This window comes from Rhinoderma darwinii, chromosome 5 (assembly GCF_050947455.1).
Source record: "Rhinoderma darwinii isolate aRhiDar2 chromosome 5, aRhiDar2.hap1, whole genome shotgun sequence".
In the NCBI taxonomy this organism is placed as follows: Eukaryota; Metazoa; Chordata; class Amphibia; order Anura; family Rhinodermatidae; genus Rhinoderma; species Rhinoderma darwinii.
This window is the reverse complement of record NC_134691.1, coordinates 193,769,296-193,841,384: the sequence shown is the minus strand read 5'-3', so window position 1 is coordinate 193,841,384 and position 72,089 is coordinate 193,769,296. Positions and strand designations below refer to the sequence as shown.

The following is a 72,089-nucleotide window of genomic DNA, read 5'->3' as shown; positions in this document are numbered from 1 at the left end:
CATTTTGAGGCCTCATTTTTAATAGAATATATTTTAGGCAGATTGCCAGGTTTGAAGAGGTGTTGAGGTATCAAAACAATGGAAACCCACCAGAAGTGACCCCATTTTGGAAATTACACCCCTCAAGGAATTCATTTATGGTTTTTGTTATCATTTTGACCGCACAGTTTTTTCACAGCACCTATTTGAATTGGGCTGTGAAATGAAAAAAATGATATTTTTTCCAATAAGATGTCATTTTTGATCAAAATTTCTTATTTTCACTGGGAACAACATACCCCATTTTGTTGCCCAATTTGTCCTTAGTGCGGCAATACCCCATTTGTGGTGATAAACTGCCGTTTGGGCCCATGGGAGGGCTCAGACGGAAAGGAGCGCTATGTGTTTGTTGGAGTCCAGATTTTGCTGGATTGGTTTTCGGGTGCCATGTCGCATTTGCAGAGCCCCAGAGGTATCAAAGAAATGGAAACCCACCAGAAGTGACCCCATTTTGGAAACTACACCCCTCAAGGAATTCATTTATGGTTTTTGTTATCATTTTGACCGCACAGTTTTTTCACAGCACCTATTTGAATTGGGCTGTGAAATGAAAAAAATGATATTTTTTCCAATAAGATGTCATTTTTGATCAAAATTTCTTATTTTCACAGGGAACAACATACCCCATTTTGTTGCCCAATTTGTCCTTAGTGCGGCAATACCCCAATTGTGGTGATAAACTGCTGTTTGGGCCCATGGGAGGGCTCAGACGGAAAGGAGCGCTATGTGTTTGTTGGAGTCCAGATTTTGCTGGATTGGTTTTTGGGTGCCATGTCGCATTGCAGAGCCCCAGAGGTATCAAAGCAATGGAAACCCACCAGAAGTGACCCCGTTTTGAAAACTACACCCCTCAAGGAATTCATTTATGGTTTTTGTTATCATTTTGACCGCACAGTTTTTTCACAGCACCTATTTGAATTGGGCTGTGAAATGAAAAAAATGATATTTTTTCCAATAAGATGTCATTTTTGATCAAAATTTCTTATTTTCACAGGGAACAAAATACCCCATTTTGTTGCCCAATTTGTCCTTAGTGCGGCAATACCCTATTTGTGGTGATAAACTGCCGTTTGGGCCCATGGGAGGGCTCAGAAGGAAAGGACCACCATTTTGCCTACAGGAGCTTTTCTGGTGATAAGTCATGTATGCAGAAGCCCCTGAGGTACCAGTAGAGTTGAAACCCCCGAGAAGTGACCCCATTTTAAAAACTATACCCCTTAAGACATTCATCTAGAGGTGTAGTGAGCATTTTGACCCCACAGGTACTGTGTAAAAGATAATGCGCAGCAGATGGTGCAGAGTGAGATTTGCAATTTTATATATATATATATGGCATGTCAGTGTCCGATATAGTGTGCCCAGCATGCGCCACCGGAGATATACACCCCTTAAATTGTAATGTGGGTTCTCCTGGGTACGGCAATACCCTACATGTGGCTGTTATCAGCTGCCTGGGCACACGGCAGGGCTTAGAAGGGAAGGACCACCATTTGGCCTACTGGAGCTTTTCTGGTGCTAAGTCATGTATGCAGAAGCCCCTGAGGTACCAGTACAGTTGAAACCCCCGAGAAGTGACCCCATTTTAAAAACTACACCCCTTAAGACATTCATCTAGAGGTGTAGTGAGCATTTTGACCCCACAGGTACTGTGTAAAAGATAATGTGCAGCAGATGGTGCAGAGTGAGATTTGCAATTATATATATATATATGGCATGTCAGTGTCCAATATAGTGTGCCCAGCATGCGCCACCGGAGATATACACCCCTTAAATTGTAATGTGGGTTCTCCTGGGTACGGCAATACCCTACATGTGGCTGTTATCAGCTGCCTGGGCATATGGCAGGGCTCAGAAGGGAAAGATGAGGGGGGTAAGCTGTGCGGAGTGCATCAGGGTAAATTAAAAATCAAGGCATGTATGATACATTTTAAAACAATCTTTTATACAGAGCCCTGGTTTTTCGGGACACGTGTCACATTGGTATATGGTGTTCTTCCTTATCCCCGTCTTATAGCAGACTCTGCACCTCTTTTGACTCTTTCCCTTTCCACCGGTTTGGGGAACTTCTCCTGGAAAGTGTTGCCCTGGTACGATGCGTGTGGCCTCGCTTCCAGAAGTACTGGGTGCCCCCCCTTCCTGGTCCCTAAAGATTAGATCTTGAAATTCCAGGAAAGTTCCCGTCTGGCCTGCACATCGACGTAGCACGTACGCATTGTACAAAGCCATCGGTATGATGTGCACGGCCAGCTTCTTATACCACACTGCATGGCGCTGTATGGCTTCAGGACTTGATTTGACAAGTCCATCCCTCCCATGTACCTATTGTAGTCCAGGATGCAGTCTGGTTTGGGGGTGGCCTTTCCTTCATATATCCTAAATCTGTAGGTATACCCTGATGCACTCTCGCACAGCTTATACATCTTCACGCCATACCTTGCCCTCTTACCCGGCAGGTACTTGCGGAATTGAACCCTCCCTTTAAAATGTACATGGGACTCATCAATAGAAATACACTTCTCGGGGTGTATGCTGGGGAAAACCGGGCACTGAAACGGTCTAATAGGGGTCTCCGTTTATACAAACGGTCAAAACTGGGGTAATCTCGGGGTGGGCACGGCTCATTATCAGTATAATGTAAAAAGCGAAGTATTGCCTCATTTATTTATTATTGTAGGTTACAGTTCAGTTCTGAAGTTGCTTTGAGGAGCCCATATATTAGACACCCCTATCAAACACCCCATTTTAGAAACTAGACCCCTCAAAGTATTCACAACAGCATTTAGAAAGTTTATGAACTCTTTAGGTGTTTCACAGAAATTTAGAGCAAAGTAGAGGTGAAATTTACTTTTTTTTTTTGTCAGAAAATCCTCTTTATACCATTTTTTTTATAACACAAAAGGATTTATCAGAGAAACGCAACTCAATACGTATTGCCCAGATTCTGCAGTTTTAAGAAATATCCCACATGTGGCCCTAGTGCGGTAATGGACTGAAGCACCGGCCTCCGAAGCAAAGGAGCTCCTAGCGGATTTTGAGCCCTCTTTTTTATTAGGCACCATGTCCGGTTTGAAGAGGCCTTGTGGTGCCAAAACATTGGAAACCCCCCAAAAGTGACCCCAATTTGGAAACTAGACCCCTTGAGGAATCCATTGTAGTTTTCTTGGGGTGCATGCGGCTTTTTGATCAGTTTTTATTCTATTTTTAGGTGGCGTGGTGACTAAAAAACAGCAATTCTACTATTGTTTTTTTATTCTTTTTTTTTTACTGCGTGCGCCGTGCGCTATAAATGACATATTCACTTTATTCTGCGGGGCGATACGATCACGTCGATACCAGATGTTTATAGTTTTTTTTTATGTCTTATGGCGTTTGCACAATAAAATACTTTTTGTAAACAATCATTCACTTTTTGTGTTACCTTATTCTAAGAGCCAGAACGTTTTTATTTTTCAATCAATAAAGCCGTGCGAGGACTTATTTTTTGCGTAACGAACTGTAGTTTCGATCAGTACCATTTTTCGGTACATGCGACTTTTTGATCTCTTTTTATTCCATTTTTTGGGAGGTGAAGTGACCAAACAATTGTTATTGTGGTACGGTTTATTAATATTTTTTTTTACGGCGTTCACCGTGCGGGATAAATAACAAAATAATTTTGTAGTTCAGGCCGTTACGGACGCGGCGATACCAATTATGTATAGTTTATTTATTTGTTTATATATTTTTATTAATAATAAATGAGTGATAAGGGAAAAAGGGGGGACTTTTACTTTTATTACTTTTAAAACTTTTATTTTCTTACTTTTACACATCTTTTTTTAACTTTTTTTTTACTTTATTACTTTGTCCCACTAGGGGACTTGAGGGCAGGAGGCCCTGATCGCTATTCTAATACACTGCACTACATGCGTAGTGCAGTGTATTAGAACTGTCAGCTACTCACTGACAGCAAGCATAGTGGGTCACGAACGCCATTGTTTGGTGTCCGGTTGCCATAGTCACCATCGCCGGCCGCTATCGTGTAGCAGGCCGGCGATGGCGGATTAACCCCTAAGAAGCCGCGATCGCTATTGAACGCGGCTTTTGAGGGGTTAATCGGCGGGGGAGCTCCGCGATCGGTCCCGGCACATTGAGCAGTGATAGTCTGCTGTCGGAAACAGCAGCTATCACAGCTCATGAACGCGCCCCGCGCGAACGGCGCCGTGTTTACTCCATGACCTACTATTAGGTCACTGAGCGCGAACGCTACAGTTAGCATGACCTAATAGTAGGTCATGGAGCGTTAAGGGGTTAGGAAAGTTTGTATTTTAGTCCAACATACTGTTCGTTTAAATGGTAAATAGCTTTTCAACAAACTTTGCATAAATCAATAGTACAATTGAATATAAGAAACTTTGTAATATACCTTATTTACTGCTAAATCATCTCCTCAAGACTAGATGGACTATCAGCTCACTAAAGGACCAGGTTACAGCTGCTTACAGAAGTCTATGGAGATTGAAAGGGGAGAAGGGAGCAGGAGAAGAGTGAGAGAAAGGGGGAGAGAGACAAAGACGCTGCTGCAACTTCCTAGTAAGTATTATATCTCACCACAGTGATGGCTTATATATATATGGTAGATTGGAGAGCAGGATTCTCCCCTTGTTTAGGTATGCAGTGTATAGAAGACATAAGAGCAGTTAGGCTCCACCCACTAGTTGAGAGAAAACTGAGAAGAGCCTGATATAGCTTGCAGAGGGGAAAACTGCTAAAAAAAAAAAAAAGCCATATATAAGTCATATAATTTCCAGAAATAGTGTTATTCCTCATGTACACACAAATGACAGCTTATTTTGAAAAGTCACCTGAAAAGTTAGGTAGGCTTTTTCTGTAGATGCTACTGAGATACTGCCTGGATTTGTTTTATTTAAAAATATTTAGGCAAAGACTCAGGTAACCTACTGAAAATGATGCACTCCTGAGTAAAGATGTTTGTTACAGTTCTGCAATATGAAACTCAGGCTTGCAAGTATGGGGTGAGGGAGATAAGTTTATTTCATGATTACATTTCATAAGAAGATATATGATTGAATAAAGCTTTAAAAAAGGAAAATGCAGCAAGAGAGTTCCATAAACGACTGTAAAGTGTTTATGTTGACATTTGCTATCTCTCTTTGCAATATAGTTGGGACAATAATGCTGGGTCCAGACACAGTGCATTATATACACCAAGCGTTTTTCCGCAGATCGATGACACATCAGCGTCAAAATCTGCATGTCTTACATGCGGATTTTGTTGCGGAGTTCATTCTATGCTTTATTAAAGAGAATCTGTCACTACTTCAGTATCTCTAGCTAATCTAATAGGTGCTGTCACACTGATAATGATAGTGAAAATTGTGTCCAAAAAGGTTTATTATTTTAAAAGTTATGAGCTTTATTCTAAATATGCAAATTAGGCTATACTAGACATGTGGGGGTCAACAACAGCGATTCTCCAGAGGTGGCGCTACCTCACAGCCTCTGACGCTGTCCCATCAGCATGAAGCTGCTTCACACACAGTGTGAAAAACTGAGGCTGGAGGGAAGGGGGATCACTACAAATAGCCATATCTTCAGCTGTGAACCACCTAGAACAGTGGTGGCATATGAAAGAGGAGATTCTAATCTTTCATTTGGCACCAGGATCGCAGTTCTAGCTGTGACACAACCGGAGGTATCACCATTTGAAAGCACAGTCGGGAATGGAAGCTGTGTACTATATGATCAGGCTGTGTTGCTGGGCTTGGAAGAGGAGAACTGTATGACGTTGATTGGACAGCGTCATACAGAAAACATTACACCGCCCAGAGTGAAAAGAAAGAGTAACCTCCCATTTGGCAAGTATAGCCACATTAGCATATTTAGAAAATCATAAATTTGCAAATAATAAAAGTTTTTGGAAAAAATGAAACTGTAGTTATCAGCATCATAGCGCCTATTAAATTAGTTAGGAGATAGGGCATTAATAAACTAGTCAAAGGTCCTCTTTAAGGGTGAAATCCGTGCCGATTCCACAATAGAATAAGCATGCAGCGGATTTGAGCATATGCAGCACGCTCTAATTTACACAAGCAATTTTTTTTTGTTACATTTGGTTTCAAAACCCCATCCACTTGTATTGTACTGTATATTGCTGCAGATATGTGTTGTGGTCTGGACAGCATGTAGGCTGTTGTAATGAATGTCAAGTAAAGTCTTCAGTGTGATTTCTGTGTTAACTGTTCACATAGTAGCCAAAAGACCGGGAGCACCACACTTACCATTCATTTATCACACTGGAATTGTGTCCTGGATTCATACAGCCTCTTATATGTGTAAAATGTGTTTAGTAGAACATTGTTGAGATTTTGAAGCTTGTCCACACTGAATTCCAGTTTCAGTCATGGGTGCATAGCGTTATGTAGTACCTGTGTAGGTTTTTCCTTTGTCTTCCTTTTTTGCATTTGTCCTCCTGCTCTCTCTTTTTGTTTGTTTTTCTTTAGCTGTGCTAACGAAAGCAGCGGGCAGAAAATGCAATGATAAGCTTGTAATTTTAGCTCCACACTTAGTGTGTAAGGTTGTTTGCTGTAGTGCCAGAGTATTACCAGATGCCAGCATTTTACAAACAGCCCTAGTGGAGTTTGGGCATTTAAAAAAACAAAACACCCAGAATTCTTGTTTATATGGTTAAATATTATTCACATAATAGATGTTAAATTTGAAATGTTCTTTTTACTATATGTACCTTGCAAAAATGTCATTATATTTTGATGAAAAGAATGCCCCATATTGCACTAATTTAAAACTATATTGTAGGAACATGACCAGACGTGGTGGCCAATTTCTGCTGTGGATTTTGCAGCAAATTTCACATATGTAAATTTGCATATGAAGCATGTCGATTTTGTTGCGTATTTAGCAGCAGATTTGCCATAATTTTCAGCCTCTGCATTGCAAAGGTTCAAATCCGCAGTGATCTCCACAAAAGACTGAGCATGCAGCGGAATGGGTATTCCGCACCGCAGGCTATTTTCTGTACTTCTGCATTTTTCCCGCAAAATCTGCAGTAAGTAAACCAAAACGCTATAGAAATTAAAGGGAAAAAAGTGCTACACACTCTGGAGGACTGCTGGAGTGCGTGCATTACATGGAAGTCCAGTGTTTTCATTGTGTTTCATCTAACACTAGTGATCAGCAGCCAAGTATTGGAACTCCCTCTCCTACATGATCAACTAGTTGCTGGGGGTTCTGCACAACAAAAGAACTTATCAATAGAATTGGGCAGGTAAAATCTGACATGTTCAATCCTTGTTTCCCCCCAATAGCAGACGTCGGGTACTGTCTAGGAATCCCCATAGATATTAGATTGATCAGAGAATCATAACAAAATCAACACAATTCACTCACAGAAATGTAATGTAAATGTACACCCAACAGCTCCTATTATTACTGGACCCTTGGTGGTCACATGATCAGCAAGACAATCAGTGCTGTGGCTATATATATATATATATATATATATATATATATATACATATATATATATATATATATATATGTGTATATATATATATGTGTATATATATATATATGTATATATATATCTCAATTTAAGCTACACAGGCAATATGATTCAATGGAGGACTACAAAAGAGAAGACTATAATTGGATGGAAAATGTGTCTTCAAATATAAAGATAAAAAGCAGTTGAGAGTAAAAAAAAATCCTAAAACAACTGAACGGAGTAGGCATCTCTTAAATTCCAGTTATAAGAGAAAACCTTTGAAAGTGTAATTATATTGCGGAATTATGTGGAACACAAGAGAGTTGATGTGGATTGAATTGCCTGTCTTTCTCCACCTTGTCCTCAGCCAAGTGTCAGAAAACAGCTGGCCAGAATTTTTGAGTGCCTTTAATGAAGTGAATTCTTAGTCGTTAGGATTCGTTGATTAAATGAAATAAGACTAATATTCCTGGGTGGATTTGCTGAAATATGATTGCCCTGAAAGCTACATTGGTCTCCAAGTGAGTCACATATCCTATGAGAAGATTAAGCACATGCAAGCAAGTGCAGGCTTTCATGATATCTTTTATTAATATATTATGTAATAAAAATAAAAAAAATGTATATATAATTTTTGAAGATGTCTATTTGTAGAAACAAATATTGCTTCTCTTTGGAACTTTATTTTTCAGCCTGTTTCTCTGGATCAAAGTTTATCCTTATCATGTAAATGAATCCATAAACATTGTAGACTTAAGGACCTTATTAATTCAATTTGAAAGCATAAACAATCCTCAAAAATACAAACTCAGCATCTCCCAACTGAATTTTCTGTATTCCAAAACATTTATTAATATGTTAAAAAATTCAAATTACAGAGAAACAAAAGGATGGAGCTGACAGCTTGGTGGAACCCACAGCCTGCCATGGCATCATTAAACAGGGTTCTAAGATAATTGTGAATGCTAAATATTACAGATTCTGAAAAAGAGAGGACTTGTATTTTATCTGACTAAAGTATTTTCTAAATGTGCTAAACAGGAAAAAGGCATATTATAAATGAATAACATCAGCAATGGTAATTAGTTGTGTAGACAAGCTCTTGCAAATTTTAATATACAAGTTAGAAAAAATTAATCGGCTATATTTCAGTAGACAATATATCGTGTGTGTATATATATATATATATATATATATATATAATCGAAGAAAACACGGCACTCAGTATAGAAGGGTGCTCAGGTAGGGTTCAACTCTGTAGTATTTTGGAAGACAACCTGGTACTCCAAAAATTCTTTGTTTTGAAAAATAATTTTATTTGCAAATAAAATAATTTTTCAAAAACAAAGAATTTTTGGAATGCCAGGTTTTCTTCCAATAGATATACATATACAACGAAGAAAAGCAGCAGCACTTACTTTAGGAAGGAATTGTATATATATATCTCTCTGGGTGCCCAGCAAGTAGTCCCGATCCTTGGACTAAGTACAGATATAAATAAAGAAAATCTTGCAGCACTCCAATAAGCAAAATCGTGAAGTTTATTCAGTCCACATCAAGCAAAGGTGCAACGTTTCTGTCCTACAAGAGGACCTTTCTCAAGCATGGTGATACAAGTGTACAAGCAAGGGTATAAATAACAGAAGTGCTCTGACATCATCAATCTCATTAGCATAAACCCCTTCCCGACATCCGACGTATATATACGGCGCTGCCGGGAAGGTGTTCCCGCAAAGCGCAGTACAGTTACGACGCAGTGATGGTGCGGGCTCAGAAGCAGAGCCGGCACCATCACCGCGGGGTGACAGCTGTATTTTACAGCTGGCACCCTCCTGTAACTGCCAGGACCGGAGCTATTCTCCGAACCGGCAGATTAACCCCTCAGATGCTGCGCAATATTGAACTGATAGGTTTTCACCCGACCGGCAACCCAGTGACGCAATCGCTGGGTTGTTGTGGCAATCGCACGCCAGAAAATGGCGTCCGAGTCTGCCTTGTATGGGAGTCGATGAGGACCCGCCTGCGGCGCGTCCTCATAGGCTTGCTGTCAGTGAATAACTGACAGCGCTAATACACTGCACTACGTATGTAGTGCAGTGTATTAGAGTAGCGATTGGGGCATCAGGCCCTCATGTCCCATAGTGGGACAAGTCAGAAAAGTAAAAAAAAGAGAATAAAAATGTGGTAAAACAATAAAAACACACACATTTCAAATAAAAATAAAGCTAAACCGAATTTTTTCCCATAGTAAGTATTTTATTATGGGAAAAACCGTAAAAATTAAAAAAAACTATACATAATTGGTATCGCCGCATCCGTAACGACTCAAATTACAAAACTATTATGTAATTTATCCCGCACGGTGAACGCGGTAAAAAAAAAACATGAAAAACAACGCCAGAATCTTTGTTTTTAGGTCGCATCTCCTTCCAAAAAATGCTATAAAAAGTGGTCAGAAAATTAACACATTTACTCCAAAATAGTACTAATAAAAAAGGCAATCCGTCCCGCAAAAAATAATCCCTGACACCGCTTTGTGCACGCAAAAATAAAAAAGTTATGGGTCTTAGAATATGGCGACACAGAAAACAAATGATTTTATAAAAAAAAGTGATTTTATTGTGCAAAAGCTGCAATACATAAAAAAAAACGATATAAATTTGGTATCGCCGTAATCGTATCGACCCGCAGAATAAAGCTAACATGTCATTTAGGGCGCACTGTGGATGCCGAAAAAAAACCCAATAAAAAACTATTCTAGAATTGCATGTTTTTGGTAATTTCCTTTATCAAAAAATGAAATAAAAAGTGATCAAAAAGTCGTATGTGTTCTAAAATGGTACCAATAAAATCTACAGCCCGTCTCGCAAAAAACAAGCCCACACACTGCTCAATCAACTGAAAAATAAAAAAGTTACGGCACTAGTAATGCGGTGATGAAAAACATCTCAATGTGCAGGCCGGAGGGGAACATTCCTTCAGTTTCAGGGCCCTAGTATTTAGGAACTAGGAAGGTAAGGGACATAACACATCCGCTGGAAGCGAGGGCGCCCGTATTATACCAGCGCAAAACTTTCCCAGCAATATTTCCCAAACTACGAAGGAGAAAAAGTCCCCAAAAGGTGCAGAGTGTTACAAAAGGGGGATAAGAAAGAAAACCGTTTATCAGTGCGACACCGGCCTGTGCATAACTGATTGCTTCACAGCGTAACACACATCTAGGGATAATTGTATTATTTACCCCATTATTATACCCTCTTATTATGCCCTGATGTACTCCGCACAGATTACATATGCCACCACATTATAAACTGAAATACCAGCAAAACCCCAAACAGAACTACTACAAAGCAAAGTCCATGCTCAAAATGGCGGTCTTTCCCTTCTTAGCCCTACAGTGTGCCCAAACAGCAATTTATGGCCACAAGTAAGGCATTACCATTCCCGGGAGAACCCGCTTAACAATTTATGGGGTAAGATTCTCCAGGGGCACAACATATTGTGCGGTGAATGGGAAGATCAGTGGAAAAATTGCAATTTTCACTTTGTATCATCCACTGCGTATTAATTTCTGAAAAACACCTGTGGAGTCTAAATTCTCACTACACCCCTTGATAAATCCCTTTAGGGGTGTAGTTTCTAAAATGGGGTCACTTTTGTTTGGTACATCAGTGGTTTTGCAAATGCAACATGGTGTCCGCAAACCATTCCAGCAAAATCTACGCTCCAAAAGATAAATACCGCTCCTTTTCTTCTGAATGCTGCCATATATGTAAATAGCCGATTATAACCACATATGGGGTGTTACCGTACTCGGAAGAAATTTATTTACAAATGTTGGGGTGCTTTTTCTTCTTTATTCCTTGTAAAAATGAAAAATGTTGATCTAAAACTACATCTTGTTGAAAAAAAAAATAATTTTTCATTTTCATGGCTTAATTCTAATTAATTCAGCAAAAAACCTTTGGGATCAACATTTTCACTATACCCCTAGATGATTACTCAGGGGGTGCAGTTTCCCAAATGGAGTCATTTTTGGGGTGTTTCCACTGTACTTGTACTACAGGGGCTCAGCAAATGTGACATGGCGCCCAGAAACCATTCCAAAATCCAATGGTGCTCCTTCCATTCTGAGCCATACTGTGTGTCCAAACAGATGTTTATGACCACATGTGGGGTATTGTTTTACACGGGAGAAATTGCTTTACAAATTTTGCGTGCTTTTTCTCCTTCAGTCCTTATGGAAATGAAAATAAAATACCTAAACCTACATTTTCTTTGAAAAAATGTAGATTTTCATTTTTATGGAATACTTCCAATAAGTTCTGTAAAACACCTGTGGAGTCAAACTGCTCACTGTACCCCTAGATAATTTCCTCATGGGGTGTAGTTTCCAAAATGGGGTCACTTGTTTGGGGTTTCCACTGTTTTGTCCCCTCAGGGGCTTTGCAAATGTGACATGGCCTCCGCAAACCATTCCTGCTAAATTAGAGCTCCAAGAACCAAATAGCGCTCTTTCCCTTCTCAGCCTCGCCGTGTGTCCAAACAGCCCTTTATTACCACATGTGGGGTATTGTTTTACTCGGGAGAAATTTCTTTACAAATTTTATGGTGCTTTTTCTCCTTTAGTCCTTGTGGAAATGAAAAAAAAAATTAGCTAAACCTACATTTTATTTGAAAAAATGTAGATTTTCATTTTCACAGCCTACTTCCAAAAATGTCTGCAAAAAACCTGGGGGGTCAAAATGCTCACTATACGCCTAGATCATTTCCTCAAGGGGTATAGTTTCCAAAATGGGGTCACTTGTTGGGGGTTTCCCCTGTTTTGTCCCCTCAGGGACTTTGCAAATGTGACATGGCCTCCGTAAACCATTCCTGCTAAATTTGAGTTCCAAAAGCCAAATGGCGCTCTTTCCCTTCTCAGCCTCGCCGTGTGTCCAAACAGCCGTTTATTACCACATGTGGGGTACTGTTTTACTCGGGAGAAATTTATTTACAAATTTTATGGCGGTTTTTCTCCTTTAGTCCTTGTGGAAATGAAAAAAAATTAGCTAAACCTACATTTTATTTGAAAAAATGTAGATTTTCATTTTCACAGCCTACTTCCAAAAATTTCTGCAAAAAACCTGGGGGGTCAAAATGCTCACTATACCCCTAGATAATTTCCTCAAGGGGTATAGTTTCCAAAATGGGGTCACTTGCTGGGGGTTTCCCCTGTTTTGTCCCCTCAGTGGCTTTGCAAATGTGACATGGCCTCCGCAAACCATTCCTGCTAAATTTGAGCTCCAAGAGCCAAATGGTGCTCTTTCCCTTCTAAGCCCTGTCGTGTGTCCAAACAACCGTTTATTACCACATGTGGGGTATTGTTTTACTCAGGAGAAATTGCTTTGTGGTGCTTGTTGTGGTGCTTTTTCTACTTTAGTTCTTTTGGAAATGAAAAAAATTAGCTAAACCTACATTTTATTTGAAAAAATGTAGATTTTCATTTTCATGGCCTAATTCAAAAAATTTTTGCAAAAAAACTGGCAGGTCAAAATGCTTGCTACACCCCTAAATAAATTCCTCGAGGGGTGTAGTTTCCCAAATGGGGTCACTTTTGGGGGTTTCCACGACCTCTTCAGAACTGACATGGTGCCTAAAATATATTCTAATAAAAAGGAGGCCCAAAATCCACTAGGTGCTACTTTTGCTTCGGAGGCCGGTGCTTCAGTCCAGTAGCACGCTAGGGCCACATGTGGGATATTTCCTAAAACTGCAGAACCTGGGCAATAAAGATTGAGTTGGGTTTCTCTGGTAAAACCTTCTGTGGTACAAAAAAAATGGATTCAAAATGAACTTCAGGAAAAAAATAATGAGCTTTGTAAATTTCACCTCTACTTTGCCTTAATTCCTGCGCAATGTCTAAAGGGTTAATAAACTTTCTAAATGCTGTTTTGAATACTTTGAGGGGTGCAGTTTTTAAAATGGGGTGACTTATTTGGGGTTTCTAATATCTAAGGACCTCAAAGCCACTTCACAACTGAACTGGTCCCTGTAAAAATAGCATTTTGACATTTTCTTGAAAATGTGAGAAATTGCTGCTAAAATTCTAAGCCTTGTAACGTCCTAGAAAAATAAAATGATGTTCAAAAAACGATGATAAACTAAAGTAGACATATGGGTGATGTTAATTAGCAACATTTTTGTGTGGTATAACTGACTGTCTTACAAGCAGATACATTTAAATTGAGAAAAATGCTAATTTTTGCAATTTTTCGCTACATTTTTGTGTTTTTCACAATTAAATACTGAATGTATTGGGGAAATTTTTCCAGTAACATAAAGTCCAATGTGTCACGAGAAAACAATCTCAGAATCGCTTGGATAGGTAAAAGCATTCCGGAGTTATTACCACATAAAGTGAAACATGTCAGATTTGAAAAATGAGGCTCTGTCAGGAAGGTCAAAAGTGGCCAAAGAGGGAAGGGGTTAATTAAAACACTACACATAGTGCAAAAAAACATTATTGTACATAGGTAAAGGTATCAAAAAAGGGGAAAAATTGATACAACAGTGCAAAAGTGACAAGTGCATAATCTTAAAAATATCGACATTAAAACGTAAAATACAACATATGTAAAGGATCTGCCAGGCACATCTTCGGGGTTAACTCCCATAATTAATCAGTCAGCACCTGAATCTACATCCCTGAGACTGACTCCAGCTTCCACCACTCAGGCTGGCAGGCTTAGGAGTGGGAGAGCCTATCGCAACCTGGCCAGACTCAGCTAGCTCCCGCCCTCGGTCTATTTAAGCCTGCCCTTCCTGTCCCTCGGTGCTTGTGATTCTTTTCGTGTGGTTTCCTGGCCCAGCTACAGCTCCTTCTATTTTGATCCTGCTCCATACAGACCCTGGCTTACTGACTACTCTTCTGCTCTTCGTTTGGTACCTCGCACACTCCTGGCTTGACTCGGCTCGTTCACCACTCTGGTTGTTCACGGTGTTGCCGTGGGCAACTGCCCCTTTCCCTTGCTTGTTTTCCCTTGTATGTTTGTCGTGTTTGTCGTGCACTTACTGAGCGCAGGGACCGCCGCCCAGTTGTACCCCGTCGCCTAGGGCGGGTCGTTGCAAGTAGGCAGGGACAGAGTGGCGGGTAGACTAGGGCTCACTTGTCCGTTTCCCTACCCCCCGTCATTACACATATATATATAATTAGAATTTAATCAAATATTCCACAGCTGTATCAAAGGAGGAGCTGTGCGAACACTCACCAATCAACGTCACTTGATGTTAAGGATAATCAGAAACACCCATTAATGGGTTAGTGATTCGTGCTGAGTCCAGCATTTGTGAATCTCCAGTGCTTTCAGAGGCACTTACAATCACAAGGCCAGAAAACCCTCAACAACAAAAAGAGTGTGAACAGACTGTGGTAAATATCTCCTCTCACCTATTATCTGATTCCGAGCTACATTTGTTGTCAAAGGGTCTCTCATTTTGTCCAAGCCAACGGGTGGACTGGTTCCAGTTGGAACTAGATCTCCATAATTTTGTAAGGTCTATTAAATTAAAAATCTGGTTTGATGCCCAAAGTAATGAAAAAGTACTAGATATTAACTCGCATGATTTTTGCCTTAATAGCTATGGTCTGCGAAATAAGAGTAATTTTCAGCTACCTATAGTGTCACATTCCGTTGAAACGTTTGTTGAATCAGTTAAAAGAGATTTGTATGCATTGAGATCTTCATCACAGGGTAATAATATTAAACATCCTAATGTTACCACGGTTGAAATGCAGGCATTGAACGTATTGGTCCATAGCCACGACCTCACTGTTAAACCCGCGGACAAAGGGGGTGCAGTCGTGGTTATGGATACCAATATGTGTATTAAGGAGGCCATGAGACAATTAAATGATCCCAATGTATACAGGATGCTAAAGAGTGATCCCAGATTTGACATCGAACGCAGAATTAAGATGGTAATTAGTCCAGCTCATGAGGAAGGTATTATTGATCAGGCCCTGATTAATTTTTTGATTGTTACACATCCTATTACACCTTGTCTGTATTTACTTCCAAAAATACACAAATGTTTAAATAATCCCCCCGGACGTCCTATTGTTTCAGGAAGGGGTTCTCTTCTTAGCAACATTTCTATTTTTGTTGATAAGGTTCTGAGGGTCTTTGCCATAGATACAAAATCGTATATAAAGGATACTACAGATTTTTTTACTCAAACTTAGAGATGTTACTCCACCTCGTGGTTCTTTTTTAGTGTCCTTTGATGTTACTTCCTTATACACGTCTATCAGCCATAGTAAGGGTATGGAAGCCGTTAGACATAGACTTTGTACCTCTGACTTTTCAGTTTCTGCTTGTGAATTTATTATTTCCTTGGTGGAACTTATCTTGACATCTAATTACTTTACCTTTGAAGAACAGTATTATATACAACTCATGGGAACAGCCATGGGGTCGAACATGGCACCGTCCTATGCGAACATCTTTATGGACATGATGGAGGAGATGTCGATCTATGTGTCCCATCACTTCACTCATGTTTTGAGGTGGTGGCGATACATAGATGACATCTTCTTCATCTGGACTAACACTGAGAACTCTCTTATGGCCTTTCATCAATATGTAAATACACTTGATGATGATATCCAATTTACAATGGTACATTCTATGAAGTCTATCCAATTTTTGGATGTTACTGTGATCATTGATGATGTAACACTCAGGACCAAGTTGTACACTAAGGAAATAGACAAAAATTCACTCTTAAGATTTGAGAGTTGCCACCCTAGGAATACTATCCGTTCACTACCATATAGTCAAATGATCAGAGTTAAACTAATTGTTGATGACCAAACAGATTTGGATAGATTATTAGATAGTATGACCTTTAATTTTTTACAAAGGGGGTACCCTAAGCGACTATTACAGGCACATAGAAACAAAGTTCTTTCTACACCTAGACAGGATTTGTTTTCAAAATCGAAGTGTTCTACATCAAAAATAATTCCTTTTGTGTCCACTTACAGCGACTCTAGTAGCGACATATCTAGAATCGTTAATAAACATTGGCCTATCATTAAAAACAACTATGGACATATAGACGGCTTGAGTGATGCTCCTCTTATGTCCTACAGACGAGCACACAATTTACGTGACAAATTGGTTAGATCTCGGGTTAAAAAGCCTCTTAGGGCAAGAAACAGACTTTACTTGGACCTCTCAAGCCTGGCAGTTTTTCTTTGATGTGTTTTGGTATTGATCCTTTTATATGTGCTTGATATGTATTTGCATTTCTAGGTGTTATTTTATTCATTTATAGCAGATGGAGTTTGAGATATATACATTGAACTTTCACAACAGTGTGCTTTTAATTTTAACTTATATATATGTATAGCAGATACTGTAGGTCCGTTACATGGTTGGGGTTTTAGTGGGATGTGCCTGATTCACTTTGTGTATTTTGGCATATCAACGAACCCGGACTGGGGGTCTTTTTGACCACGTAAGTGTGGACTTAGTCCCTCTGATCCACGTGTGGACCATGACTAATTTTTGCTGAATCCAGTGATTCTAAACTCGCACATTATTTATTTATTTATACCATTTGTCTTTATATCGCCACCACCTGCTTGTCTTTGAATATGTAGTTGGAAAATATTTTTTCCGCTAATGTTGGGATCATCCGGACACATCTTATGTAAAGACTGTTCTACAAGGCCAGATGCACGGACGTTTGTTCGTTTCGTCTTTGCTTGGCGGTTCCCTAGCAACAGAATGCTGCACTTACCTAGTCTAATGATGTTCAGTCCTTACCTTGAATACCGTACGTAACTTCCGGTTACTTGTTTGCATGGCGACATGTACACTTCCGGTGTGCGGTTGAAGCATGCGCACTAGAGATTCACAAATGCTAGACTCGGCACGAAGCACTAACCCATTAATGGGTGTTTCTGATTACCCTTAACATCAAGTGACTTTGATTGGTGAGTGTTCGCACAGCTCCTCCTTTGATACAGCTGTGGAATATTTGATTAAATTCTAATTATATATATATGTTGTATTTTACGTTTTAATGTCGATATTTTTAAGATTATGCACTTGTCACTTTTGCACTGTTGTATAAATTTTTCCCTTTTTTGATACCTTTACCTATGTACAATAATGGTTTTTGCACTATGTGTAGTGTTTTAATTAATGCTAATGAGATTGATGATGTCAGAGCACTTCTGTTATTTATACCCTTGCTTGTACACTTGTATCACCAAGCTTGAGAAAGGTCCTATTGTAAGACAGAAACGTTGCACCTTTGCTTGATGTGGACTGAATAAACTTCACGATTTTGCTTATTGGAGTGCTGCAAGATTTTCTTTCTTTATTTATATATATATATATATATATATATATATATATATATATATATATATATATATATATATATATATATATATATATATATATATATATATGTATATATATATATATATATATATATATGTATATATATATGCAGTATTGTTAAAAAAAAGTTTGCCCGTCACCCAATTAATCCTATTATTTTTAATTTGTCACCTTTAAATGTTTCAAATCTACCAACTATTTTTATCCTCTTCCCAACATTTGGCTTAAGATACCTCATAGCCAAGTACGGTAAGTATAATGATCACTCACGGGCTAAGCCCACCCTATATTGTATGATACAAACGACACCACACTGCAATGGCAGGAATCAGAGATCACTTCGATCTCAGCTGTTTAACCACTTAAATGCCACAATCAATAGTGACTGCGGCACCTAAGCTGTTAAAAGGAGGGAACAACCCCTCTTCCTCTGCCTATCGCTTCCTCCCCACTATTCTATGGCGGCATGCCGATGGTTGTCATGGCAGCCTGGGTGCCTACTGAAGGCCTCCAGTCTGCCATCTTTTTTCTCCTAATAATAGGAGCCAATAAAAATCACGATATATTGAAATACATATGTATTTAATGTCTACATAGAACATGTCAGAGTGCATATCTCACTTTAAAAGAGTATATTTTATTTAATCGTATAAATTAAAAAAACAGTATTCAGAAATGGAACTAATCTGAAAAATAGGGAGTAGTCACAAACAATATTGTTTTTTTTTGTTTTTTTTACTATATCTGCAGTGATAAAAAAGTGACATGTAGCCAAGAATGGTAGTAATAAAAACAACATGTGGCCCTGCAAAAAAACAAGCCCTCACACCGCTCAATCGATACAAAAATAAAAAAGTTATGGCTCTGATAGAAACATAAAAAAACAATATAAATTTGGCATTGCTGTCATCGTAGTGACCCGCAGAATAAAGTTAGCATGTCATATTTACCACATAGTGAATGCCGTAAAACCAAAAAACAATGGAAGAATCAATGTTTTGTTTTTTTACATTCCACCCTACAAATAATATTTTTGTCAGTTTTCCAGTACATTAAATTGTGCATTAAATGGTGCCATGAAAAACTACAACTCCTCCCGCAAAACACAAATATGGCTATGATGACAGAAAAAAAAAAACATTTTGTTTAATACATAATTATTGCAGTATATTGTGCAAGTGATGTAACGATTGCTTGTACAAGTCCCCTGGGGAACTCATTTTTTTCTTATATACAGTACTGTACAAAAGGTTTACGCAGTTGTGGAAAAATGCTGCAAAGTAAGAATGCTTTCAAAAAATAGTAGTGTTAGTTATTTTATCATTTAAAGAGGCTCTGTCACCAGATTTTGCAACCCCTATCTGCTATTGCAGCAGATAGGCGCTGCAATGTAGATTACAGTAACGTTTTAATTTTTAAAAAACGAGCATTTTTGGCCAAGTTATGACCATTTTTGTATTTATGCAAAGGAGGCTTGCAAAAGTCCAAGTGGGCGTGTTTAAAGTAAAAGTCCAACTGGGCGTGTATTATGTGCGTACATCGGGGCGTTTTTACTACTTTTACTAGCTCGGCGTTCTGACGAGAAGTATCATCCACTTCTCTTCAGAACGCCCAGCTTCTGGCAGTGCAGACAGCGTGTTCTCGAGAGATCACGCTGTCGTCACTCACAGGTCCTGCATCGTGTCGGACGAGCGAGGACACATCGGCACCAGAGGCTACAGTTGATTCTGCAGCAGCATCGGCGTTTGCAGGTAAGTAGCTACATCGACTCTGCACTGCCAGAAGCTGGGCGTTCTGAAGAGAAGTGGATGATACTTCTCGTCAGAACGCCCAGCTAGTACAAGTATTAAAAACGCCCCGATGTACGCACATAATACACGCCCACTTGGACTTTTACTTTAAACACGCCCACTTGGACTTTTGCAAGCCTCATTTGCATAAATACAAAAATGGTCATAACTTGGCCAAAAATGCTTGTTTTTTAAAAATAAAAACGTTACTGTAATCTACATTGCAGCGCCTATCTGCTGTAATAGCAGATAGGGGTTGCAAAATCTGGTGACAGAGCCTCTTTGACAAAATAAAAAATGAATGAACAGAAGAGAATACTAAATAAAATCAATATTTTGCGTGACCACCCTTTGCCTTTAAATTCAGGGCAAACATACCTGCATAGGGGCTCAGTCAGTAAGGAGGCCCACTGTTACCTTAAATCAGCCTGCTTCTTTCTGGTAGATTACATGTAAATGCCTGAGATTATGAATTTTATGGCTAACAATTGCTGATGGACTGTTAGAGCAGAGGCGTAGCTAGGTTCTCCAGCACCCGGGGCAAAGATTAAGTTTGGCACCCCCCCCCCCCCCCCCCAACCTCTTTCCCGACATCTCCTTCCCCCTCGCCTTGTTTGTTTTCTCTACCAATCAATGACGTTTAATTTCTTTAACACATTTTTTTTTAATGTAACTCGAGCATAAAAACATTTGTATATTTTACAAGCAATATGGTTCCATACAAAACACCAGAACCAAGCTCAGTACATATATACAGCACCAGCCCAAATACAACTCAATTTAGTGCAACCCCTTCCGTATAGGTTTGCACTAATTTGTTTCCAGCTCCCAGCATGGCCCGAACAATGGTAAGGATATGCTGGGAGTTGCTGTTTCACAAAAAATAAATCCTATCATAATCATACCACCCATTATCTCGCTGCAGATCATACAGTGACTACATTACTGATTAGAGTCAGAATAAACATTTATATTAAGTGACTCACCGGTGACGTCTCAGATTCTAGTTCTTTTTCTACATTTGGTCCAGACCTCTATGATGACTTTTCCCGGTCACAGCCCATTTCTGCAGTTTGCCGCTCAGATGTCTTCAGCTTCTCACTTTTCCAACATTTCTACACCTATAAATAAAGATAAAGTTCTCATTATACCACACACTACGCCCCTAAATATAATAGCGCCATACACTGTACCTCTAATTATAAAAACACCATACACCGTGTCCCACACACACACTCTGTGCCCCCTGTAGATAGTGTCTGCCATAGAGCCCCCTCTATATAGTGCCCCCATAGAGCCCCATGTAGATAGTGCCACCATATAGCCCACCCCTGTATATAGTGTCCCACAAATAACTCCCTCTATAGTGCTCTACAGATAGCCCATCCCTGTATATAGCCCTCTGTAGATATAGCCCACCCCTGTATATAGTGCTCCACACATAGTCCACCCCTGTATATAGTGCTCCACATATAGTCCACTCCTGTATATAGTGCTCCACAGATAGCCCACCTCTGTACATAGCCCCCCTGTAGATATTGCCCACACCTGTATATAGTGCTCCCCACATAGTCCACCCCTGTATATAGTGCTCCACATATAGTCCACCCCTGTATATAGTGCTCGAGATAGCCCACCCCTGTCTATAGCCCCCCTGTAGATATAGCCCACCCCTGTATATAGTGCTCCACATATAGTCCACCACTGTATATAGTGCTCCACAGATAGCCCACCCCTGTATATAGCCCCCCTGTAGATATAGCCCACCCCTGTATATAGTGCTCCACATATAGTCCACCACTGTATATAGTGCTCCACAGATAGCCCACCCCTGTATATAGCCCCCCTGTAGATAAAGCCACCCCCGTAGATAAAGCCACACACTTTTTTATTACAATAAAATACCAAACAATTTAAACTCACCTTAATCCCGTCCGGCAGCAATGGACACCTGCACTCTTCTGCGCAGGTCTCCTGGGGTTGAACGAAGTGTCAATGAAAGGTGCTGATTGGCTGGGCAGAATGACTTTCCCTGTCATTCAGTGCCTTTCAATGACGCAAGCGGCGCAAATTATCGCGCCGCTTCACTCGTAGAAAGGCGCTGAATGGCCACAATTCTTCCATGAAGACAAATTCTGGTCAGATTTCTCCAAACAGTAGATGGGCGTACCTGGGTCCCACTGGTTTCTGACAGTTCTGATCTTATGGCACTGCTGGACAACTTCTGATTTTGAAGGGAAGTAAGCATGATGTGTCTTTGATCTGCTGCACTAAGTCTACAGTCCGTTTCTTCGTGTTTCTTAAAAAGAGCTTAAACAGCACATCTTGAAACCCCAGTCTGCTTTGAAATCTATGCCTGGCAAAGACCTTGCTGATGCAGTATAACTACCTTGTTTCTTTGCTCCGTCGTGCCATATCTGTGACATGAAATTATCTTCCACAAACTCACTTTTGTAGCAGACTTTGGCTGTTCCTCGTCCAGTTATAAGTGTCCTACACAACTATTATGAAAATGATGATCGTTGCCACCTGTTTGGTATAATTCGTTTATAATACACTTAACTGTAATCCTACAAAATCCATGACTTTGTGCAAGTGTACCTAGAAGAATTGATGCTGTTTTGAAGGCAAAGGGTGGTCACACCAAATATTGATTTGATTTAGATTTCTCTTCTGTTCATTCACTTTGTATTTTATTAATTGATAAAAAAACAACTATTAACACTTCTATTTTTGAAAGGATTCGTACCTTGCAGCATTTTTCCACAACTGCCTAAAACTTTTACACAGTACTGTACAAAAAAATATTAAAAGAAACAAAAAAACAAAAAAACTTTTCCCATGTTTCCCTTATAGGAATGTTAAAAAAATTGAAATAAAAAAATGGGTGTCATAATATGGCGACACAAATTATTTTTTTTAATTATTTTGTTCTTTGTAAATGTAGTAAAACTTATCGCTGTAATTAACATTAGCACGGTGAATACTATGAAAAATAAAGCCAACATTTTTTTTATTAATCACTGTTTTTATCCAATTCTCCCCAACAAAGAATGTTTTTCGAGTTTCTCAGTAGATTATATGGTACAATAAATGGTGCCACGAAAAAACTACAACTCATCTTCCAATAAATAAGCCCTCATATGGCTATATCAACAGAAAAATAAAAGAGTTATGGCTTTTGATATTCAGGGAGAAAAAAACTAAGATAAATAAAAAGTGGCTGCGGAAACAAGGGGATACTATAAGATAACATGAATAAACACAAAATACAGATTTAACTAATCATTTGATTTATTGAGGTTCAAATTTTATTCAAGACCTATATCACCCATGTTAAAAAGTAATTGCCTCCCCCCCTAATCTTTATAACTGGTTATGCCAGACTTGGCAGTAAAAACAGCAATAACTTGCAATGAGTTTTTTAGATCGCTGTGGAGGAATTTGGCCCACTCTTCTTTGCAGGATTCTTTTAATTCGGCTACATTGGAAAGTTTTCGAGCATGAACTGACTGGTTCTTGCCACAGCATCTCAATGGGATTCAAGTCTGGACTTCGATTCGGCCACTCCAAAACCTTCATTTTGTTTCTTTTACACCAAAAAGAGATAGAGTTGCTTGTGTGTTTCGGATCACAGTGCAATTGAGCTTTAGGTCATGAACTGATGGGTGGGCATTCTCCTTCAGGATTTTATGATAGATATTCAGAAATCATGGTTTCATCAATTATGACAAGTTGTCCAGATCCTGCAGAGGTAAAGCAGCCCCAGATCATCACACTACCACCACCATGTTTGACTGTTTGTATGATGTTCTTATGGTGGAATGTGACATCACAGTCTTTGACCTATCACCCAGAATATACATTTGCTTATTTGCTGGCAGTGGATGATGTAACAACCTTAAATATGAAATCAACAGAAAAATAAAAAGAAAGCTTTATTTCTCGCATAGAAAGAATAAAATTATTTATATAGGGAACTTACACTTTATGTATTAATTGCTCCCTTTCTACCCATAACAGCAGATTACGTTAAGATGAAATTCAAGCTATTCATGAACTTGTGATAATATGTATGTCTTTTGTAAATTGCTCTCAAATAATTACAGCCAAGGACCAATAAAATCTGATTATTTAGTATAAAGACAGGACAAGGAGGTTTTTGACATTTCAGCCTGCACAAATCATCAAACAGAAGGGTGAACTGATATCAAATATATTCATATTGATGGACAATCTTTTCAATCTGCCGGTAATAAAAAGGAATAAAGTCAAATGCTCAGGTTCTGATCAAAATATGTGATAACTCTGTATGAATATGTGATAACTCAAATAAATTATGTAAATCCAGGGCTTAAGATATGTGCCATAACCTTATTGAGCTGAGGGTCTCCAAGTTTTATGGCAAGTGCATTGGCTTAAAAAAGGTTAGTAGTCAGACAATAGCTCCTTCTTTCTAAAATCAAATCAAATGTACCTTTTTGTATACTATGCTAAAACAATATGGAAATATCATCCTTACAGTGGCAGTTCACTAATGACGCAAACAGACAATTGTGGACAACTGTTTATTTCCATATTTCTATCTTAAATAATTGTCAGTGTCAGAAACTGATAGGGAAATGTTTAACACCTTAAAGGGCTTATCCGGAATGTGAAAAATATTTATTAGAGGCTGGAAATCAAATAAATAAACCAAAAAAGCAATACTTACCTATCCTTGCCCCCGGCGATCCAGCAGCACTCCTGGTGGTTGATCACATGCACTTAGCATGTCACCGCTACAGCCAATCAGAGGGCTCAGCGGGGCTCAGTGGTCCTATGTTGTATTTCTGGCATTATGCCAGGAATAGGATTCGACACCAGTGAGCCTCGCTGAGCCCTCTGATTGACTGCAGCGGTTACATGTTACGTGCATGTAAACTACCATTGGGAGTGGTGCCAGAGTGACAACGTTGGATCACCGGGGGCAAGGATAGGTAAGTATTAGTATAGCATAGATAATTTTCTAGAACAAAAAAATATTAGCGCCTATGTCAATGTCATTCTTCTTTCAATAGTGATCCAGTCTAATCGCCACTTGGGATCAGATGGGAAAATTTTTGGGCAGATTGTTCCATGCCTATTGGGTATTGGGTAATATTTTTTTACCTTCCTTTGGATAAATAGTAATAAAACTAAGTTCTATAGTTAAGGGGATTATCCGGGTTGTGACATTTTTTAGTAGGTGCTGGAAATAAAATAAATAAACCAAAAAGGCAGGGGCGTAACTAGGGGGGGAAGGCGGGGCATGTGCCCCGGGCGCAACTTAGAGGGGGACGCCAGCGCCAGCACCTCCTGCACTATAATTGTACCTGTGTCTATAGGACACAGGTACAATTAGAAGCAATGAATGACCTGCACAGAAGAGAGCAGGTCTCCATTGCTGCCGGCCGGTGTGGGAGTTTGAATTGTTTTTTGTTTTTTTTAATTGCAATAAAAAAAAGTGTGTGGCTGTATCTACAGGGGGGACTTTATCTACAAGGGGGACTTTATCTACGGGGGACTTTATCTACGGAGGGGGGACTTTATCTGTTTATCTATGGGGGGACTTTTTCTATGTGGGGGCTTTATCTATATGCGGGGGCTGTCTATCTACAGGGGGGGCTATATACTGGGGTGGGCTATCTATGGAGCACCATATACAGGGGTGGGCTATAGCTACAGGGGGACTATATACAGGGGTGGGCGATCTATGGAGCACTATATACAGGGGTGGGCTATATCTCCGAGGGGCTATATAGTATATAGTCCCCCTGTAGATATAGCCCACCCCTGTATATAGTGCTCCATAGATCACCCACCCCTGTATATAGCCCCCCTGTAGATATAGCCCACCCCTGTATATAGTCCCCCTGTAGATATAGCCCACCCCTGTATATAGTATCCCACAAATAGCTCCCCCTATAGTGTTCCACAGAAAGCCCACCCCTGTATATAGCCCCCCCTGTACATATAGTCCATCCCTGTATATAGTGCTCCACAGATAGCCCACCCCTATATATAGTATATACAGGGGTGGGCTATCTGTGGAGCACTATATACAGGGGTGGACTATCTAGTGGAGCATTATATACAGGGGTGGACTATATGTACAGGGGGGCTATATACAGGGGTGGGCTATCTGTGAAATACTATATACAGGGGTGGTCTATATGTGGAGCACTATATACAGGGGTGGGCTATATCTACAGGGGGGCTATATACAGGGGTGGGCTATCTGTGGAGCGCTATATACAGGGGTGTGCTATATCTACAGGGGGGCTATATAAAGGGGTGGGCTATCTGTGGAGCACTATATACAGGGGTGGGCTATATCTACAGAGGGCTATATACAGGGATGGGCTATCTGTAGAGCACTATAGAGGGAGTTATTTGTGGGACACTATATACAGGGGTGGGCTATATGGTGGCACTATCTACATGGGGCTCTATGGGGGCACTATATAGAGGGGGCTCTATGGCAGACACTATCTACAGGGGGCACAGAGTGTGTGTGTGGGACACGGTGTATGGTGTTTTTATAATTAGAGGTACAGTGTATGGCGCTATTATATTTAGGGGCGTAGTGTGTGGTATAATGAGAACTTTATCTTTATTTATAGGTGTAGAAATGTTGGAAAAGTGAGAAGCTGAAGACATCTGAGCGGCAAACTGCAGAAATGGGCTGTGACCGGGAGAAGTCATCATAGAGGTCTGGACCAAATGGAGAAAAAGAACTAGAATCTGAGACGTCACCGGTGAGTCACTTAATATAAATGTTTATTCTGACTCTAATCAGTAATGTAGTCACTGTATGATCTGCAGCGAGATAATGGGTGGTATGATTATGATAGGATTTATTTTTTGTGAAACAGCAACTCCCAGCATATCCTTACCATTGTTCGGGCCATGCTGGGAGCTGTAGTTTTACGCCGTACAAACCTGTACAGCAGGGGTTGCATTAAACTGAGCTGCATTTGTGCTGGTGCTGTATATATGTACTGAGCTTGGTTCTGGGGAACTATATACTTGTAAAATGTACAAATGTTTTTATGCTCGCGTTACATAAAAAGAAATGTGGAAAAGAAATGACACGTCGATTGGTAGAGAAAACAAACACGGCGAGGGGGAAGGAGATGTCGGGAAAGAGGTTGGGGGGGCGCCAAACTGAATCTTTGCCCCGGGTGCTGGAGAACCTAGCTACGCCTCTGCAAAAAGGCGATATTTAACTATCCTTTTTTTTTTAAAATGCAACAAAAAAACACAATGTGAACCCTTCCTTAGAGCCCTTTTACATGAGCCAATAATCAATACATATGAACTCTCATTACCGATCATTGCCCTGTGTAAACAGGGCAACGATCAGCCGATGAACGAGCAAACGATCGTTCATCGGCTGATCTGCTCTTTTATCCAGAATTAAAAATCATCCTTGTTGGCAGTAAATCTCCCTGTGTAACCAGGGAGATGTGCTGCCAACAACATAAAAATATATGGGGACGAGTGATTATAGTAATGATCGCTCGTCCCCATACATTACTGATCATTGCTCCTTTTGAAAGGAACAAACGAGCGCCGATCAACGAGATGTCTCGTTGATCGGCGCTCGTTGATCGGCCCATATCGGGCCATGTAAGAGGATCTTCATCTTTCATTAATGAGAATGCATAATCTGTGTGGTCATATTGGTCATCTGATTCATGGTCATCTGATTAAAATATTAATTCACTTAACAGATAACTCATTGATAAACTAACAAGGTAACTTGAAAATGATGGCCTACATTGATTATTAAATGATTTTGGTTATGATTTTAGTGAAAACTGCACAGGTTAAAAAAAAAAAATCTAACATTGCACCAAAATGTCGCCAAATTTTCGGCATTTGTCTTCTCACACTAAAAAAAAAAACAACAGTATAGAGAAAAGAAAGAATGGTCAAGCTTGAAACATACTTTCAGACGTACTTATTAAAAGATTCAAAAAAGGCGTAAATTAGTGGTGCAAATGTGTTACTGCTAATAGCAGCCATAAAAAATAATCAAACATTCAGGCAATTTCAAATGGACAAGATGTATCAAGGGACATGCAGCTTTTAATAAAATCAATGCAATTCTCCCCAACTACCCTCTTTAGTATCAATGGTGCAAAATTCGCCATTATTAATGTGAGCCAGTGTGTTTTGCATGTTGGTAAATTTTTATTTTATTAATTATTTGATGAGCATCTGAGATACTTGGTCTCCTCTAAACATTTGAAAAATCCCAGCAATTTGTTCAATGTTTATTATATTGTTAGATTTCACCTGTAGCTCGTGGCAGGGCTGGATATTGGATCATCCCTTTAAGCTACTTACATCCTATCTTGTGTGGCTGGTTTTCAATACTGCTCAGCATTTATAACTTCCACAGTACTGAACTTCTGTCTTGTATAACTTGTAGTACAGTGTCAGTGACAAATTAAATAAATTATTAGCTATATTGTACTTTTATATTCAGATGTAATGTTATGACTAACATACAGTAAAATCCAACTTATATGCCTTTTATATGAAACATATTAGTGTATTGAACAGCACATGTATTCTGTACACTGCGTCATGAAACATACTGTAGGTCCGTCAATCACAACAAACCATCTCCACGGATAGGATACAGGCACCTTCAATAACTCATGTACACTTTTGGCAGCACCATGGAGAGCAAGTGCTAGATGTGGTATTGGGCTCGAAGCACATAGCTGAGCCGTGTGCACGGAGCCTTATGACTGTGCATGGAGTTTTTCATTTGGCGTCATTGTGGTGTGACATCCTTTTTTTTCTGATGTTTCAGAATTCCTATAGAGAAGTCTATGGGAAAAACGGCTGGAAAAAACCGCCATAACCAAAGAATTTGGGTTTGGAAAAAAACCGCCATTGACTACAAAATTGCCTCAGAAATGCCACAAACTAAAAACAGTTGTGTGTAGTGCATTTGATATTTTACTATAGAATTTAATGTAACATCTGGCCGCACTGAAAAGTGCATAAAAAATAATAGCAGGAAAAGTTTAAAAATTAAAACCGGCAGGAAAAACTCACAAAAACGCAGCAAAACGCTCTGTATGAATCCAGACTTATTAACTGTATCATGTAATGTTACCAAATATTAATTAATATTCTAATTTTATATGTGCTGGAGAGTCTCAGCCCCTTCACTGTTGTACCAGATGTAGCACACTTCGATATATGCGACTGTGACTCTTATTTTAGCTCATTACAAGCTCAGCCCTACCTATTTACTTGAATGGGGCTGAGATAAAGTATCAGGTACATTTAGGGTGTATTCACACTGTGCTTTTTTGCCACTTTTTTTTATGCGTTTTTACCGCGTTTTGGACGCACAGCAAAAACGCACAGTGTGAATACACCCTCATAGGTAAGATTCTTAAGGCCCTTTTATACGGGCGAATAATAGGGAAAACGAGCATTCATATGATCGCTCATTCCCGATCACTGCCTTGTGTAAACAGGGCAACGATTATCTTTGTCGGGAGCACATCTCCCTCAGGGAGATGTGTTGCCAACATGATGGAAATGCATGGGAACGAACAATCGTAGTAACAATTGCTCGCCCCCATACATAATATGGTTTACTTAATCCGCCTCTGCAAAAACTGCACAAAAAAGCAGCAAAACACTGTGTGTAAATCCATCCTAAGGGCATGACCAGACATGGCGGAATTGGCTGCGGTGCGGAACACTGGTTGTTGCGGACATGTAGCGGACTTGTTGCGGACTTCAATGGAGAGTCAAAATTCCGCAATGAAGTCCGCAGATGTTATGTGTGTTGCGTAGCGTATTTGTTTTACGAACATGATCTTTCTTCATTCTGGCTGGACCTATGTATTTCTAGCTCTATAGCCAGACTGAGGCCCCATGCACACTAACGTAAAAACGCCTGTAATCACAGGCCGTTATTATGGCACGTGCAGGCTCATAGAAGTCAATGGGGCTCCCGTAATTACGGGTGACTGCGTGTGTGCACCCGTAATTACGGGAGCGTTGCTAGGCGACGTCAGTAGATAGTCACTGTCCAGGGTGCTGAAAGAGTTAAGCGATCGGCAGTAACTGTTTCAGCACCCTGGACAGTGACTTCAGATCACAATATACATCAACCTGTGAAAAAAATAGAAGTTCATACTTACCGAGAACTCCCTGCTTCTGTCTCCAGTCCGGCCTCCCGGGATGATGTTTCAGTCTAAGTGACGGCTGCAGCCAATCACAGACCAATCACAGGCTGCAGCGGTCACATGGACTGCAGCTTCATCCAGGGAGGTTGGGCTGGATGTCGAAAGAGGGACGCGTCACCAAGACAACGGCCGGGTAAGTATGAATTTCTGTTACTTTTACTAGGGAGAAGGTAAGAGAAGGTAGAGAGAAGGTAAGTACTTTCACCTCAATACGCAACGGCTAGTCCGCATCAATTTAATGCTCATTTTAGGCAGAGCCGCAACAGAATCTGCAACGCAGATTATGTGCGGCGTTGATCTGGACAGTGGCGGAAAAAATATGCTACATCTGGTCATGCCCTTAGAGTATATTCACACACAGCAGATCGTTTGCAGAAATTTCATCCCATACATCTGAATGTGTTTGCTTCTGCAGCATGTGCATTGATTTCTGCCGGACCCATTGAGATGAACGGCACAGTGGAAATTTCTGAAACAAATCTGCCATGTGTGAATATGCCCTTACAGACAGCTGCAGGACCGTGCAGCAATGAATTTCCTACTGCTATAAGGCTGGGTTCACACGTGGCGGAATTTCACTTGAATTCCGCTGCGGACACTCCGCAGCGTTAATCCGCAGCGGAGCCGTTTCTGCATTGACTTCCACTTCTATTTAGAAGTGTTCGTTTAGACGTTGAGTAAAATTCCGCTGCGGAGCATAGGCTGCGGAGCGGAATTTGGTGTCCGCAGCATGCTCGGGCTGTTGCGGAGCAGTGGCGGACTGGTTGCGGACTCATGGCGGAATTTCTCCATTGACTTCAATGGAGATTCTAAATTCCGCAATGAAGTCCGCAGATGTCATGCACATGTTATGTGTGCTGCGGATGCGTCTTGCTTTTTTGCCATGACATTTCTTCATTCTGGCTGGACCTATGTATTTCTAGGTCTACAGCCAGACTGAGGAAGTCAATGGGGCTCCCGGAATTACGGGAGCGTTGCTAGGAGACGTCAGTAAATAGTCACTGTCCAGGGTGCTGAAAGAGTTAAGCGATCGGCAGTAACTGTTTCTGCACCCTGGACAGTGACTACCGATCCCAATATACAGCAACCTGTAAAAAAATAGAAGTTCCTACTTACCGAGAACTCCCTGCTTCTGTCTCCAGTCCGGCTTCCCAGGATGACGTTTCAGTCTAAGTGACGGCTGCAGCCAATCACAGGCTGCAGCGGTCACATGGACTGCCGCGTCATCCAGGGAGGTAGGGCTGGATGCCGAAAGAGGGACGCGTCACCAAGGCAACGGCCGGTAAGTATGAAATGCGTTTACTTTCACTAGGGAAAGTGCTGTCCCTTCTCTCTATCCTGCACTGATAGAGAGAAGGGAAGCACTTTTACCGCAGTCCGCAGCAGCTAGTCCGCATCAATTTACTGCACATTTTGGGCAGATCCGCAGCCGTAATCCGCAACCCGGATTAGGTGCGGCATTGATTCGGACAGCTGCGGAGGAAATCCGCCACGTCTGGCCGTGCCCTAAGAGTATATCTACATGAGTCTTTTTTGTGGGGTTTTTTTGCCATGATTTTTGATATTTCGTTGCACTAATCCGCAGTGTTTGTTTTTTTTACAAAAATGGCATGGTTTTGCCATTTTGAAAACTGCTACTCATGTAAATGTACCCTTACACAGTAAGAGCACGTTTAGACATGGCAGAATTTTTCCGCTGCAAATGTTGGTGCAGATTTGGGGCAATTACGGAATGAATCTGCACCAACATTTGCATATTTGACAGGTAATTCAGACGTTGCAGATATCACAGCGGACTTGCCACAGATTTCAGTTTTTGCATTGCAGAGGCTGAAATCCGCAGTGAAATTCCGCTTCTTCTCCGCAACAGTCAGTGCATGCTGCGGAGGGAAAATTCTGCACCTTTTGCCTATGGTCCACAGCGGAGTTTTCCGCAATGTCTGAACTAACTTGCCTAAGAATGTATAGAAATAAATGAAAAAACGGCTGCTGCAGAATTCCACTGCGGACTGGCCGAAGCGGAATCCAACAGCAATTCCGCCAGGTGTGAATGTGCCCTAAGAAGCAGTAATTTCCTAATACATTCGATGGGTATCTTGAAGATTAAAGTAAATTCAGCAGCATGTTTCCAGTTATAACTGGAGGTACACTTTAATTAAACTTAGAAATGAATGATGAAAGTAAACAGGAGATGAACTTCTCCACACTTTGTGTCAGTCTTCAAGATGTTCTTCATGTTCCTGAAACAATCTTGTCGAAATCTTGGAGAAAACACAAGTATTCATTTCTAAGGGCGGGTTCACACATGGCGGAATTTCACTTAAATTCCGCTGCGGACACTCCGCAGCGTTAATCCGCAGCGGAGCCGTTTCTCCATTGACTTTCACTTTAATTTAGCAGTGTTCGTTTACACGATGCGTACAATTCCGCTGCGGAGCATAGGCTGCGGAGCGGAATTTGGTGTCCGCAGCATGCTCTGTCTGTTGCGGAGCAGTGGCGGACTGGTTGCGGACTCATGGCGGAATTTCTCCATTGACTTCAATGGAGAGTCAAAATTCCGCAATGAAGTCCGCAGATCTTATGTGTGCTGCGGAGCGTATTGTTTTTACTACCATGACATTTCTTCATTCTGGCTGGACCTATGTATTTCTAGGTCTACAGCCAGACTGAGGAAGTCAATGGGGCTCCCGTAATGACGGGAGCGTTGCTAGGAGACGTCTGTAAATAGTCACTGTCCAGGGTGCTGAAAGAGTTACGCGATCGGCAGTAACTGTTTCTGCACCCGGGACAGTGACTACCGATCTCAATATACATGTATCTGTAAAAAAAAATATAAGTTCATACTTACCGAGAACTCCCTGCGTCTGTCTCCAGTCCGGCCTCCCAGGATGACGTTTCAGTGTAAGTGACGGCTGCAGCCAATCACAGGCCAAGCACAGGCTGCAGCGGTCACATGGACTGGAGCGTCATCCAGGGAGGTCGGGCCGGATGCCGAAAGAGGGACGCGTCACCAAGACAACGGGCGGTAAGTATGAATTTCTTTGACTTTCACTAGGGAAAGTGCTGTCCCTTCTCTCTATCCTGCACTGAATAGGGAGAAGAGAAGCACTTTTCCTGCAGTCCGCAGCGGCCAGTCCGCATCAATTTTCTGCACATTTTGTGCAGATCCGCTGCAGAATCTGCAACGCAGATTCTGTGCGGCATTGATGCGGACAGTTGCGGAGGAATTCCGCCATGTGTGGTCATGCCCTTACAGTTCCCTTCCACTTTTCGCTGACAGACAAATGCGAAGTGCGGCGTGGAAAAAAGGTGGTATCCTGGTCTTCTCTTGTTACGATTTTGTTTAATGTTTCCTTTCGCATCCCTTTGATTTATCAAAATGATAGTGAACAATGCCGAGTACAGTCTGCTACTGTTCAACAGGCTGCACCATATTCTCAGCAGGTGCTTCACCTTCTCTTTTGTCCGGGTTTGTGCATTATAGTTACATATTTTGAAAAAAGACAAAGGTCCATCAAGTCCAGCCTTTCCCAGTCAATTACACGTCTTTCGTTACTGGATTAATTAGAAAACTCAATGCCAGTTGTCAGTAAATAAACATCTATCCCTTTTTAACCCTTTCACGACCAAGGACGAAAATGCACGTCCTGGTCGGCTGCTAGTTCCCGCTCCAGGACGTGCATTTTCGTCCGCATTTCAAACTGTCACTCTGTGTAAACACAGAGTGACAGACCCGCGCTGACAGCTGTCCTAGACAGCTGAGACATCAGTCTTGCCGGACAGCGGACCATCGCCGCTGCTTTCGGCAGTTAACCCCTTAAGTGCGGCGACGGATTGCCGTCGCCGCATTTAAGTGGTTTGAAGCACATCGGCAGCCCCCACGAAGTGATCGTGGGGGCTACCGATGCTTGTCACGGCAATCGGAGGTCAGATAATGACCTCCGGGTTGCCATGCACGGAAGCCTCGGAGGAACAGCCTCCGGCCGTTCCTCCTCTGCTTCCTGTCAGTGTGACAGTCACGTCACAATGACAGTTAGAGTACATCACACTACGTGTGTAGTGTAATGTACTCTAGCAGCGATCAAAGCTGCAAGACTAAGTGTCCCCTAGTGGGACAAGTTAAAAAAGTAAAAAAAAGTAATAAAAATGTTTAAAAAAAAGTGTAAAAATAAAAGTTATAAGTTCTATAAACAGAAAATGCTTTTTTTTCCTATAATAAGACTTTTATTATAGAAAAAAAATGAACACGTTAAAAAAGTACACATATTTGGTATCCCCGCGTTCGTAACGACCCCAACTATAAAACTATAATGTTATTTTTCCCGCACAATGAACACCCCAAAAAAATCAATAAAAAACGACGACAGAATCGCAATTTTTTTGGTCACCACCCCTCCCAAAATAAAGAATAAAAAGTGATCAAAAAGTCGCATGTTCCCAAAAATAGTACCAATAAAAACTTCTATCCGTCCCGCAAAAAACAAGCCCTTACACAGCTTTTTTGACTAAAAAATAGAAAAATTATGGCTCTCAGAATATGGTGACACAGAATTTTTTTTTTTTATAAATAAGTCATTTTATTGTGCAAACGCTAAAAAAAAGGACCAAACCTATATACATATGGTATCGCCGTAATCGTACCAACCCCCAGAATAAAGTAAAAATGTCATTTATAGCGTACGGTGAGCGCCGCAAAAAGAAAACCTAAAAAACGGTGTCAGAATTCCTGTTTTTTACTCAGGATTGCAAAAAAATTGAACAAAAAGTGATAAAAAAAAAAATCACACGTACCCCAAAATGGTACCAATGAAAACTACAGATTGTCCTGCAACAAATAAGCCCTCGCAGCTCCGGTGGTGAAAAAATAAAAAAGTTCTGGCTTTCAGAATATGGCGATGCAAAATGTTCCAAAAGTGGATAAGATCGGGCGCCATTTATCAGTGCGACACCAGTCACATATCTATGAAATATTATTTATTTACCCCATTATTGTACCCTCTTATTATGCCCTGATGTACCCCGCACAGATTACATATGTCCCCACATTATAAACTGAAATACCAGCGAAACCCAAAACAGAAAAACTACCAAGCAAAATCTGCGCTCCAAAAGCAAAATGGCGCTCCCTCCCTTCTGAGCCCTGCAGCGTGCCCAAGCAGCAGTTTGCGCCCACACATACGGTGTCGCCATACCCGAGAGAACCCGCTTAATGTTTTATGAGGTATTTGTCTTCTGTGGCACACACTGGGCACAACATATAATGCACTAAAATGGCATATCAGTGGAAAATTGCAATTTTCACTTTGAACCATCCGCTGCGCATTAACCCCTTTGCGCACTATGACTTAATTGCCTGTCATGGTGCGGTGGTTGATGTATGGAGCCGGCTCACATGCTGAGCCCGCTCCATACGCTACGGGTGTCGGCTGTGTATTACAGCAGGCCCCCTCGGTACTAACGGACAGGTACAGCGATCGCTCTGTTACAGAAGCCTGTAAGAATAACAATACACTGCAATACATTAGTATTGCAGTGTATTGTACCAGCGATCCAATGATCGCTGGATCAAGTCCCCTAAGGGGATTGATTAATAAAATGTGTAGAAGAATTATAGTTATTAGTAGTGAGATTTTTTTTTTGAAAGTTAAAAAAACAAAACACCTTTTCGCATTTTTCTTCTAAAGTAATGTAAAAAAATGAACAAAATTGGTATCGCTACGTCCGTAAAAGTCCGAACTATTACAATATACCATTATTTAATTTGCACAGTGCACACCTTAAAAAAATTTAATAATTGAAACCGCCAAAATCTCAGTTTTTTTTTGTCACCTTCGCTCTAAAAGAAAAATGTAATACAACTTTTGAATCACTTTTTATGTACCAAAAAATGGTACCAATAAAACCTGCAGCTCCTCCCGCAAGAAATAAGCCCGCACACCGCCCTATTGATGGAAAAATAAAAAAGTTATGGCTCTTGGAAAGCGGGGAGGGAAAATCTAAAATAAGAAAGCAAAAACTGGATCAGTCCTGAAAGGGTTAATTCATTTCTAATGAAAAAACGTATGACCACATGTGGGGTATTTCCGTACTCGGGAGAAATTGCTTTATAAAAAATGGTTGTTTTTTTCCTCCTTTATCCCTTGTGAAAATTAGAAAATTCAACATTTTAGTGGAAAAAATTTTGATATTAATTTTCGCGCCCTAATTCTAATAAACTCTGCAAAAGACCCGTGGGGTGTAAATGCTCACTATACCCCTAGAAAAATTCCTTGAAGGTTTTTCCAAAATGGGATCACTTTTGGGGGGTTTCCCCTGTTTTGGTCCCTCCAGTGCATTGCAAATGCGACATGGCAACGAAAACCATTCCAGCAAAATCATAAATCCAAATGGCGCTCCTTCCCTTCTGAGCCCTGCTGTGGGTCCAAACAGCAGTTTATTACCACATATGGGGTATTGTCGTAATCGGGAGACATTGCTTTACAAATGTTGGGGTGCATTTTCTTCGTTATTCCTTGTAAATAATAAAAATTTCTATGTTGTTTCAGAAAAAAAGTACATTTTAATTTTTACAGACTAATTCCAATATATTTAGCGAAAAACCTGTGTGGTCAAAATGCTAACTATACCCCTAGATAAATACCTTAAGGGGTCTAGTTTTCGAAATGGGGTCGTTTATGGGGAGTTTCTATTGTTCTGGCAGCTCAAAGCCTCTCCAAATGTACAGTGGGGCCTAAAACATTTTCAAGCAAAATAGGAGTCCTGAAAGCCTCCGGGTGCTCCCTTCTTTTGGGGCCCTGCCGTGTGTCCAAACAACGCATTAGGGCCACAATGTGGGTATTTTTGAAAACAGGAGAAAGAGGGTGATAGATTTTGGGGTGTGTTTCTTCATTTTCATGTTCGCTTTACAAAGAAATCGGTCTTCAAACAAATACTTTTATGAAAAAAGTGAAATTATTTTCTTTTTCACCTGATATGCATTAAATTTAGCAAAGAACTGTGGGGTCAAAATAATTACTATACCCCTAAATAATTACGTTATGGGGTCTAGTTTTCTAAATGGGGTCGTTTATGGGGAGTTTCTATTGTTCTGGCAGCTCAAAGCCTCTCCAAATGTACAGTGGGGCCTAAAACATTTTCAAGCAAAATAGGAGTCCTGAAAGCCTCCGGGTGCTCCCTCCCTTTTGGGCCCTGTCGTGTGTCCAAGCAATGCATTAGGGTCACAATGGGGGCATTTTTGAAAACAGGAGAAACAGGGTGATATATTTTGGGGTGTGTTTCTTCATTCTCATGGTCGCTTTACACAGAAATCGGTCTTCAAAGTGATACTTTTATGAAAAAAGTGTTTTTTGTTTTTTTTTCACCTGCTATGCATTAAATTTAGCAAAAAACTGTGGGGTCAAAGTACGCACTACACCCCTAGATAAATACCTTAAGCGGTCTAGTTTTCTAAATGGGGTCGTTTATGGGGAGTTTCTATCGCTCTGGTAGCTCAAAACCTCTCCAAATGTACAGTGGGGCCTAAAACATTTTCAAGCAAAATAGGAGTCCTGAAAGCCTCCGGGTGCTCCCTCCCTTTCGGGCCCTGTCGTGTGTCCAAGCAATGCATTAGGGTCACAATGGGGGCATTTTTGAAAACAGGAGAAACAGGGTGATAGATTTTGGGGTGTGTTTCTTCATTCTCATGGTCACTTTACACAGAAATCGGTCTTCAAAGTGATACTTTTATGAAAAAAGTGAAATTTAATTTTATTACGCCTGCTTTGCATGAATTCTTACAAAAAAACTGTGGGGTCAAAATACTTACAACACCCCTTAATAAATACCTTAAGGGGTGTAGTTTTCAAAATGGGGTCACTTGTGGGGGTTTCCACCATTCTGACAGCTATGAGCCTCTGAAAACCTGGCTTGGTGCAGGAAAACAAAATGTACTTCAAAATGTATAAAATTATTACTAAATTTGTAAGTCTTCCAAATTGCTCAAAAAAAACTTTTTTTTTTCAAAAGTGCTGCCAAAATAGAGTAAAGAGATGGAAATATATATTTAATTAAAAAAATTGTGCAGTATGTGTGTACATATGTGACATATTGCAGTTAAAAATAGGGAAAAATGATCATTTTTACAAAATTTCTTCAATTTCTCTATTTTTTAATTAATTTCCGCAAATCGTATCAGTCTACTTTTACCACTAAAATAAAGTACAACATGTGACAAAAAAACAATGTCAGAATTACTTGGATATTCAAAACTTTCACAGAGTTATTCTCTGATAAAGTCAGACATACCAGATTTGACAAATCTGGCTTGGTCATTAAGGTACAAACATGCCCGGTCATTAAGGAGTTAAATGCTGACATAGTATCTGCCATTACTACCTCTTGGGGTAGGGCATTCCATAGTTTGACTACTCTTAGGGTATGTTCACACGACTTATTTTCGACCATTTTTTGGGCCGTAAACGGCCGAAAGACGTCAGAAGAATCGGAAGTAGAACGCCTTCAAACATCTGCCCATTGATTTCAATGGAAGATACGCATTCTGTTCAGACGGGTTGTTTTTTTACGCCGCTGTTTTTAAAAACTGCCGCGGAAAAAAACGCCCGCGGAAAAGAAGTGCATGTCACTTCTTGAGACGTTTTTGGAGCCTTTTTCATTGACTATAGAAAAACAGCTCCAAAAACGGCCGTAAAAAACACAGAGAAAAACGTGACTTTGAATAAAAAAAACGCCTGAAAATGAGGAGCTGTTTTCCCTTGAAAACAGCTCCGTAGAGCGTATTTTCAGACGTTTTTGATTTTGTGTGTGCACAGACCCTTAGGCTATATTCACACGACAGTGAAAAAAAATGTCCATTAAAAACTGATCAACTGTCAGTTTTTCATGGCCATTTTGCATCAGTGTGTCTCTAAATTTTCATCTATTTCCAGTCCGTCTGTCCGTTTTTAATGGCCGTTTGACATCCGTTTTGCATCAGTTTATCATGGCCGTTAAAAAAACTGATGAATTTCATTGGTTAGGCCTCATGCACACTTCAGTTTTTTCCTTCAGGGTGCTATCCGTTTTTGTCACTGATAGCACCCTGAACCCATTCATTGCAATGGCCCCATGCACACTTCCGTTATTTAAACGGATCCGTTGTTCCGTTCCGTGCAAAGTAGAGCATGTCCTACTTTGCTCAGTGATTCAGTAACCGTGTGGCCCATAGAAGTCAATGGGTCAGTGAAAAAAACGGATGGCACACTGAAGGCTTCCGTGTGCTGTCCGTTTTTGACTGATCCGTTGCCATAGCAACGGCTGGGTGGGACAAAGTTCACAGACTCACAGTCTACAGTAGCCAGTCAATTCTGAAGATGGATGTGGAAAGAATGATAGCATTGGTGCAGGATCACCCAGAACTGTGGGATACGAGCACAGAATGCTACCACGACCGCTATAAAAAGAACGCCGCGTGGGAGGAGCTTGCCAAGGAGCTTTTGACACGCAGATGGCAGAAGGGAACTAGTGCCCAGCGTCACAAAATAAGTAAGTAAATGCACACATTGCACTGCTTGTTTTCTGAGCATGCTTTTCTTTTGTTCCATTGTATGTAATTCTCAGTAGGTAAACTTTACACACCCACAGTAATGTTATTTTCGCATTGACCTGCTGTCTTATAACATGTGCTTTGCAATCCCAAAATTCTGACCGGTATAGACTTTGCGCAGTTTCAAGTGTGTCAGAGGGTAGAGTAGACCTTGCACAGTTGTATTCTGTATTATTTCTAGTAGAGATGAGCGAACTTATGAAAAGTTTGGTTCGGCTAGTTCGCCGAATTTCACGAAAAAGTTTGATTCGGACCGAACTAGTTCTGACCGAACCTGTAATTTCCGTGCGCCGAGCATGCTACTGTCCAGGGTGCTGATAGAGTTAATGGGCTGCACTAACTCTTTCAGCAACCTTGACAGTACATGCTCGGCGCGCGGAAAATAAAATTTTAATGTAATAAAAAAAATATATAAATACGTTCATACTTACATTCCTCCTGTCCGGCCTCCAGCGATGACGTTTCATCCATGTCACCGCTCGCTGCAGCCAATTACAGGCTGTAGTGGCGGTCACGCTCGTCACGTGACCGCCTCTGCAGCCAATCACAGGCTGCCGCGGCCTCTGCAGCCAATCACAGGCTGCCGCGGCCTCTGCAGCCAATCACACGCTCCTCTCCTGAAATACTCTGTGCTGCCTTAAACTCTGTGGACAGGTCAGGATCCTGTTTCTTTTAAATGCTGCACTGTAGCGCAGCCTTATATCGTGGATCGAGCGGGTTCCCCAGCTGCATTTAAAAGAAACAGGATCCTGACCTGTCCACAGAGTTTAAGGCAGCACAGAGTATTTCAGGAGATGAGCACGGCCGGCCACGGGCAGCCGGTCATTTTTCCGAGCCGTGCTCCCATTATAAAGTATAGGAGCATGGCCCGTAAAATAAAAAAATAGAACATGTTCTAGCTTTTTAACGGCTCGGGCACCTTCCCGTGAGAAAACGGGAAGGTACCCATGGCTAACAGAAGTCTATGGGCCCGCTATTTCGGGTCGTAATTACAACCCGTAAATCCAAAGTAAGCCAAGCAGAGTAATCTCATACTGTTCTCTATGCTCTGGAAGCTAAGAAAACAGCACCAAAAACTTATTGTAACCTTTCTATGGGTGTTTCCTGGGACATGTGACAAGTTCAAGTGAAGTTCACATCCGTTTTTTAAACGGAAACACGGAATGGAAACGGAGTGCACACGGAAACAAAAACGGACACACGGATCCATCAAAAACGGCCGCTAAAACGGTGATGGAAGTGTGCATGAGGCCTTAGGCCTTATTCACACGACAGTGAAAAAAAATGTCCATTTAAAACTGATCAACTGTCAGTTTTTCATGGCCGTTTTGCATCAGTGTGTCTCTAAATTTTCATCCATTTCAAGTCCATCTGTCCGTTTTTAATGGCCGTTTGACATCCATTTTGCATCAGTTTTTCATGGCCGTTAAAAAAACTGATGTATTTCATTGGTCAGGCTTTTTTTGTCCCAACCCCCTGAAAACAACCAAAGGAAGGTCACATGTTCACCTATACACTATTTACAGCCTCCCTGTAGATGATACCACACGCCTCCCTGTAGATGATGCCACATGCCTCCCTGTAGATGATGCCACACGCCTCCCTGTAGATGATGCCACACGCCTCCCTGTAGATGATGCCACACGCCTCCCTGTAGATGATGCCACACGCCTCCCTGTAGATGATGCCACACGCCTCCCTGTAGATGATGCCACACGCCTCCCTGTAGATGATGCCACACCAGCCTCCCTGTAGATGCCACACCAGCCTCCCTGTAGATGCCACACCAGCCTCCCTGTAGATGCCACACCAGCCTCCTTGTAGATGCCACACCAGCCTCCCTGTAGATGCCACACCAGCCTCCCTGTAGATACCACACCAGCCTCCCTGTAGATGCCACACCAGCCTCCCTGTAGATGCCACACCAGCCTCCCTGTAGATGCCACACCAGCCTCCCTGTAGATGCCACACCAGCCTCCCTGTAGATGCCACACCAGCCTCCTTGTAGATGCCACACCAGCCTCCTTGTAGATGCCACACCAGCCTCCCTGTAGATGCCACACCAGCCTCCCTGTAGATGCCACACCACCTCCCTGTAGATGCCACACCAGCCTCCTTGTAGATGCCACACCAGCCTGCCTATAGATCATGCAACATACTCACGAGAGCAGCGCCGTCTCTCCTCTTCTTCACTCGTCTGCACGGGATCTGGCAAGGCAGCGCGACGGGGCGATGACGTCATCGAGGCGCCTTCAAACCCGAGTGACCACAGACGAGTGACCACACCTGAAGAAGCGCCGCAAACGTGAGTATGCCAACGATAGCCAGCAAGGGAACTAGTAGTTCCCTTGCCAATCCCCATGTAACAGATCCGTTTTTAACGGTTGTTACATGTATTGACAGCCGTTAAAAACGGATCCATTGACTTCTATGGGGGCCGTCAGGCCGTTAAAACGGCCAAAAATAGGACATGTCCTATTTTTTGACGGCCATTATTCACGGGCCGTTAAAAAAACGGCCGTGTGTATGCACCCATAGAATATCATTGTTCTGAAAACGGCCATGTGAAAGCCGTGTGAAAGAGGCCTTAGGCTTTTTTTGTCCCAGCCCCCTGAAAACATCCAAAGGAAAATCACATGTTCACCTAGACACACTATTTACAGCCACCCTGCATATGATGCTACAAACCTCCCTGTATATGATGCCACAAACCTCCCTGTATATGATGCCACACAGCCTCCCTGTATATTATGCCACACAGTCTCCCTGTAGATGATGCCACACACCTCCTGTATATGCCACGCACCTCCCTGTATATGATGCCACACATCTCCCTGTATATGATGCCACAAACCTCCCTGTATATGATGCCACAAACCTCCCTGTATATGATGCCACACAGCCTCCCTGTATATTATGCCACACAGTCTCCCTGTAGATGATGCCACACACCTCCTGTATATGCCACGCACCTCCCTGTATATGATGCCACACATCTCCCTGTATATGATGCCACAAACCTCCCTGTATATGATGCCACACAGCCTCCCTGTAGATGATGCCACACACCTCCCTGTATTTGATGCCACACACCTCCCTGTAGATGATGCCACACACCTCCCTGTATTTGATGCCACACACCTCCCTGTATATGATGCCACACACCTCCCTGAATAGGCCACACAGCCTCCCTGTATATGCCACACAGACCCCCTGTATATGATGCCACACACCTCCCTGTATATGATACCACACACCTCCCTGTATATGATGCCACACACGTCCCTGTATATGCCTCACAGCCTCCCTGCATATACCACACAGACCCCCTGTATATGATGCCACACACCTCCCTGTATATGCCACACAGCCTCCCTGTATATGCCACACAGACCCCCTGTATATGATGCCACACATCTCACTGTGTGTGATGCCACACAGCCTCCCTGTATATGCCACACAGACCCCCTGTATATGATGCCACAAAGCCCCCCTGTAGATGCCACACAGCCCCCCTGCATATGCCACACAGCCCCCCTGTAGATGCCACACAGCCCCCCTGTAAATGCCACACAGCCCCACTGTAGATGCCACACAGCCCTCCTGTGTATGATGCCACACAGCCCCGATGTATATGATGCCACATAGCCCGACATGAATGCCCTACATACTCACCAATGCAGCACTGTCTTCTTCCGGTAATTCCTCTCGTCTTCACGGGATCTGCGGCAATGCGATAATACTTACTCACCGATGCAGCGCCGTCTTCTCCTGGTCTGGTCGCTAGTCTCACAGGATCTGCGAAGGCTATGACGTCATCGCGCCACCTTCGCAGAACCCGCGAGACTAGCAACCCGACCAGGAGAAGTCAGCGCTGAATCGGTGAGTATGTGTCGTTACGCTGCCGATAGCCAGCAAGGGAACTAGTAGTTCCTTTGCAAATCCCCATGTCACAGATCCGCTTTTAACGGTTGTTACATGTATTGACAGCCATTAAAAATGGATCCATTGACTTCTATGGGGCCGTCAGGCCGTTAAAACGGCCAAAAATAGGAAAGGTCCTATTTTTTGACGGCAATTATTCACGGGCCGTTAAAAAAACATCATTGTTCTGAAAGTGGCCGTGTGACGGCCGTTAAAAGAACGGCCATCACACGGCTGTTTATCACTGTCGTGTGAATAAGGCCTTAGACTGCCATTCAGCTCCCTGGTACACCAACTCACATACACTGCTACATGGAAAATACATGTCTCTAAACCAACATTACACCAACGTCCCAATGTCTGAGATGTGACCTTAGGGACCTGTATTTTGATTTAAAGAATAATACAAGCTTAGTGGGCATTTAGTGCTCAGTAAGGCTGGATTCACACACAGCGTATGCTCGCGTTTTAGTGTTTTTTAGGCAGGGTTTTTTGGCAAAAAACACTACAGCCAGATCATGTTATTACGTACACAGTGTTTTGGTTTGTGGCCTTTTTGTTTTGTTTTGGGTGTCAGTGCCATTCTTTTTCAAAAAGCAGCATGCTCCAGGTATGACTTTTTTGGCCATTTTTTTTTATTGGCACTCCAAAAACGGCAGAATAAAATAATGTACAAAATTACACTAAATAAAGTAAACTCCACCAAAAACACATATAAAAAAAAACATTAAGAACCCATAAATGCTTGATTTATACATGCAGTTTAAAATGCTATAAAGCAGCACCGAAAAAAAAACGCCCCGTAAAAGTGCATGTCACTTCTTGAGCCGTTTTTGGAGCCGCTATATGGACAAACAAATTGAGACACCCGCACATTAAATCTACAGAACATTTTATGACATCCCATTCTAAATCTATAGACGTTTAATATGGAGTTGGTCCCTACTTTTACAGCTAAAACAGCGTCCACTCTTCTGGGAAGGCTTTCTACAAGATTTTGGAGTATTTCTGTGGGAATTTTTGTCCATTCATCCAGAAGAGCGTTTGTGATGTCAGACACTAACGTTGGAGCAGAGGGCCTGTCTTGCAATCTCCGTTCTAGTTCATCCCAAAGGTGTTGGATGGGATTGAGGTCAGGGTTCTGTGCGGCCAGTCAAGTTCTTCCACACAAAAGTCACCCAACCATGTCTTTATGGACCTTGCTTTGTGCACTGGGGCACCGTCATGCTGGGTCAGAAAAGCCCTTCCCCAAACTGTTCCCACAAAGTTGGCAGCATACAATTGTCCAAAATGTCTTGGCATGCTGAAGCATTAAGATTTCCCTCCACTGAAACTAAGGGGCCTAGGACAACCCCTTAAAAATAACCCCATAGCATTATACGTTCTCCACCAAACTTTACAGTTGGCACAATGCAGTCAACCCGAGACTCATCCATCAGACTACCAGATAGAGAAGGGTGATATGTCACTCCACAGAACACGTTTCCACTGCTCCAGAGTTCAGTGGCGACGTGCTTTACACCACCCCATCTGACGCTTGGCATTGTGCTTGGTAATGTAAGACTTTCATGCAGATGCTCGGCCATAGAAACCCATGCCATGAAGCTCCCGGTGCTCAGTTTATGCGCTGATGTTAATGCCAGAGTGGGTTTAGATCCACAGCAAATACACCACGAAATTCCCATCAGTCCGACATTTCTCTCATGTTTAAGAATTGCTTTGGCCCCTCCAGATACATTGCTATACGAGTTATAAACTAGTGAGCAGATGCTATAGAACCCCGGCCCCACAAATATAATAGCAATATAGCAGACTTACTGGAGGTGTATATCACACAAGGGTACATATACTCACCTTTGGTGGGATTGCCACCTTATTAGACCATTTTGGTCCAAAGTTGAGGAAATTATGACATCCATACATTGGCTCAGCAGACAGTATCACACATGATAGGATTAGATACAGTGGCCCAGCATACAGTATCACACATGATAGGATTAGATACACAGCTCAGCAGACAGTATCACACATGATAGGATTAGATACACAGCTCAGCAGACAGTATCACACATGATAGGATTAGATACACTGGCTCAGCAGACAGTATCACACATGACAGGATTAGATACAGCTGTAATGGCCGCTGGCTGATTGACAACCTCCATTACTAAGGCGGGGCTTAATGTTAGCAGGTGCAGAGGCTAAGGCTTTATTCAGACGAACGTGAAAAACGTCCGTGCAACGCGCGTGATTTGCACGCGTGTTGCACGGACCTATATGTGTCTATGGGGCCGTGCAGACATGTCCGTGATTTTTGCTCATCGTGAGTCCGCTGAAAAAAAGTTACGACATGTCCGTTCTTTGGCCGTTTTGCACACATCACGCACCCATTGAAGTCAATGGGTGCGTGAAAACCACGCATGCCGCACGGAAGCACTTCCGTGCGAACTGCGTGATTCGCGCAAGAGCTGTCAAAAGGATGAATGTAAACAGAAAAGCACCACGTGCTTTTCTATTTACAAACATCCAAACGGAGTGTCTTTGAGAAGAGCGAACCCGGACAACCGAACCGAACTTCACCGAACTCGTTTTGGCCGAACCCGGCCAAAAAATTTCCGGTACGCGACGTCCGGATATAGTCACTGTCCAGGGTGCAGAAAGAGTTAAACTGTTTCAGCACCATGGACAGTGACTTCCGATCCCAATATACATGAACGAGTAAAAAAAAAAAAAGTTCTGACTTACCGCTAACTCCCGGCTTCTTCCTCCAGTCTGACCTCCCGGGATGACAAATCAGTCCAAGTGACAGCTGCAGCCAATCACAGGCCAAGCACAGGCTGCAGCGGTCACATGGACTGCCGCGTCATCCAGGGAGGTGGGGCCAGATGTCAAGAGAGGCGCGTCACCAAGGACGCGTCACCAAGGTAACGGCCGGGAAGTTCTCGGTAAGTACGAACCTCTTTTTTTTTTTAACAGGTTGCTAGATATGGTGATCGGAATTCACTGTCGAGGGTGCTGAAAGAGTTACTGCCGATCAGTTAACTCTTTCAGCACCTTGGACAGTGACTGACGTCGGCTAGCCTCATCTCTATGATGGCGGCTGCGCGAAAATCACGCAGCCGCGCATCATACACGGATGACACACGGAGCTGGCAAGTGATTTTTGCGCACGCAAAACGCCGCGTTTTTGCGTCCGCAAAAACGCCACGTTCGTGTGAATCCAGCCTAACACTAACCCCCATTATTACCCCGGTACCCACCGCTACCAGGTGTACTGGGAAGAGCCGGCTACTCCTGTGGGGCTAGTCGTTTGAGATGTGATGTGTTTGGACTTGGTACATGACTAGATGGCTGGTACATGCACTTATGTGCAAAGAGAAGTGACAGCTCAGAAAGTGTTCCTAGGCCGTGGAACAACTTTATATACATTGCTCAGGGCAAACAATCATTTGCACATACAGAACAATGCAAAGAAATGCAGAACAACCCGTTTAGAAGTAAAACTCTGATTGTCCGGGCGATAAACTAGTGCTGTCCAGCCTGGAACATGGTGGTTAGAACATTGGCGGGATGTGTAATCCAGAGACAGAGTGGCACAGCACTGGCAACATGAACACTAATAAAGACACATCCAGGTACACTCCAGGCCTGAGATTAATTTCCTGCCCATTTCCTACTCCTTAGAAAGTTCCACAGCAGGAATCATTTACCAGACTTGGACTTCTCTCGTCTGATATATTTATTCTGCTCTCAACTCAAACAGAGCCCCGCACAGAAAGAATAACACACGTGACCCCTACCAGAGCAATGTGCTGCAGCAGCACCGCTCACATGCAAGGCTGATTGGCACCTACATGACACGGAGAAGACAGTAACATTACACTATGCAGATGGCATGGAAATTAGAATTTCAGATATTCACTGACAGCTAAGTGATGGAGGTAGATATAGATAGATAGATAGATAGATAGATAGATAGATAGATAGATAGATAGATAGATAGATAGATAGATAGATAGATAGATAGATAGATAGATAGATAGATAGATAGATAGATAGATAGATGATAGATAGATAGATAGATAGATAGATAGATAGATAGATAGATAGATAGATAGATAGATAGATAGATAGATAGATAGATAGATAGATAGATAGATGATGGATGGATGGATGGATGGATGGATGGATGGATGGATGGATGGATGGATAGATAGATAGATAGATAGATAGATAGATAGATAGATAGATAGATAGATAGATAGATAGATAGATAGATAGATAGATAGAGTGGCGTAAGTATAGCGGTCGCAGCGGTCGCAACTGCGACCGGGCCCCCGAAGCCAGGGGGCCTGCGGTCCCCCAAACCACATCAATGAAAAGTTACTATAGTAACTCAGGCCTATGTAATAAACTACACGGGCCCCTGTTACTATAGTAACTGACAATACTTACCCTCCTCTTTCCGGAGTGTAGTGGAGGTCCTGACGTCACAACGCTATGCGCTGCGCTCAACATCCCAACCCTGGATGGAGTCAGGACCTCCGCTGTGGCCGAAGAGGAGGGTAAGTTTAATATTACAGTCTGCTGGAGCTGATAGGTCGGGGTCTGACTCCCGGGACCCCCACCAATCAGCTGTTTTGAAGGAGGTGCAGCGAGCGCTACTTCCACTTCATTCCGGTCACTTTCTCACACTGTGAATCGCCGACACGGACGTGTCAGCGATTCACAGTGTGAGCAAGTAAGGGAAATGAAGGGGAAGCAGTACCCCCTTCAAAACAGCTGATTGTCGGGGGTACCGGGAGTCGGACCCCGACCCATCAGCTATTGATGGCCTATCCTGAGAACAGGCCATCAATGTTTAGGGACTGGACAACCCCTTTAAGCCTACCATGTGGTAGGCTTAGATACAGGGCCCCGGCAGACTGTAATCTTAGTAACCTTATACTGTATAAGATTACTGTCTGCTGGACCCTGTATCTAAGCCTACCATATGTGTTAGGCTGTGTTCACACCGTTGCCTTCCGTTGAGGGGTTCCGTAGGAGGTTTCCATCGGGTAACCCCTCAACGGAAAGGCAAACTGAAACCTTAGTTTAAGTTTCCCTCACATTGCTAAAGGTTTCCGTTTGTCGCCGTTGTGACAGGGTACCGTTGTTCTTGACGGAACCAATAGCACACTCGGCTGCGCTATTGATTCCATCAAAACAATGGAACACTGTTAGAACAGTGAGAAACGGAAACTTTTAGCAATGTTTCCGTCACCATTGAGATCAATGGCGAGGGAAACGGAAGCTGAGTTTTCAGTTTGCCTTTCCGTTTAGGGGTTAGGCCCCATGCACACGACCGTAAAAAATCTCCGTAATTGCGGACCATAATACGGACCCATTCAGTTCTACTGGCCGTGAACACATTTCCGTATCGCTACGGATAGGTGTCCGTGCCATAGAACTGTGCGGGAATTGTGGAGCATGTCCTATTTTTTGTATTTTACGGGCAGTTGTCCGAAATCGCGGGCTGTGATTACGGGCAAGGCCATGTGCATAAGGCCTTACGCGACGGAAACCTAAGACGGAACCCCTCAATGGAAGGGCAGCGGTCATGTGAACAGGCCCTTACTAAAAAAAAATTGTGTTTGTGTTTTCTTACAAGTTCGTGATAGATGATAGATAGATAGATGATAGATAGATAGATAGATAGATAGATAGATAGATAGATAGATAGATAGATAGATAGATAGATAGATAGATAGATAGATAGATAGATAGATAGATAGATAGATAGATAGATAGATAGATAATATATGTGAGATAGATAGATAGATAGATAGATAGATAGATAGATAGATAGATAGATAGATAGATAGATAGATAGATAGATAGATAGATAGATAGATAGATAGATGATAGATAGATAGATAGATAGATAGATAGATAGATAGATAGATAGATAGATAGATAGATAGATAGATAGATAGATAGATAGATAGATAGATAGATAGATAGATAGATAGATAGATAATATATGTGAGATAGATAGATAGAGAGATAGATAGATAGATAGATAGATAGATAGATAGATAGATAGATAGATAGATAGATAGATAGATAGATAGATAGATAGATAGATAGATAGATAGATAGATAGATAGATAGATAGATAGATATATGGATAGATAGATAGATAATATATGTGAGATAGATAGATAGATAGATAGATAGATAGATAGATAGATAGATAGATAGATAGATAGATAGATAGATAGATAGATAGATAGATAGATAGATAGATAGATAGATGATAAACGATAGATAGATAGATAGATAGATAGATAGATAGATAGATAGATAGATAGATAGATAGATAGATAGATAGATAGATAGATAGATAGATAGATAGATGGATGGATGGATGGATGGATGGATGGATGGATGGATGGATAGATAGATAGATAGATAGATAGATAGATAGATAGATAGATAGATAGATAGATAGATAGATAGATAGATAGATAGATAGATAGATAGATAGATAGATAGATAGATAGATAGATAATATATGTGAGATAGATAGATAGATAGATAGATAGATAGATAGATAGATAGATAGATAGATAGATAGATAGATAGATAGATAGATAGATAGATAGATAGATAGATAGATAGATAGATGATAGATAGATAGATAGATAGATAGATAGATAGATAGATAGATAGATAGATAGATAGATAGATAGATAGATAGATAGATAGATAGATAGATAGATAATAGTATATTGTCATGTAAGTGCTATAGACGCTTGTGTTTGTGTGTACAGTGAGCACCCCGTAGTGATGACAGATACCGCAGCTAGAAGCCGCTCCTGGGCACCGGTAATAGACTGTCACGGGAATTAGCAGCGTTAATTTCCCTCGCACATTGCCGCCTCTTGTATATCTCCGGCTGGTAAATGAGCAGGACAACTGTTGTGATTTTTCTCTCGTGTTGAATGTTCCGAGGTGATTAAATTTGCCTTGTTGAGCCTTGTAAAAACCTGACTTAATCATGTAAACTTCTGTGTAAGCAAAATAGAAGAAACTTCAAAGGGTCAGAACGCCTTCAGGGATTTGCGCTGAGACGCCAGCAACAGATACTAATCTGCCTGGTGGATTCTGGTTGTATGTGCCCCAGTGACGGGCACCAGCAGCTCTCCTGGCTGGGCGCATAGTGGCCTCATTCAGCCGGAGCCCCCGGAGACTACTGACTGTGCTGGGCTCAGGTTAGGACTTCCATGCCAGGGGACCTGTGCTGGGCAATGTGCTGTAATGTGAGCCATGACGAGACCTGGGCAGGAGAAGTGAGAGATGTTATCACCCCACATTCCACTTATAATGCACTTTTCCCCTTGTTTACTCGCAGTTAGTCAAAGCTCCATTAACATTCCATGCAGGACTGCTCAACACAATCTTCATTAGTCCTCATTCCCTTATTCACTGGGCTGCCAGGATAACTCTCTACCTCTATGGGGATATCGTGTTCTGCTGCAAAGCATGACACAAATGTAATCTAAAAAAGGAAGAGGAGGCCCAGACGGACCCCACTCATGTCTGATGGCGAGATGATTAGTGCTGATGAGAGTACTCGGCCCTAGTTCACACCTAGCCAGGCGCTGCTCACGGAAACGCTGCTGCTTCTAATGACTGTCTTCTCTTAAATCAGCCATTAGTGCAATATATCATTTATAGGACGCTTTTTTTTATTCATATGCATCTGATCGACTGACTAGCTGCATATCGATGGCATAGCTACTCCAGGTTACTTCTAAACAATAGAATCTCTTATCTATGCAAACAAAAGAATGGGAATATATTAAGAGCAAACACAGTACTTATTCAAGGAGAACATAACTGTCAGGGAATTCTACTAGTTCTTCTTTGTTTACTATTGTATATTATTAAATAATAATAATAATAATAATAATAATAATAAATATTATTCTTTTATTTTGAAACATTTTTTGCAGTGATAATTGTCCCTTTCTAGATTTTGGAGTGACTGTGAGTAAAGACAGAGTCTCGGCCAGATCGTTAACTCTTGCACTGCTGTCACAGGACCCCTTGATGTGGTGGGATCTAGGGACATGCCATTCGTTAACAATTAGTTGGGTCTCTTGACCTGTTGCAGCAATGTGCACTGTCTACGTTTGTGTTGCAGCCTCTGTCTCCTTTGATGTGACAAATTGTATATAATGTGCAAACGACTTTTAGTTGTGTGAAAAATGTCACTCCGTGATGTCAGAGCTGTCAGACTCGATTACTCTGTGTAGCAGAAACAGCGGAGCCTCCTAATTGCCGATCACACAGTAAATGCTCGGGCGATCATAATTAAATAGCTGCGTAGTAGAATAACGATCCACATCTGTCATCACATAGATCGCACAGAAGATCAGATTGGAGCGAGGATGAATGATATGAAATACACATAAAAGACTGGTGAGAACCAGTATTTGTGGCCAGATCTGCAACAGCTGATTGGTCATTTCCTTGTATATTCCCCATGAGAAGCTACCAATTTCCAGGTCATACTCCCTTACTATGTGCATTAATAATAAGCCATTCATTTGTCCTTGTTTTAATGACAACGTTGCCCTTTCCCCCAAACAATGGAGCAGTGTATTAGCACGGACACGTTAGTTTCTCCATTCATGTTGCTATTCTATTATTCTGGTGTGAGGATGATATGTTTCAGCTCATGCTGCTGCTTTTTTACCATGTCATTAAGTTGTTTGTTTTCATACTTGTCATCAGAAGATGACTACATGTGGGCGACATTATCACCCAATTACTGTAAATTACAGCTCCATACATACAATAGAAACACGTTCATTTCCAGGTTTATCTGTCACTACCACTGCTATCTGTGATCTGCTGCCGCCGCCGCCGCCAAGTATTAGTGATAATATAAAGCAGAACCTTCCTTCCTATTCTCTAGGTCAAAGGTTAAAACGCTGCTTTCTCCAGGCTCTTGATCTACTAGAAAATATGCGACTCTTGATGTCATCTGTCCAGATCTAGAACCTGCTGCTTCGTATAATACAGCCCAGCACCAGCAGCATTAATCACTGCGCATTCAGATTACTAGGGAAAGTTTCAATAGTGAAATAATGTGAAAGAAGAAGCGGAACCTTAATGAAATTATGTGCGACATTATTTACAGTGTGATGCCGAACAATTATGTCGGGTGCCAAGGAATGACAAATCTTCATTTCAGCAGCGCGCTGCAATAATCGCACCGATGTTGTGGACTGTAACGATTAATAATTTACAAATCGATATATATACGCAAAAAATTGTCAATCTCGGCGTCAATACCTGCCTATTTATACTGTCACAAAGAATCACTTCTCCCGACATCATGAACACATAATAATACTTGTTATCACTAGATATATAAAAAAAAAGAAAAAATATTTATTTAATTCGAGTAAGTAGCCAATAATAAATTTATATCTATCTCTCTCTCTCTCTCTCTCTCTCTCTCTCTCTCTCTCTCTCTCTCTCTCTCTCTCTCTCTCTCTCTCTCTCTCTCTCTCTCTCTCTCTCTATATATATATACATATATATATATACATATATATATATACATATATATATATATAGTATTATTACTATCTATCTATCTATCTATCTATCTATCTATCTATCTATCTATCTGTCTGTCTATCTATCTATCTCATAACTATTTCATAGTTTCATATCTAACTATATCATAACTGTTTATTTAATAGTTTCATAATTTCATCTATCTATCTATCTATCTATCTATCTATCTATCTATCTATCTATCTATCTATCTATCTATCTATCTATCTATCTATCTATCTATCTATCTATCTATCTTAAAATTAGACTGGATTAAGAGGTTGTGCTGAAGCTTTGGCAGCTGGAAATAACCCCGACCAAATAAATAAAACGATCACACTAAACTATGGGCGTCCATAACTAGCGTGAAAAAATCTATATATGAAAAAATGAAGAAAAATTACTGCGTTGTGACACGTAGAAAAGTTAAAGGTTGCATTGGACTGTGCTGTCGAATTCCTAAACAAGAGCCAAGGGCATGAAGTTACTTATTATATAAACACATCGTTGAGTTCCTTTTCTTGAGAAAAGTCAAAACAGTGATAGTCATTGTCTGAGAAGAAAAATACAAGTGTCAGTGTGTGAATCACAATGGGTGGGTGTGTGTGTGTGTGTGTGTGTGTGTGTGTAAACCACTGATTTACTTCAGCGTTATTAGATACACACTATTTGCATTGAAATGTAGTAGTATAGACTCCAATGCATGTGTATAGCCACTTTCTAAACTTCAGAGTGAAAGGAACATGCTGCTGAATTTACTGGCCACTTTCTTTAAAATGCATGCACTTCACATGCACTTGGACATTGTTTTCTATCATGATGATCGTGTCGTCCCATTTTAAGTTTAATTCTCCAACCATATTGAAATGTTTTCTCCTAGAGAAATGTGAGGTACATTCAAGTTCAGAGGCCACTGAAGATTAGCTTTACACAACCTCACATTAGTACTTTTACTGAGATGACATGCTCAAACTAGTCTAAAGTCTGCAAACTTTCCTGTCAACTGTATCTTCTACTCCTTTGATTTGGTGTACTTCTTAATCCATTTTAAGAATATTCTATAACTAGGCAACATCTGTGCATAATTCTATATATTGCATTATGTGAGATGCATTGATGAATCCTAATTTACTGTACTTTCTACTTTTGCATCACTCACTAAAACAGTAAAATGTATCCTTTTATTATTCGATAACACTTACTGTTATAATTAAACATTTGGTTTTTTTTCTGGAAATTAACATGCATGGAGCGTATGATAATGGGGTTGCTATCCCTGGCTATATTAATTACTGATATATATATATATATATATATATATATATATATATATATATATATATATATATATATATATATATATATATATATATTCATATCGTCAACATGGCTTGGACTGGTAAGTGAAGCATTAGAGATCACTTTCAAATGCCCTTTGTAACGAGAGCAGAGCAAGAGGCCAGTAATTTTGGCAGCATGAAAGGCCACTGGAGAGAGATGTGTTTGTCAATATGAGCCGGTGCAGCAATCCTCCACGCTCACACCCATGGGCCTATCTGAGATGGCAGATGTTTAGACACGATTTTATAAATTGTTCAATATCAGCCCATAATGAACCCCAACTGACCATTCCTGAGCAGCTAAAAGCTTACAGGATCTCCCCTGCTGGGATCTAATAATGTCCTGACGCAGCAGTCTTATTAATCACCCAATGAAATAGATGAAGCTCTTGAAAAATAAGTGTATGATTGATTAAAGGCCAATGCAAGAAGCTATTATTCTTGTTTTATTACCGTATGCTATATTCACTCAATTTATCTTTACGGGAAACAAATGATTGCTCAGTTTTTGTCCCTGCTAGCAAGCTATATGACATTAACTGCACCCAGTTATCTCGTAATTTCACTGCATGACATAGACCAACGAGACCACAGACTGTCAGCGCCATTATCCTCCCATGATTATTATCATACATTGCTGATGGTCAGTGGAAAAGGTGGGGGCACTGGAAGGGGAGGTCAAAAAGACACCAGAATATATATATATATATATATATATATATATAAATATCGGAAATATAAAGAGATATGCATGCTGAGTGTGTACAAGTGTGTAAGCAGCAGTATGACTAGACACAGCCATTCAGACTAATCTGTGTTTATTTACAATTTAAGATATAAATTATTAAAGAATTCTTGACAATCAAGACAAAAATCATTAACTGTCATCATCTGTTTTCAAATAAAAACCAGGCAGAATTTATTTACAAAAAAGGTTTTAAATCTCATTGCAATACAACTTGCATAAATTACTTGAAGCTTTTTTCATATCATTACAAAAATAAATATCAAATCTTTTTGTTTTCTTGTTTTCTTTATCCCACATATTAAGTACTTCAGTTCATCAATCAATCCCGACTCTATAATGTCTCTATTGTAAAGATCTTTTAGAAATACTTTCTCTTCGCTCTGTCCATTCTTACACAATAAATTCTATCACACGTATAGGATATATATCGTGGCAATGAAGTGATCAAGTCAAGATATCCTGAGAAAACAGATCGTTGGGTAAAGTCACAAGATACATTGGGAGGACTATACTATACCAAGGATTTCACATATGTAGACAGGGGCTCTCCTTTGTTATGGGACAAGAAAATAAATCTGGAGATGTAATAGTGCTCTGTGGCTCTTCCTTTATACAGTGGCACAAGATGTGATCCGGATTTAGATATGTTCTACTTATTAGCTGGGGAGACATCATGGCTTGCTGACTTTTTTTTCAAAGCAATTGTGACACCTACCTGTGAATCAAGGAAAAAACCACATCACTAAATGTTTTTCGTTACACAACACTGAGACATCGCTATTTATTTATTGTTTTATATTATATATTTGTAGTCTGTTGAAACATATATATATATACATACACACACACACACACACACACACACACACACACACACACACACACACACACAATCTGTTTTTATTTGTGTAATTAGAACAAACTATTTGCTTGTCTAGAGCCTGATGTACAAAATGCATTATCACTATAAATATATATTTATTTATTTAAAATATATATATATTGCTCTTGCTATATAATATGATACAATTATAACAAAACATATTGTTATCATATAAACATAAGCCATGCATGATATAAATATGCTATAAGAAACATAATATAAAATAATATATTACATATAATGTGTAAAACTAAATGTAATTTTATTATAAATTAAAAAAAACGATTGTAATGAGCAAAAATGTGATTAATAATGACAATAGTAAGGTGTTACAGTATATATAAATAAACATACTATTAGACTATACAAAAAAAATGTAATATGAAATTTGTTCATTAAAAATATTAATATATATATAACATAATATAAAATATACTATAGTAAACATTATAATTATGTATGATATTTTACTAAAAGGCTGATAAATGAATTAGAGTCTAAGTTCAATTATTTAGGCTTAAAATAATAGATGTCAGACCAGACTGCTGCTTGAGGTTCTAATCAGAGAGCCACGTAATGAAGCAAGTAATGGCCACTCACAGGTTGTACAATAGGTCTTGGACTTAGTCCCAGATGATCAAGTCAATAGAGAGTGTTTTCACTTACTTGCTGTGTGATTGCACATCTATAGGTATGGTTGTATTCCTACTGTGCACACTTCCGTGGGATCTGTCAAAATATAACCATCAGTTAGTCACAGGACACAGCCAGCTAACTAGATTATATGTTCAATCCTCCTATGAGCTCAATTCATAGGCAGGAGGTTTAGAAGCTACATTAGATACTACGCTTTCAATTAGAAGGAATAAGATCCATAAAGAGGGCATGAAAACAGGCCAAGTGCCTCACACAAGGGAAAAATATTGCATTCATCCTATGTCTCTATACTGCATTGAGTATCTGTTAGGGCATTGCATGGTTACACTCCACAGTCAAACTATTAAGAGGAGTCTATGTATTAACACCGTTGCTTTATATAACCTTAAACCGTCTAACAGTCACTAGAAAGACTAGGAAGGTATATGAAGGAACCTACCTTTTTTGGATTCATAGCTGGTAGACCTGTAGTGTTGATCTAGCTGACTGCTGGATGTTTTCAAAGAGTCACTGGTATGTTTGTGCAGAGAGTTACTGTTTAATACCGTTTGACTTAGTCCCTCATTAGAAGTCACTGTCGTTGAATTATATCTGAGGATTCCTTGACTCTGAAGAGCATTGAAATTCCCATAGTTCGTGTAATTGCTATAAAAAGGCGATGTGTAGTATATATGTCTCCCCAGGATGGAAGAGGAAGGGTAGGCAGAGTTGTGAGATGCAGCTGAGGAGGTGGCAGAGGACACAGCAGAAGGCTGGCAACTGTGGCCAATGTTTTGGTGTTTAACATCGGAGGTGGCTATCTCTGCCAGGGACCATAACTTGGGTTTGCTGGCCTGTGTCTGCGAACTGGGGGATATCCTATTGTCCAGTGTGGATTTGTTGGAACTTCTGGGGCTCCCTTCATGCTGATGATTGAGTACAGAGGCCTCTATGCCAGTCAGGGGTGAGGAGGTCACAGGCTTCACGGGTAGAACTCTGTCATCATCATCATCAATGTCTTCGTCATCGTCTTCATCCTCGTATTTGTCCTTGGATTCAGTGCCTGATTCACAAAGGTGCTCCCCAGGTCTGCAAGGCAACTTCTCCCCATCTGATTCTGCGGAACACGAATGATCTGTCAGTGAATCGACGTGCAGGCTTATTCCTGGAAGATCAAAGAGAAAGATCATATAATAAAGCCATAGCAAGTTCTCTATATCGATAGATACTGATCTCTTATTTCATATGTATTTACGATATTGTAACTATAATGTTGACACAATTTTTATTTACATTTTATGTGTATTATATTGACTTTAGTAACAGCGTTAATCGGGTTATGACTGGCACTTAATGTGTTAACTATGCCCACGGCCTGCTGTACAGAGACCTAGACAATAAGGTCTCACCTTCATCATCAGCAGATGTCTCATTGCTGTCCTGCATTTTATCTCCATGGTCTTTGCCCCTTTCTCCATCTCCGTCCTCTTCATCCTCGTCCTCGCTTTTATTCCTTGGTGCCCAGGTCATCTTATTCTCTTTCTTTAGCCTCCTTCTGGCGTTGGCAAACCACGTGGAGACCTGGGTGAGGGTCATCTTGGTGATGATGGCCAACATGATCTTCTCACCCTTGGTGGGATAAGGGTTTTTCCTATGCTCTTGTAACCAGGCCTTCAATGTGGCCGTAGCGTCCCTGGTAGCATTTTTTCTGTAAGCTGGGTCATTTAATTGGTAAGGATAAGCTGGGCTGCCATATGGATGGTAGCTGATGGCTCCTGTCATGCCAGTCGTGTGTGCATCATAAGGAGAAGCCTTTAAACAAATCAGAAAAATATACTTTCAGAGCTATGTGATGGAGAAATTCATGTCATATTCATGTTTATATATTACACAAGAAGCAGCGGAGCCATAAACTATTTCGGTGCAATAATTTTTAACTAAAATTGTATTTTGATTAACCCTATTCCCTTGCTGAATCTTAACTACATCGCAGCTGCCAGAAGCCATTATGTTACAGTTAAACACCTCAGCCGTCATCCTGAGAGCCCTTGCGCTTGGCTCTGTATGGATCCTACAAATAAAACCTAATTATTAGAACAGATCTTCTGTTTTTACTCCATGCACTCTTCCTATACATGCCCAGTACACATTCAGTTCTTTTCTTGGAAGCTGGTACATAGAACAATGGACAAGTCACTGATCTAATGCATTGTAAATCCAATTTGCAAATCAGCAGATATGCATGACTTGGAATTGTTGAAATGGCGTGCAATTTGCATTTTAATTCGCTCTTTAGCGTTCAAATTGCCTTTATTTAACTCTGCATAATGCAGCAAAGTTAAATATATCCCTCCAGCAAGTTAGTGATAAGTTTTACACACCCAACACATCCATTGTCCTGCTACATTATTTTAATGGACTTAAAACACTCAAAGCAAAGTGACAAAAATTAAGACAGAGCCCTGTTCTCCTTCCAGCAAAGTTTACACTTTTACACTAGGAGCTCATTACAGTTTTTGTATAGGAAACCCACAATTATACCTATGGATACTGATTCCCATTACACGTCCCCAGCTCCTCTACATATGAGTCATCTATCTACTTATTGTGATCGTTTACAAATCCAAGTAAAAGAAATACTGTGAATATGAATGATTTCTTTATTTACTAGAAGCGCATACCAATAATACAAAATACAAGAGTATAAATCATAATAAACTTCTTTCAGTTATAATAATAATAATAATACAAATTCTATCACTAATAATAATACTAATAATAATACTAATAATATCAGTGGATCGATGTGGCTTTATTATATGTGTCATGATTAATAACATTTACATTAAACATTTATAACATCTTTACAATATGGTGACTGCACAACTCTAATATGTATTAACACTATAATAATAGGGAAAAAGTGCTGATGGCACAATTCCTGTATGTAATAACAATCATAATGTGGTGGTGATGGCACAATTTGAAATATGTACTAACAGTTATAATGACGAGTGGGGGCACAACTAGATGTTAGAAATAATTATAATGTGATGGCACACTTGTAATATGGGCTAGCGATTATATTGGGAATACGTAGTGGTGGCACAACTCTATAAGTAAATAATAATATGGCCGTGATGGCACTATTATAATATATACTACCGATTACAATGTGGTGATGATGGCAACATTTAGGGCAGTAGAACTATCAGAAAGGGTGGGGGTGGCACAATGTGTTGTTAAAGTTATTGAAGTCGTGTTATTAAAAGTTGTAACTTGTAAGGAGAAAGTGATAGCACAGTAGGGATGATGCCAGTCCAGGCATAGTTAGTACAGGGCATAGGGATCAGTCTGTACTTACCATGTAGGATGTGAATCCGGCCGGGTCGCTGGAGTACTGAAGGGGGCTACTGAAGCCTGTGGCCGCTTGGGCACTGAAGGCAGCCGATCCAGGGTAAGGGCTGAAGGCAGAGCCAGACGAGGACCGGGCCAGTTCGTCACTCCTGGGGGCGGCCAGTGCTGAGGCCCCATAAGCCGGGCAGGAGTAGAGCGCCAGGGAGCCAGGGGGCTGGTAAAGGTAACCCTGAGGATAGGACATGGCAGCTCTGCCTGGTGATCACCGGGGCTCAGTGAGGGTGAAGGAGGGAGGGGGGCGAGGTCAATAAAGACTCCTGCTCTTATTCTCTATCAGCTGTGCCTTGTCTCTTCTGTCCTGACTCAGGCAGGGAAATAAAAGTGGCCTGCCTCCTCCCCTCCCCTCCAGCCGCAGATCAGATCATCTACACGTACGATCCAATCACGGGAGTCGGCACGATCTAGGGGAGAAGACGATCATCAAGTGCACAGTGCTTTAGGTGATCAGGAAAATGCTCGCTGCTGCATATGGAGCTCCAGCAGCCAGCTCCCCCAGAGCCAGCAGCAGGAGGAGGAGGGACTGTACACTGTGTGAACTGAGGAGATAAGGGGAGAAGCAGCACTGGAGTTTACTGAGGAACATTGGAAAGCCGAGCTGTCCATCACCGACATGTCATCTGCATATCCAGGGTAACCCGCCCCCTCCCCCTCCCACCCCCAGCCAGAGGGGGAGCTGAGTAATGTAAGTAATCCGGACTCTCCATTACGCACTCTGCACTTGGACATCACAAATGGCAGCATCACCTAGTCATATGCATATCTGTGTGTAATTGTGCAGGCTTCAATATATATGTCCATACATTTTATATGTGCATATATGCCCCATCGCGTGAACTATGGAGGAAACTTTTCAAAGTTTCCAATATGTCAGAGGGAATACACAGGAGAACAACTCGTACACAGCAATACTAAGCATTCTTCCAATCTGCCACCTTCTGACTTGTGAACACTGTCATATTCATATGTTTCCCTTCTGCAGAGCACATGTCATAACCTGACCCCACTTCTCATAGAGATGGACAGAGGAGACACATACATACACCTACCTCTGTTGTAGGGTGGCAGGGAGAGGGCATGTCAAGTGCTAATGGATATATTGATATATTTCTATATGTGTGTGTGGTACCTCCACAATAATTACACACTCCAAGCCGAAAATATATAGAGATGTTTATTTTCTCTAGAGCCAGAGAGCGATATGTGATTTAGCCTGTAGGAGGCGCACTCTTCCAGAATAAAGTAAGCATAGGTGATCTCAATGTCTCTCCTGCAGCAGGAATAGTAGAATTTTGAGGACAGTGTCCCCATGAAATGTAATGGTAATGACAATTCCCCAGTAGCATGACCGTCTGCAGTCACCTGTCTAATGTTCATCATTACTTAAATGTTAGAAAACAATACTGTGCATTTCTATGGAAGAGCCTGTAAGGAATAATCAATAGCAAGCTCTAGTATGTGAATAAAAGATTCGTCTTTGTCTCCAAGTTTAATCATATACTTGTCCTTAGCCTTAAAGCCTCAGACACTTGATTGAGACAGTTAAATCAATTGCATAGAAGAAAATTAGCATAGAGCCTCCATTACATTAACATTGAGGGAGACTCCAGAAATTACACATCTCTCCTTTCTTCTTATACAATAAGGATTATTCCACAGAGCACACAAGGCAAGTACATTCATTTACATTTATTCTACTTTATATCTATAGGTATTAATATTAGGTCAATAGATGACAGATGATACATCAGAATGTTTTAATTGAATAATAATAATAATTCAGAATGTACATATTTAAATATGCTATATCTTTTGCATAACCCTTTAATATTTGCATGCCAAACTTCACCAGCAGTGATGGGAGTCTCTTAAAAAAAAATAAAAAAAATAGGTCACAATATGTGCGATATTATAACTACTGAATTAATGCAAAACAGAATCTGGGCTGGAAATATCTTGCATAGAGTTACATATCTTTGAAGTGACTTAAACTGATTTTGGATGAAAAAAGGAATTCGGGTTATGAATAAATATTTGCATTTTTGTATTTTGCATAAAAAATAAAAGAGAAGCAAAATGAAATAAAATACTGATATATATATATATATATATATATATATATATATATATATATATATATAAATTTATTTCATTTACAATTGCTACTATGTCTGATATTCACATTGTTTAAACGAACATTATTTAGATTTGCATTTTTTTTGTCTTTTTTTACAGAATTTTAGTGACGGATGTGCAGAAGAAAATTAAAATGTGCTTTCAATTACTTTACCGCATGTTGTAAAAGCTTAAAAAAGACTAGAAGAATCGTACAGAAGTATTTTTCAATTCTTTCCAATAATAACTGAAAGATCTGTTTTACTTTGTATATTTAAATAATTAGAACGTTGAGTTATTTTCATATTTCAGACAATAATTCATATTTATGTTATATACTAATTACAATATTACGTAATGCTCAATTCTTGTAGTATTGACGTAGTATTTTAAAGCGGTGCTGGGTATCAGGCTGCACATGGAAGCATATTAGGGAGTAATTTATGGTGAAGATGATTATGGAATGATTATAATAGGTTTAATATACAAACTGGACAAGCGATGCGATCGAGGCATATATCCGTGTTTTATTAGCATTATTTATGATGACCATAGTGTATCAATCCCATGCACATGTGCTTCCCTTATCTGCTTCATAAAGATCCACAGATATTATAGATATTAAACATGTCGATCGTCCGTTTAGATGTCGCAAGGCCGATTATTGATACCGATGTTTAATAGCGATAAAGGAGCTTGTCCTTTTATTCTTATATAATCATATAAAGTTATGATATTAGTAACAAACTACAGCCTCATGGGCGAATAAATCAATGATAGGAAGCGCTTTCCATGATGAGGATTAACCGCTGCAACGCGCAATATGTTTGGAAGAGGGCGCTGCAGCAACGGGTTTCTCCAGTTTTCTAAGCAACATCGCAGGATGTAATCACATTTTTACTATCTTGCAGTTATAACCATTATTCTCCTCGTGTACAGATGACTAGAAATGATCACATTGATTCGATATGTAAATATATATATATATATATATACAAAATCTGCATAGGAGTATTTAGCGGATTTCTCACTTTATTTAGTAAACGACATTCTAAATTCAGGTTAGAATACGCTAGATATATTTTTGCACATTGTGATACATATGTTTCAAATGTCAGCATAGAAAATACTTAACACATGTTTAGAAATCACGATATAAATTGCATACACGTATTAAGAAGTGCTATATGTCCATATATCATTTCAAGTCGCATCATTGGATGAAAAGTTATTGCAAAATAACGTTTTTATGCTTACAGGTGATTAAGGAAATTAGAATATATAGAGTGTGTATATATATATATATATATATATATATATATATATATGTGTGTGTGTGTAGTTATATATGGAAATACTAGCTCCAATTAGATGCCTCTATTGTTGTTTGATATTGTACGTCCTCATTTCCCCTTCTCACATTAAATAGATACAGTATGATTTATCAACGGGCAAGACTTATTGTCAGTCAATGTATAACTGGTGGGAAGCTAAAAAAAAAAGAAGAAGAAAAAACTATGCAGGCAGCTGCCTGCACTGAGTTTTCTTTTCAGCACTTTTGACACTAGAGTGCACCTGTTGCAAAGAAACTCCTCTGGAGACAGGCTTCCCTTCCCAGAAAACATAAGCATCCGAGGCTTGTAGTTCTGCTGGAAGCCCCTACAATAACCACTCTTCTTAATGACAGAAATAAAGAAGATCAAAAGGAACATTGAAAGTGCAGCGTCAGCTCAGAGGAGGTTATTGAACCTGTAGGAGGAGAGCTTCAGCATTGGGGTACAGTCTGTTGCATTTCTATTACAATTATTTGCACTTTAATGAAGTAAGACGTCATAATGCTGGTACAATGTACAACAACCCTGCTCGAGTGAATCATTACATACTGGCATGGTCAGTAGTTACAAAATGATGAGAAAGAAATTCACCTTTACTTCTGTAAGAAAATAAGAAAGGATATTATTATTATTATTATTATTATTATTATTATTATTATTAGTATCATTATTATAACTGTAGTAGCAACATTCCAATGCTAGTAATAATATTCTATCTCTATCTATCTATCTATCTATCTATCTATCTATCTATCTATCTATCTATCTATCTATCTATCTATCTATCTATCTATCTATCTATCTAATCTATCTATCTATCTATCTATCTATCTATCTATCTATCTATCTATCTATCTATCTATCTATCTATCTATCTATCTATCTATCTATCTATCTATCTATCTATCTATCTGTCTATCTGTCTGTCTGTCTGTCTGTCTGTCTGTCTGTCTGTCTGTCTGTCTGTCTGTCTGTCTGTCTGTCTGTCTGTCTGTCTGTCTGTCTGTCTGTCTGTCTGTCTGTCTGTCTGTCTGTCTGTCTGTCTGTCTGTCTGTCTGTCTGCTTGCCTGCCTGCCTGTCTGTCTGTCTGTCTGTCTATCTATCTGTCTGTCTGCCTGTCTGTCTGCCTGTCTGTCTTCATTTTAAAAAAAATAATTTAATACATTTTCTTTTCAGAGCTAATTACAGACAGCTACAATTCAGAGAGAGGCAATTTAAGGTTGTATGTCTCAAACTAATGATTACTTTGGCTTTGTATATAAATATACAATGATACAGTCAATAAGTATTCATACATAATCACTGTAACTAAACATTTTTAAGTATATTTGAGCAAGATCCATACCTAAGCAATTGCCTATAGACATTCCTTTTATTATTATTATTATTATTATTATTATTATTATTGGGGTTATCTGGGCACAAAAAAATAATTTCCTATTTGATTAAAACTAGAAATTGACCCTACTTACCTATATTCTTGTGTAGCCAGTCACTAATTTTCATAAGCCACCACTGACGCCGGAAGTTCTGTTGTTCATATCATAAGGGTATGTTCACACGACCTATTTAAGGACGTAATTCAGGCGTTTTACGCCTAAAATTATGCCTGAAAAGACGGCTCCATTATGTCAGCAAACATCTGCCCGTTGCTTGCAATGGGTCTAACGATGTTCTGTTCAGATGAGGTGTAATTTTACGCGTCACTGTCAAAAGACGGTACGTAAAAATACGCCCGCGTCAATGAAGTGCAGGAGACTTCTTGGGCCGTTTTTGGAGCCGTTTTTCATTGACTCCAATGAAAAACAGTTTCAATTACGTCTGTAAGAGACGCCGCGAAAAACGTGAGTACCTGCAATTACGTCTGAAATTCAGGAGCTGTTTTCGCCTGAAAACAGCTCCGTAATTTCAGTCGTATTTTGCGTTTGTGTGTGAACATACCCTTATAATGACGCTCTGACACATGACCACGTGATCCCCTTTCAGTGGTGTCGGAGCATCATGATGTCACATGGCCGCTAGCTGTAGCAGGGTCAGTGTGTCATTGGGTTACTTGAGCTCTCCCTCCAGTGTCGTCAGAGTGTCATGTGACCACGAGTGGGCTGGCGCTATGACGTTCTGGCAGCAATAAGCTAGTCCTTTTCAACAGCATCCAATCCCGGAGCAGGGGGCGGGGAGACACGGCAAGAGGAGGAAAGCAGTGCACGATCGGACTTGTAGTGTAATAAGCGCACAGAAACCACAAGTCCCAACTAAAAACTGGAAGTGTGACCTGGCTGCAGCGTGAGAACGGGGATCAGTAAGTAACGCAGAAATATTTTTTTTAATGGAAAGTAGATAAATAAAGATATACACGTGGTTGAGAAAGTTGGTGGGGTTTTTTGTTTAGTTTATTACACCACGGATAACCCCTTTAATACTGTAGTGGAAACATTTCAAATGCTATTAATGCATATCTATCTATCTATCTATCTATCTATCTATCTATCTATCTATCTATCTATCTATCTATCTATCTATCTATCTATCTATCTATCTATCTATCTATCTATCTATCTATCTATCTATCTATCTATCTATCTATCTATCCATCTATCCATCTATCCATCTATCCATCTATCCATCTATCCATCCATCCATCCATCCATCCATCCATCCATCCATCCATCCATCCATCCATCCATCCATCCATCCATCTTTTCCGCAACGTGTAAACGAACCTCACTAAAAAGCTGTGGAAAGCAATGGAGAAACGTGTACGCTGCAGATTTCCGCAGCGGACTGTCCGCAGCGGAATTCCAGAGCAATTCCGCCACGTCTGGTCATGCCCTAAAGGTGCTGCCATGAAGCCAACCCCTTTTTTAATTTAAAAAGATGTCGGCTGATCGCCAAAGAGCCTTTGGTGAGCAGCTGTTATCACCAGGGAAAGCCGAATCTGGCTACACATTTCTGCTGAAGCAATCACTGCACAGGATATGTGGCATTACATATCGTCAATTCAAATGAATGGGCGACCATGCAAATCATGGCAGGTTCGCCAGAGCTGCTGTTACTGTTTTAGCTCACTGAGGAAGATCCCGAGCAGATATAAGTTATTATCAAACCCATTGAGGGAGCATTTCTGTTTTTGGAATTTGTTAAGAAAAGATATGCATCTTTGCAAAGACTTTTAAAGTAAAAAAAAAATGGTTGCAAAGTTTTACTTAGGAATCTAACATTGTTTGTCTACCGCTCTATGCAGATCTATGCGTCTCTATGGAAACAGACTGCAAACAAAGCCAGTGTAGTCAGATCCTGCAGCCATGCTCCCTTCCATCTGTCATCTTTGTCTTGCTAACCTATCAAATGTACGTAAGTAAGTAGGATCTATTATTAAAAAAAAATGGATGAACAAAATAACAAAAATTGTCAGCAAAGATGTACACACCATTTAAATAGATGTAATCAGACATTCTAGCAGAAGAAAAAGCAGCATAGGTTCCCACGGTCAGTTACCCTGCGCAAAAGTCGGCACCAAATTTTATTTAATTTGGTGAAGATTTTCATCTGGAATGGCCGCTACAATAAACTAAGGAGAAAAAATAAAAGTCCATACTTACAGTACCTGCTGTGGCGTTGCCATAGTGATACGTCCCTGCTGCCCACGTCTGGTCTCCTTGCAGCCGGCCTCCTGTGATGATGTTGCATCCCATCTGACTGCTGCAGCCTATGATTGGCTGCAGCAGTTACAGGGGAAGAAGCATCATCACAGGAGGCAAACACCATGGAGTACCCCCTTTTTTCCCTAGTTATGTTTTTTTTCTATGGATTTCGCAGCTATTCTGCTGTAAGAATAGCAACATTTGCAATTTGTTGCAGATTTTCACTTCCTTATTGAACTCAATGGTGGAAAATCCGCAACAAAAATGCAACTATTCGGCTGCATTTTGAAATTGCCTGCAATGCAAAATTCGCCCTGTAGGTCAATTTCTAAACAATTTCTTTGCAGATTTTTTTTCCGCAGTGTGTGGATTAGATCTGTGAAAATCTCATCCACTTTGCTGCTATGGTAATCTGCAGCAAATCTGCTACGTGTAGATATAGCGTAAATGTTTTAATAGAAAAAAATATATATTGGCACAAACTGCAGGATCAAGTTTTATGAAAATAAAGTGTAATTGTACAGTATAATGAAGCTTAATGCAACTTGCTGAGATATTTTTGATTCCAATTCCCCGCTATTATCCATATCTCTATTTGCCTTCAGTGAATGGAAACATTTTGGTAGACAGACTAAAAACCCAGACAGACCTGTGAGTAATGTAAAAACATAAGCAGCACAATCCTCTCTCCTGATAGCACTGAACATGATGGGCCAGATGGTTCACAGGTCAAAAATGCTGACAGTTTCCCTTTAAAATTAGATTAGACAGGCAGAAGACGCTCCAAATTTTTCACAGTAGCACTGTATGTGTGATAGATTTGGCGCATCTTGCTAGACATGTTAGACATTTTTCTCTTCTCTACACCACCTCTTCTCTACACCACCTCTTCTGTACACCACCTAGCCTACAAATATTGTACCTACTTCTCAGGTATAGAGTTTTTTAGCCTGTGGATATAAACAAAAATGATTCCGTTCACTGGCAGAGAACTTCAAAATTGTTAGGTATTGAAATACAAAGTACATTGGGGCCCACTCACATATGAACGACATGCATGATCTTTTACATTCTAGCTAGTAGAGAAAAAGCTGGAGGGAAACTGATCACAAAACTAATTGCATAATTTTTTATAGGGTAAGTTTTTGTGTCCTGCGGCATCAGTTTTAATACCAAATGTCTTACACTCTGTTCACATCTGTGTTGGAGCCTATGTCGCATATTCTGTCACATTTGGCAGAATAAATAACGTAGCAGGGAGCGTTATTTTTCCAGAAAAATTATGAACATCACGGCATAACCTGATGGACCCCATTTTAAGTCAATGAAGTCCATCGGATATCAGTTTTGTTGTTTTGCTCACGTAACGGAGCTAAGCAACAGAATTGACTAAAGCAGATGTGAACAGAGCATAACCAATACAGACACAGAAAAATTACATGTCACGTTGCTCTGTCCAGCTATGCGAAAAAAGAACTGGGCAGATACATTGCACCCTAAGGCCCTTTCACATGTGTCCAACAAGCTGGTTTTGTTTCACTCTGGCATGCTACAGAAGCACTGGAGGGAAAAATGATGCCAGAAATGATCCCATGCTTTCCTATAGGAGCAATTTTGGAATCTGATGCATCAGTTGTGATTGCAGACGTCTCCCTGTACTGGGCAGAAAAACGCTGCATTCATGCCGAACCATTGCACAGAGTGCCAAAAAATGTCATTAGTTAAATCTGGCTCAGGCAAGAAACAACTGGCCGGACGCAACTGATATATGTGAAGCCAGTCATAGAAAATTGCTTAACTATCTACATAACATTGATAAAGCCCTTTAAATTGTGACTTCTTAACACGCCCTCATTAACGCGCATAATCCTGTACATGCACGACATGGTAAGGTCCATTCGAGCAACCCGCCGTGCATTGACGTGATTGTGATTGTGCGGGCACAGAAGATGTGCCCACATGATCACTGCGCGAGCCCGGCTGTGAATGACAGCCAAGCATCTGCTGCAACCACTAGGATTGGAGAAATTTCCGATCCCGGCCATTTATCCCCTTAATTGCTGCTGTCAATAGTGACCGCAGCATTTAAGTGGTTTGACAGATGGAGGGGGCTCCCTCTGTCACCCATCAGAGGCCGCGAACGCTATCGCCGACCGCCGCCGGGTTGCCATGGCAGTCAGTGTCCTAACAAATGCCCCCAGGCATGCCCTGGCTATATGCCTATTAAGACGTGCCAGAGGCATGGCCTAATAGATTGCCTGTCAGTTTTACACTGACAGGCAATAATGCTTTGGTATACTAAGTGCACCAAAGGATTATATCTGCGATTAGAAGATCGAATTGTAAAGTCCTTTAGTGGGACTAAAAAATAAAAAAATTAAAACAGTTAAATAGGGTTTATTAAAAAAAACAACAAATATTACCAGTAAAAATTAAGATAAAACGTTATATGTACTAGAAATGTAAAAAAAGAGAAAAAAATAGACATATATGGTATTGCCGTGATCGTACTGACCCCAACAACACATTAATTAAACCGCCATGTGAACGGCGTACAAGAAAATACTCAAAGACAATGGCAACATTGTTTTCTTTCACATTCTGCCCCCTAAAAAAATAAATAAAAGTTAATCAAGTCCCATGTACACCAAAACAGTACCAATGAAAACTACATCTCGGCCCGCAAAAAACAAGCCCATATATGGCTACATAGACAGAAAAATCTACGGCTCTTTCGCTGTAATCGTACTGATCCATAGAATAAATAGAACATGTTATTTACACCACATAGTGAACGGCGTAAATTAGAAATGTGAAAAACAATGCTGGAATAGCAATTTTTTTTCAATTCCCTCCCAAAAACAAAATTTATAAAAGTTAATCAATATAATATATGCACCCGAAAATGGTGCTATTGAAAAATACAACTCCTCAAATGGCTATGCTAACATAAAAAAATAAAAAAGTTATGAAGCGTGGAGGAAAAAACAAAAATAAGGTCAAAACAGGCCTGTCCTTAAAGGGTTAAAATGATTTCTTCTTTTTGTTTCTATATTGCTTTATACCAAAAGGCCTGTTTTAATTGTTTCTGTGTTTTTATTATTTTTCCATGCAGATGCATAACACTGAACTTCACAGCGGATGAGCTTTTCACATTATGTATTTGACTTTCAGTTCATTTTAATTATTTTTCATTTATAACAGCAAGTACGTCTCCAAAGTGTCAGCACAAAAATCTCCATTGCATCAAATAAGGTAAAATGAATTGAATGTTTTATGTGACTATAATTTTTTTTTCTAATGACTTTAAATAAAAATCACATATAAGATTGTAATTATGGGGATCCTGTGTGCTAGAGACACACAGGATCCGCTCTCAGGCGAGCTGTCAGTTCGGCTGAACTGACAAATTTGGCTAATAGTGAACCAAACAGCTTTTATGTATAGAGGATACATAGTAGCTGTATCACATTTTTTTTTTTTTAATTCATTATGCAATAAATAACCTTTATGTATATAAAACTAGAAAACCTCTTTAAAAGCTATGGAAACCTTTAACATGGCCAAAAATATATATATGTTTGTTAACTGAAATTAGAAAAAGTTGCACTAAGTTTCAGGCTGCAATCTCAATTCCATCATTCATTTTCAGACCCCTTGACATGCAGTTTGCAAGCTGTTCCTAGTTTCAAACTTTTCTCATGTGTCCCTCCCAGCAGGGCCAGCCTTAGGATAGATGGAGCCGCGTTCAAAATTTTCTTTCGGCGCCCCACCCCATCATAAAAAAATACCCCATAAAAAAGTATAATGCCACCCACAGTATAATGCCTTTTTTAGTGCCCCACACAGTATAATGCCCTTTTAGTGCGCCCCACACAGTATAATGCCCTTTTAGTGTGCCCCACACAGTATAATGTCCCCTAAGTGCCACACACATTCTATTGCCCTTGTAGTGCCCCATCACAGTATAATGTCCCCTTAGTGGCCCCCAAACAGTATAATGCCCCCTTAGTGACCCCCACACAGTATAATGTCCCCTAAGTGCCCCCACACAGTATAATGCCTCCTTTAGTGACCCCACAGTATAATGCCCTCTTTAGTGCCCACACACAGTATAATGTCCCCCAAGTTCCCCCACACAGTCTAATGCCCCCAAAAAGTATAAAGTCCCCTTTAGTGTTCTGGCCCCGGAGCTACACTCTGACAAACACGTTGCATTGTCACGTAACACGAAATGTGTCAGTCTCAGTGCATCGCTGGCACGAGAGGCAGGGACGTAACTAGGAAACACTGGGCCCCATAGCAAACTTTTCACTGACTCTCATGTATCGGCACAGTTTCATTCCTGTACTGCTTTCTCTCTACTCTGATAGCCTGTGAGATTCCCCCTCTGCTCTCCTCCTTATCTACACTGTGATACTGACAGCCTGTGTGATCTGTACAATTGGAAGCTTTCCCTCAATCTCCACTCTCTGATCTGCTGTGTACAATTAATTAATCTGTTTAATTTTATATTTAGGGAGCAAATGAACAATAATTTGAAAACAAAATTCGGTGCTAAGGCTACAGACACCTTTGGACATTTTTTTTCTATTGCATGTATTATGGGGGACAAACATTTATGTAATTGGTTTTAGTTAACAATTTTTCATGGTTTGGCTTCTGCGGCTTGCAGGCATTCCAAAGCATTGCAAGCTGCTGGATGCCGTTCACTATCAAGTCCGTCAGACAAGCTCTCTGTCGGCTTGTCCCCTGTCTTTCTCTCCCCTGTCCTAATTGCTTGCACTGTACTGGAATACATGCCAGCTGCAGGAGCCAAACCGGGCAAAACTTTTAATTAAAACAAATAACATAAATGTTTAATGCATTAATA

At 40.6% G+C, this 72,089-nt stretch overlaps 1 protein-coding gene and 1 long non-coding RNA gene across 2 annotated transcripts; one reads left to right on the top strand and one right to left on the bottom strand.

The window, feature by feature from the left end:
- Positions 1-55,334: 55,334 nt before the first annotated feature.
- Positions 55,335-60,660, bottom strand: IRX2 (iroquois homeobox 2). The gene is made up of 5 exons (XM_075828501.1): positions 60,077-60,660; positions 58,122-58,524; positions 57,173-57,877; positions 56,743-56,805; positions 55,335-55,908 (listed from the first exon to the last, which is right to left on the bottom strand). Exons 1-4 carry the CDS (start codon positions 60,311-60,313, stop codon positions 56,762-56,764), a joined length of 1,389 nt encoding a protein of 462 aa, XP_075684616.1. The 5' UTR covers positions 60,314-60,660; the 3' UTR covers positions 55,335-55,908; positions 56,743-56,761.
- A 3,223-nt stretch (positions 60,661-63,883) lies between these two features.
- LOC142652821 (uncharacterized) lies at positions 63,884-66,901 on the top strand. The gene is made up of 4 exons (XR_012847939.1): positions 63,884-64,017; positions 64,752-64,794; positions 65,725-65,874; positions 66,817-66,901. It is a non-coding gene; the product is annotated as an uncharacterized LOC142652821 (long non-coding RNA).
- The last annotated feature ends 5,188 nt before the right edge of the window (positions 66,902-72,089 follow it).

Excerpts from the sequence above, each read along its gene's own strand:
- IRX2 (XM_075828501.1), bottom strand. The coding sequence starts at position 60,313 with ATGTCCTATCCTCAGGGTTACCTTTACCAGCCCCCTGGCTCCCTGGCG. Across the intron at positions 58,525-60,076 it reads CCGGATTCACATCCTACATG|GCTTCTCCTTATGATGCACA; the intron begins GTAAGTACAGAC and ends ATTTGTTTAAAG. Across the intron at positions 57,878-58,121 it reads GACATCTGCTGATGATGAAG|GAATAAGCCTGCACGTCGAT; the intron begins GTGAGACCTTAT and ends TTGATCTTCCAG.